Source organism: Panicum virgatum, chromosome 2K, assembly GCF_016808335.1.
Source record: "Panicum virgatum strain AP13 chromosome 2K, P.virgatum_v5, whole genome shotgun sequence".
Lineage (NCBI taxonomy): Eukaryota > Viridiplantae > Streptophyta > Magnoliopsida > Poales > Poaceae > Panicum > Panicum virgatum.
Genome location: NC_053137.1, coordinates 30,289,618 through 30,361,706, shown reverse-complemented (window position 1 = coordinate 30,361,706; position 72,089 = coordinate 30,289,618). Strand labels below are relative to the sequence as shown.

General features: G+C 45.2%; 1 protein-coding gene across 3 annotated transcripts; it reads left to right on the top strand.

The window, feature by feature from the left end:
• Positions 1–37,025: 37,025 nt before the first annotated feature.
• LOC120673253 (E3 ubiquitin-protein ligase UPL1-like) lies at positions 37,026–57,147 on the top strand. 3 transcript variants are annotated; one of them, XM_039954028.1, is made up of 16 exons: positions 37,026–37,272; positions 38,460–38,555; positions 38,645–38,851; positions 39,001–46,863; positions 46,962–47,276; positions 48,274–48,472; positions 48,622–48,887; positions 48,968–49,263; positions 50,796–51,868; positions 51,953–52,099; positions 52,181–52,261; positions 52,339–52,564; positions 52,652–52,791; positions 52,899–53,005; positions 53,110–53,275; positions 56,693–57,092. In XM_039954028.1, exons 1-9 carry the CDS (start codon positions 37,240–37,242, stop codon positions 50,815–50,817), a joined length of 9,297 nt encoding a protein of 3,098 aa, XP_039809962.1. In that variant the 5' UTR covers positions 37,026–37,239; the 3' UTR covers positions 50,818–51,868; positions 51,953–52,099; positions 52,181–52,261; positions 52,339–52,564; positions 52,652–52,791; positions 52,899–53,005; positions 53,110–53,275; positions 56,693–57,092. The 3 variants fall into 3 exon arrangements, with proteins under 3 accessions (XP_039809962.1, XP_039809951.1, XP_039809957.1); XM_039954017.1 differs by having other exon boundaries at positions 37,031–37,272; positions 50,764–51,868; positions 56,693–57,147; XM_039954023.1 differs by having other exon boundaries at positions 37,031–37,272; positions 39,004–46,863; positions 50,764–51,868.
• Positions 57,148–72,089: the final 14,942 nt, after the last annotated feature.

Sequence of the window (72,089 nt, the reverse complement as noted above, 5' to 3'; positions counted from 1 at the left end):
GTGGCTATCCTATTATTATTTGCAAACTCTCATCTCCCAAAAGTCTCTCGAGTATAAAGTGGGGCTATAGGTGAGGCTAGCAAAGTATATACATATATTGTCAAGTTAAGAAAACCTTCTAATGATTGCTTACCTTCCGAGCCAATGATCATGAGAGTTTCTCCATAATGTAAGGGGTTCAAGGGTAAGAAGATTTAGAATGGTGGACATGTGCAAAGGCATACAAAAAGATTGACTTCAAGGCACAAGCGTCGTCCTCGTTGTCGGATTGCACATGGTTGGAATTGAGGATATTGTTCAAACAACAAGGTGATATCTCTTTGCACTTCTCTAACCATAGAATCCCTTCATTTATTCTTTTCTTCTCTTCTTATTATTTTATTTTTTTCTTTTCTTTCTTTCTCCCGAGTTTTCCTTCTCTTTTCCGAACCTTTTCATAGGACACTTTCTATAAAACATATATACGCAAATCTCCGAAGTGGCTCCCTGAATTTTTGGAGCCCGGGCCGAGGCCAGAGGGGCCTAGGCTGGCCGGCCCAAAGGGTGTAGGCTGGCCGGCCTGGGGCTTTCCCAGGTCGGATTCGGTCCGTCTTTCCAGTACTCCTTCCTTTCTTCATCCCAAAATTATGTTTTATACAACTCATGCGCAGGAACAGAACGTATCCTCATAATTTGGTTGTGGTCAAGGAAGAGGATAATAAACAAGATAATCTCAGGTTCGGGTTTTGGAATCCGGTAGATTTCATGAGTTGTTCCAATGAGGAATTCTCATTACCAAATATTGACGGGGCTAGCAATTCAGAGATGAAAAATACGGACATGATCATTGCTCGAAATTACAACTCCCAAGAGAAAGAAATCCTAACTCAACTCAATGTACATCCAATACTTATGGTGGAATGAATATAGCTTGTGGATGATAGGATTTTTACTCTCAACTTGCCAAGAACTTGATCAACCTTATGTTTGTAGGGGTTTTATTATTTTTTATGAAATTAAAGTCCTCCAAATCATGCCTTACTCGCAAGCGTAATCAAAACCAAGCGCTAGATCAAAGCTCAAGTGTGGGTATTAACATGGACGAATAATTTACTAAGCTCCACAAATAAGAATTTATTTTCATGACAACACTCGTGAACAATTGTTTTAAAGAAAATAAAGTAAAACTGAATGCATAAATAAAATTGCACAATCCAACAAAAAACAAAGACTTTTTTATTTTGTTTTCATGACTCAACACTAATTTAAGACTCACTCTCACACATGCAAAAAATAAAGCACACAACGCTAGACTATGACTCTCACACAAACGAAATTAAAGACATGCACACGACGAACTTTCGACTAAACGAAGACTAACAAAATTCAATCTACGAGCCGTCACACCTCTCCCCCCATGCTTAGATTATGCGGTGTCCTCGTCGCAATGATATAAAAGACGGGTGTGATGCTCGTCGGTGTTCTCAACGGCACCTAGGGCAATTGCATCTAGGGCGCCCTCCTCCTCCTTGCTTTTGTAGATCTCCGACCATCCCGAATAACTTCCTTATGTTGCGGAGAAGGAAGTTGTAATCTCTTTCGACCAAGCGCTCGATGTCGTCCATTCTTCGATCCATTTCCACGATTCGATCGTGACACTTATCGATGGTGGCGTGGAGATCCGCGATTTCATTGCAGCACTTGAAATAGCAGCTGAAGTGATGGCCGCCGTGGTTGGGGTCGTCGTCCTCGGGCTCGTCGTCGTCCTTCTTCTTCTCTTTGCCGCTATCACCTCCGGAGGGGTCGTCTTCCTCCCTTCTCTCCTCTTCGGCCCACCCCGGCCAATCATCATCGTAGTCACGACCGGTGGCGCCCCATGAACCGGGGCTCATGTAGCTCTCCCAATCATTGTCCCCCGCATAGTCCTTCGGCTCCGGGGTGTGCTCGATGTAGTTTTTCCTTATAACTCCGAGAAGGCGCAAGGAATGCCTAGGTGCGGGTGGCTCTTTGTCTTGTCACTTCTCGCCCTCGTCTTCGACGCTGATGACGACGACCTCCCTTTGGGCTTGAGCTAGCTTCTTCTTGCACCACAGAAGGCCCTTCCCTCCGACGCTCATCCGTGCTTGGGTGTTAAATTTCTTCGGAGGGGCCTTCGCTTCACATCGCTTTGCTTCGACAAGGAGGGGAGGCGCACCGGTTGCCGAGATGGGGCTAGGCATCTGCTGGTTTGGCGTGGGGGTGTCGGGGGCCATGTCCCTCTCCTTGATCTCCATTGCTGCAATCAAGGGTCTTGCGCTCGCTGGAACGGCCATTGTTGATGTCTCTCACGAGGTGGTGGTGTAGATTGAAAAGTATGAGAGAATAGATCTAAACCGCGCCTCTATTTAAGTCCTGAAAAGACTTGGACGAGAAGTCCAATATCTCTGCGTATTTGGCATGCGAAATCTATAAGACACGGGTTTAAAATTTCCTTATCTCGTACCTACCAAAAATCGAGACCGAGTCGCGAACGAGGAGGCTCAGGCCGGCCGGCCTAGGGGTGTTGGGCCGGCCGGCCCAGGGGGTTTTTCGGCCCCCTGGACTCCAACTTTTTCCGAGGTACCCACCAACAAATTATGAGCCTATGTTTTACTCAAAGTTCATCCAGAATAAAAATAAAACTACGAAAATAAAATCTAAAAGAGAATATTTACAAACTTACCTTGCTTAATGTCGTTAGGCTTGACGTTCCGGTTCCTCATCCATGGTATATATGTCAATGTAATGAAGGGGCACGACATCGGGCTGCAAGAATACCTTTAGTCGCTGTCCGTTCACCACATATTGGTCGCCTTTCACATCCATGATTGTCACCGCTCCCGTGGGTGAAACCGAGTGTACGACATATGGTCCATCCCATTTGCTTTGCAATTTTCCTTTGCCAAAGAGTTTGAATCTTGAATTGTAGAGTAGGACCTTGTCTCCTTCTTTGAATTCCTTGTTTTGTAATCGCTTATCGTACCATCTCTTCATCTTTTCTTTGTAAATTGTTGCACTATTGTACGCTTTCAATCTTAACTCCTCCAATTCACTTATTTGGATTCTCCTTTTAATTCCAGCGGCTTCCGCATCAAAGTTCATTTCCTTCATCGCCCAATAAGCCTTATGTTCTAGTTCAACCGGCAAGTGGCATGTTTTTCCATAAACAAATTGATAAGGAGTCATACCAATCGGGGTTTTGTGTGCCGTACGATATGCCCATAGTGCATCATCTAGTCTCTTCGACCAATCTTTTCCTCCTTTTATCACGGTCTTCTTTAAAATGTCCTTCAATTGCTTGTTCGAAGTTTCCACTTGTCCGTTTGTTTGGGGGTGATAAGTCGTGGACACTCTATGTTCAATTCCCAATTTCTTCAAGCTTTTACCAAAGTCTTTGCCCGTGAAGTGTGTCCCTCCATCGCTTATCAAGATTCTCGGGACGCCATATCGAGGGAAGATAACCAATTTAATCATGTGTATGGACTCCTCTGTTGATGCCTTCTAACATGGCATAGCTTCAACCCACTTTGAAACATAGTCCACCATCACCAATATATGCTCAAACCCATGTGAGTTCACGAATGGTCCCATGAAATCGATTCCCCAGACATCAAATAGATCTATTTGTAAGTTGTAGTTCAACGGCATGGCATTCCTTTGCGGGATATTCCCCGTCCTTTGGCATTCCGAACAAGTTGAAACAAATCTTTTCGCGTCTTCATGCATCTCGGGCCAATAGAATCCACTAGCCCATACCTTAGCTTGAGTTCTAAAGTGCCTATAATGTCCTCCATATCCAGACGAGTGACACTTTCTTAGAACTTCTTCACGTTCCTCCCTTGGTATGCATCTTCTTAGGACTCCATCTTCTCCATATCTATATAAGTATGGTGGATCCCAATAGTATTTTCTTCTTTCCGCGATTACTCTTTTCCTTGCATTCTTTTCCAAGTGATCTAAGGGCATCCCTTTTATTGCACTTATTATATCATTCATCCAACTATCTTGGTCGAGAATTCTATATAAGTGATCCTCTCTCATTTTGTCCTCGATAGGTTCTTTTGCATCATCTCCATGGTTCATCCTCAATAGGTGGTCGGCCACAACGTTCTCGGCTCCTTTCTTGTCCCTTATCTCCACATCGAATTCTTGTAGCAATAGAATCCATCGAATCAAGCGTGGCTTAGCATCTTTCTTGGACAAGAGATACTTGATTGCCGCATGGTCGGTATAAACTATCACCTTTGAATTTACTATGTATGATCTGAATTTTTCGAAGGCGAATATCACGGCAAGCAATTCTTTCTCCGTTGTTGCATAATTAACTTGGGCTTCATTGAGAGTCTTGCTTGCGTAGTAGATAGCATTTATCTTCCCCTCTTTCCTTTGTCCAAGAACGGCTCCTACGGCGTAGTCGCTTGCATCACACATGATTTCAAAAGGTAGATTCCAATCCAGAGGTTGCATGATAGGAGCACTTATGAGAGATTGCTTGAGTGTTCGAAAGGCGTGAAGACAATCACTATCGAAGGTGTATTCCACATCTTTTTGGAGAAGTTGTGTCAATGGCTTGGTGAATTTTGAAAAATCCTTTATGAACCTCCTATAGAATCCGGCATGACCGAGGAAGCTCCTCAAAGATTTGATGTCCGTGGGTGGTCGCAATTTCTCCACGGTTTCTATCTTTGCTTTGTCCACCTCTATCCCTCTCTCGGAGATAACATGACCGAGAACAATTCCTTCTTTCACCATGAAATGACACTTCTCCGAGTTAAGCACAAGATCAACCTCTCCACATCTTTTAAGAACTTTCTCCAAATTTGCCAAGCAATTTTCAAAGCTAGTACCATGCACCGAGAAATCATCCATGAATACCTCCATAATATCTTCTATGAAATCTGAAAATATAGCCATCATGCACCTTTGAAAAGAAGCGGGCGCATTGCACAATCCAAAAGGTATCCTCCGATATGCAAAAGTTCCATACGGGCAAGTAAATGTGGTCTTATGTTGATCATCCGGATGAATAGGTATTTGGAAGAATCCCGAGTATCCATCAAGTTAACAAAAGTGTGAATGCTTTGCCAACCTTTCTAGCATCTTGTCAATGAATGGTAGTGGAAAATGATCCTTCCTCGTTGCCTTATTCAATTTTCTATAATCGATGCACATCCTCCATCCCGTGATGGTTCTTTGCGGTATCAATTGCTTCTTCTCATTTTTCACAACCGTGAGTCCTCCTTTCTTTGGAACGCAAGGCACAGGGCTTACCCATTCACTATGTGGCACGGGGTATATTATTCCGGCATTCAACAATTTGATAACCTCCTTCTTCACCACATCACGCATAGCATGGCTCAACCTTCTTTGATGCTCTACGACCGGCTTGTATTACTCCTCGAGTTGTATACGATGTGTGCAAAAAGCGGGGCTAATACCTTTCAAGTCATTAATTGAGTAGCCAATCACCTTTTTGTGCTTCTTTAATAAATTCAGTAACTTCTCTGTCTCTTCCGGGCTCAATTCATCGCTAACAATCACCGGAAAAGTCTTGTCGTCTCCCAAAAATTCATATTTCAATCCCTTGGGGAGCAGATTCATCTCAACATCGGGCGCACCATCCTCTTCTTGATCTAATTCTCCAATGTCTTCAAATTTTTCTTCCTCCAAATTCCCGTGTTGCGGCTTCAACTCTTCCATTGTTTCCACTAGTTCTCCATCTTGATTATCTTGAGCGTCCCCATTCTCCAAAGCACGTTGGAGAGGAAACAAATGCTCTCTACCCCTTCGTTATCAAGAGGTAGAGGTAAAGCACGAGACGATTTTGAATGAAATTTGAAAGTGTGCTTATCTCCATCTAGATCAAAAGTGACAATCCCTTTTCCAACATCTAGAATAGCATTTACTAATTTGAGAAAGGGTTTTCCAAGGATTATGCTTTCATGTTCATCATCACTAGCATTAATCACAAAAAAGTCGGTAGGAATATCTTTAACCGCTATAGTAACTTTTAAATTTCTAAGCACTCCAAGCGGTTTGATTAATCTACCATCTCCCATGATCAATTTAATGATGGTGACATCTAGGTTCGGTGTTTCGTTAAAAAGCATAGCATAAACCTTGGAACTCATCACACTAACATGGGCGCCAACGTCACATAAAACATTACAACATTTTATTCCGTCTATCTTGCAATCAACACGAGGTGTGGGTAATGGATTACCTTCGCCTTGATCGCTTCCAATCGCATATACTTGGGCTATGTGCGCGTAGGGTGATGATTCCGATTTCACTCCCATGATCCTTTTGACCTCCAGCACTTCATCCAAGCCAATCTCTTCCTCTTTTTCTTCAAAAAGTTTCCGAATAATATCACCGGCCGATTCCTTGCCAAATGTATATCCCGTGTGGTTATCCAGCGGAAAGTCTTCCGCTATCACCTTCGTCATTCCTCGCTGATTTGGATGCGGTCTTGCTTTGCCGAACAATCTTCCGAAATCAATTGGTATCCAATCCATTTGCTCGAATTCCCTTAGCGATTTGGCGGTGCCCAAGATTCTTCCTTTCTTTTCCGGGTCGTCTTTCGTTGCACTCCGGATCGATGCTCATTCATTGTGGTTTGTCTCTATGACTTTCCCATGCTTCGGTTGTTCTTCCCTCACTTCCGATGTCTCTTTTCCGAAAATTCCAGCAAGCACCCGCACTTGAGATTCTTCCTCGGAGCTTGCCGAACATCGTTTTTCCCAATCTCTTCGCATGGCCGCACCCTTGCTGATTTTTTGTAGGAGTTGGGCTGCTTCTGTGAGTGTTTTCTCCATGACATCTTCTCCTGCACACATTTGAACAAACTGCATGCACTCAGGGGTTAGGGAAAAGTAAAAGGTATGCAAGAGTACATCACCGGAAAATCCGAGCTTCGGTCCTTGTTCAATCAATCCATTGAATCTATCCCATGCTTGATCTATCCATTCTTCTTCTCCTTGCGCGAAGTTGATCACTTGCTTCCGAATATGTTGAACCTTGCTTAACGGAAAGAACAGCTCGCAAAATTTCTTCATCAAGTCATCCCAATTTCCTTTTACCTCGAAGGATGCAAGCGCAAACCATCTTCTCGCTTCTTCCGCAAGTGAGTATGGGAAAAGATTCCATCTAAACCAAGCTAGCGAAACTCTGTCTTGTTGTACCGTGTTGCATAGCATTGTGAACCACTTGATATGTCTATATGGGTTGTCCGTCTCATCTCCTCTAAAGGGGTTTGCCGCCGCCATCTTGATGATTTGAGGCTTGATCTCGTACTCGGTGGCTCGCAACACCGAATCTGATTTTTGCATGTCGAAGTCCTCCGATCGCGGGCTTGCATAATCCCTTAGTGATTTTTCTCCTTCCTCCACATGTTGAATGAGATGGGCCATCTAGACAATCAAAACAAAAACAAAAAAAACAAAAAATTTCTAGGGAAAAGGTTAGGTGTTAGTAACCAACAAAATTAATACAACGTTAAACGTAGCAAAATCGCTTGTTCCCCGGCAACGGCGCCAGAAAAGCTTGTTGACGCTCCTTAGAGCGCCAATTTACATACCGCAAGCGCACGGATCGTGTAGCTTTTCCCTTAGAGTATTCCCCTAAGGTTTATCAATCCACGGAACAAGTGTATTACTATGCTTAACTAAGCACTAATGATGTTGGTAAAAGATCTATATTGAGTGTTTGAGTGTGAAATAGATCTAATCTAACCAATCTAATCTAATCTAGATTAGTGAGCAATGATAGGTGTGTGCACAAGATATGAAGAGCATTTGTCCATAGGGTCTAGGATCACTAGAGATGTAATCGCCAAGCAACGAAGAACGGATCTAATCTACCAAAGGTGTGTTCCAAGATCAAAACATTTCCCTCCCGCATACTGTCACTACACGAGGACAATCGGTAACGAATCAACAAGAACACGATAGTTGATGTAATCTAAGTAAAACCATGCAAGAGCGAAGCAAACCCAAAGCCATGTCGCGAACTATTAAGTGTCAAAGCATCATCAACCAGAATCGTGATAGATCAATCCCATAAAGGATTCGGCAATTACAACTCAAGAACTCCTTACAACCCCATGAACAAACAAGGACTTTACCCCCATGAAGCTAGGCGAAGCGTAGTCGATCATGGTGACGAAATCTCCGGCAAGGGATGGATCCCTTGCTGTCCTCCAACTTGCATCGGCGCCGAGGGACGATGAAGCCTCCGACATCGCCTTTCTCTTGTGTCTAACTCAATTCTGCTCCTTGACGTCGTCTCCCCGAATGATCTCTATCCTTGGCATCGTCTCCCCGATTGCTCTCCGCGTGAGCCTGTGGGAGGGGTCTTTTATATAGCCTCAGGAAACCCTAGGTCGAAGGGGAAACCGAGACTCCCTGAAAAGGGCCTGGGCCGGCCGGCTCAATGGGCCCAGGCCGGCCTGGCCCATTTTCTCGCCGTCTCGCGTCCTCCTTTCTCCCCAAGTCTTCTGGAGTTTATACCTTTCACGATTGCACCCCGTTGGACGTCGTTATCTTCGAGATTTCTTCGAGGGAAAGGATAGGATGGAGAATCCTTGCTTAAATCTCTATTTGATTTGCTTAGCCCCGAAGTATCTCGATCTCATCTTGTGGGCTTTGTCCTTTGGGCTTTATTGGAGGGTGGATGTGCATGAACGGGCTTCTAGTCGTCATGGCCTTTGGTCCTTTGCTTGGGCTTTGGCCTTCGTCTTCCTTCGTGTTATTGCATGATCATGGGTCTCGTCGAAACATCTCCGAAAATGTCCAATTTCCTGCCAAAATACAACATGCTCCAAAATCCAGGACAAAATCGAAAACAGTCAAGTTCGGGTGCCAAGTGGCGGGTTAGTACATGAATCATCCCGAAGAATTTACCAAAACCTCTCCTAATTGTATAACAAAATGGGTACTTAAGGGGCGCCAACAGCGGGTCGACAAGGGGATTGCCTGCGGCGATGCCTCGTCTCCCTCGACAGATCCGGCATGACCCCCCACGATGTCGATGTGGGAAAATGGCTGCGACATTAATGGCGGCGGACGTGTGTGGCCCCACCACCGACCCTCCTCTTGGGTTGATGATGGGCCCAGGGGCTATTGTCAGCGTAGTGGGGACGGGGGGGGCTCTACTCCCCAGGATAAGTGTTTGGGAGGACGGCAAACCGCCCATCTGCTCCCACAGGAATCCGCCCGCGGAGGCCCGGGGAGGTTCTTTTCCTTCTCGGCGAAGACATCCGCCCGGTAGAAAATCTTTACCGTGTGGGTGATCCCAAAGATTACTGCGCCGTGCTGCTGGAGCCAGTGCAGGTCCCAAGGAAGGGCATGGCTTCCTCGTAAAAACACCATGATTACAGAGGAGCCGTGCGCTCAGACGGTGGAGAGCCAGCTGGGTAGGCTTATCTCTGAGCCGCGTCACATCAAGGGGTTAATGGACGGTGGCTGTTGCCCGCCTCCATTTACAGCATGTCTTGTCTCGGTAACTCCCAACCTGACCCCGGCAGCCTACCTGGGATTGACCGAGTAACCCCGGACAAGGCGTAGGCCCACCAAGACAGAAGAAGACCACCCCAGGACGCCTCGCGACGCCTCAGGGTGCACCCCGGGATCTCCCGGGGTACCGCAGCCCTCCCGGGGTGCACCGCAGACATCTCGCGGTGGACCCGACCCAATGATCGCTCAGCTAACAAGGAGCAGAGCAAGTTGGAGGACGGCGCCCGCACCCAACGTGGGGCGTTCACACCAGAAGAAGAATATACCCAGTATAGTTTGTATTCTATAAATAGCAAGGTCCTAGAAGGGCAAGGGGGATCGGATCCTCCAAACTAAAGGAGCAATAACCAGACACAAACTCACAGGATGTAGGGTGTTACTCTTCCGGGCAGCCTGAACCTGTCTAAAGATCACAGTCTCACCACTTCCCCCAAGGGAGCTTTTGCTGCGTGTTACACCCCTGGCCGAATCTCTAAACAGGGGTTCCCTTGAATCCCTGCTTGCGGTACTCACCCACCGTCAGTCCCTGTTCGCCCTTATATAGTCTGGGGGGGACATGGTTACATGGAAAGTCCTAGCCGAGTACTACTAAAGTCCTACTCCAAGGAGGTTGAGTAGTTTCCATGTACATCAACTAGTCCTACTACTGTACGAGTAGTTACAATAGAAGTAAGGTGCATCCATGTGCTATTCTTACTGTAGAATATTCCGTGCCTGTAAGCAGTCCCGCTGCCCCAGGTCCGACAATAGTGTTATTATGGAGACTTGTACAAGGTTGAACATCCCCATAGAATCTAAGTTACACTTGCCCACAACTGAACAATATACTACGCCTTGAATTGACAGTTTTGTGCGAACAAGTTTCATTCAGGCCCTTAACCGGTACAAGGCCTCTGTTTGGAGCATATAAGTCGTACTCCTCTACCTTTCATGAGTCTCTAGAGATTACCTAATCTCTTAGACTGTGACTAGCAGCCGAACTCATATATGTTTATTCCACTAAAGATGTTTCTGCAGTACAACATCTTTGCTTCCAAGAATCCACTTGGATCACTTTAAGGTATTTACCAACATGCCATGCAGAAAAAGGAGAGAGTGCATCTTCTGTGGCAGAACCGCCTAAATTATCCCGGCTCAAGTGCGCAGGCCATCACCATAAAGGCAACATTAGCTTAAACGCACTTCAAACGGAACAATTCTTGGTCTGTCGGGTAACGTCCCGATACAACCACCGATTCTCGGATCGAACAAGCATACCCCGCACGAAGGCGAGTCCAGAGATATTACAACCACAATTTTACAACACCGGCATAGCAATGATTACAAACCAGTTAAAACCAGTATTACAAGCCAACTTAAGTAAAATAGTTATACAAACCATAAGTGTAAAGCTTCAGGGTTTAAACAGCGGAAGACAAAACACGACGGCTACAACACGTCGCAAAAAGGATACCAGGCTAGCCCAAGCATGGTATCACTCGTCATAGTCATTGCCGGTCGCAGACGTATCCCACTCTACGGACCAACCAGGAGGCAACGAGCAAGGATAGGTCAAGCTAGCGATCTGATCCTCAAAACTCATACCTGAAAAAGGGTTTCAACAGCAAGGCTGAGTATTCTAATACTCAGCAAGACTTAACCGTCAACGGGTATAAGTAGCCCACCTTAGCTAGACTATGCAAGGCTTTGTGAGGCTCTGGTTTTCTTTTGCTGAAAAGCAATAAAGAGTATGTCCTTACTTCCAAGTTTTAGCTTTCAAGATTCTAGTTGATTAACCATTCTATGTAAGCAACTACTATCCAATCATGGTAGAAAACTAAGCAAACATCAAGATTGATTAAAGTATTGTTGCTCTTCTTACTCTGTGTGGCAAAGAGATCAAGCAGTCTCATTTCATCGTGAGAGGCGGACGATTCTGAATCGAAATTCAACCTTGCAAGGATAACCTAGTACACACGTCTGGAACACCGTCGGGTCATTCCCAAACAACCGTTGACCTTTCTTTCCGGCTTGTGGATAGGGTCACTCTCCCCGACTACAGGGCTCCAAGGCCGAACCTTGTCCCTTGAAGTCGTAGTGTCGCGCAACATAAAAATAAAACCTATCCCTACTGAGAGAGTGAAAGGTATATCCACTCCCCGGTCCAATCGGCTACTAGGCTTGCCGCGTACCATATTTACGGCATGTGACTAGTACTTTCAAAAACTTAACCAGCACTACCACACACCGCGACCTTAGCAAGTTTATCAACACAGACGGGGTCTCACATAAAGTCATGATATCGATCACAACCCCGTCTGTCGTCCTTATATTGATAACAGAAAGTAAACAGGCAATTCCTATAAAGCTCGCGAGTGACAGGCAATCACTCGACTTTTACCGGTCCTATAAGCTTAGCAAGTAGTCGAACTCAAGTCTAGTGTTCAGTACATAGGTTCCTAGGATCATGCATCTAGGGTTTCAATTCAAATCCTAAGAACTGTAAATGCATAAGCAAATAACAACCGTAAATGATAATAATTTGAAATATAGGTTATGTCCGGGGCTTGCCTTCTCGGTAGTTGCTAACTATTTCAGCTCTAGGCTCTTCCGAACTTTGGTCCGGGGCTTCAGTTAGTTCAGCAGTGTTTACTTGAGCTTCGAGATCACCTCCGTCAGATTCAGGGATCAGCTCGTACGTCCCGTCCGATAAGGCAGTTGTGTCTATATGTAATGCAAGAACAACATTAAAAACAGACATGGGCAATCGTTTATAGAGTAGTTAAATAACAAATTTAACTACACAAGGAATCATGATCAACAGCACAAGCAAGTTATACTAACTTCATAAAATGAGTGGTGTTTGATTCCTATAGCATTTAACTCAATGTTTGCTAATTAAAACAACAACTCAGATCACAAACAACAATAAATTTGGCAAAAATTACCCTAAACAGAACATGAACAGACTAAGCTAGCCTGCAAAAATCATGCCAAGACATGTAGCCAATTAATCACAACAATTCTTTCATTCAGATAACACCTAGATCAAGCATGAATTATACAGGTCAAACTGGAGCAAAGTAGAAGCTCAAAATTTAACAGGAGATTGATACAGAAATTAACTAACTACAGTGAATTTTTTCATGATTTTATCTACACATAAATAAATAAGAGAAAATAAACTAAACAGAACAACATAAAAGCAAGATATATTTTTAGCTCCTGATCTAGCCATGAACTGAAGCTCAAACTTCCAGGACAAGCTAAGATACTCCAGATAAACACTCAGGAATATTTTCAGGATTTAACAAGAACAGAAACTAATTACCATAATTAAAGTCTACTAAACAAGGATTAAATCAAATAAATAGCTACAACATAGAACTGATCATGAAATTTTTATAGCAAAGCTAGTGTCACATGAGTACACTACCATAAAAGGTTCACTGCAAGTCATGGCTTTATACAGTACTTAAGAAAAAGATGAAAACAACTAATATTTATGCACTAGAAACACAAATCAATTTCTACAGCAAAAACTTGCAACTAAAGCCTAACATATTATGGTTCTACTGCATAGAGCTCTTCAAGAGGATTCCAAAACATCAAGATTTGCTATTTTACAAATTTTCTATGAATTGATATTGAATTTCAAAGATCACTGAAAATCATTACAAAGCAGTCCCTAAGGCACTATTCATCTGAGTCTAGGCCTATTCAAATAACCCCCTGGGTTTTCTTTCTTTTCAACCCGAGGTTCCTTGGCCGAGTCAGAGAGGGGAGGCGGCGGTTGACCGGCCGTTTCTTGGCGAGGGGCTCACTGGCGGCGAGGGTGGAGGGGTGTGGGAGCTCCACGGGTTCAAGGCGCACCACAGGGTGGTCTTGGGGTGCGGGGAGGGGCTCGGAAGCGGCGGCTCGACGGAGCAGGGCGGCTCGGCGGCGGAGGCGACCGACTGCGAGGGTGCTCCGGTGAGGGTTGGGCGAGGGGAAGCGGCCTGGGAGTTGCGCGAGAACGAGGCGCGGCTAATGGTGGGGGCTATTGGGGTGGAGCGGGTCTGGGGTGGCGGCTCCGCGGCGGGGTGAGCTCGCCAGCGTTCAAGCGGGGCGGCGGCTGTGTTCTGCGGTGTGGGAGCGAGGAGAGAGCAAAAGGGCGGTAGGAATCGGTTTCTGGGGTATTTGTAGGGCTCGGGCGCTCGCTAGACGAGGACGGCGGCCACTGCTGTGACACCTCAGGTGTTAGCACATCTAATACAATCAAGGTACCTTAGTTAAAGTTAAAAGAAACATTTGAGAAATTAATTCAAAAAGAAAGGATCAAATAAAAGACAAATCATACAAAAGAAATTAAAGGAAAAAGAAAAAGGAGTGGGAAGCAACTCAAAATTTATTTCAAAAATTGTGCACAAAATTTTAGTTGCTCATGAGAGGTGTTTCAATTGACATGTGCTCAATTGAACTTCAGCCAAAATCTAGTCAAAAACTGAATAAAACTAAAGCCCTTTTGTGCAAATATGCAAATGTACCAATAGTTCAAAATGTGAGTTTCAAATGAAATTTTGCATAACACAAAAGTTGAAGATCTTGAAAAGTTATGCAAAAGTGGTATTCAACACTTTTCCATTTGAGCCCTCCAATTAGGAGATAATTTTAGTTTACCGAGAGGTCCCTGGAAATTTCAGAAATCGCAAAAGAGCCCCCATCTCCATCTCTCTCTCCCGGCTGGCTCTGTTTCGCTCGCCGCCCGCCGTACGCCGCCGGTGGACTTCGTCCACCGCGCGCCCGCGGCCAAATGGACCCGGGGAAACCTCTCCACGCCACCTGGCCTGCCCCTTGGCGCCCTCCCACGCCCACACGCGTCCCAGGCCGCTCCCGAGCCGCCACGACACCCCGGCCGGCGCAGCGCCGCTGCCTCCTCCGCCCGCTCGCCGTCGAGCCACCCAGGACCAAATCAACCGCCCCCAGTCACTGCATTCCTCCCCCAGGAGCTCCTTGGCCTATAAAGACCCCCAGCACCCCACAGTCGCGCCCCTTCTTCCCCTTCTTCCTCCTCCCGCCGCTCCGCCATGGCCGCCGAGATCCAGCTCGTGCGGACCGGCTAGCCCAGCCCCACATTGCCCCCTCCAACCACCGCAGCAGCTTCGCCACCTCCCAGTTAAGCTCCACGCGCGCGGAATCGAATCCAAACCCCCTCCCGAAGCCGTTCCCCTTTTGCGCCGCCGCCGGCGAGCTCAGGCTCACCGCGGACCGGCCAGCTCCGGGGAAGACCGAGCCCGACAGCTACCCCAGAAGCATCCACGAGCTCACGCGGTGCTCGTGCGCACCTTGTTCCCCTACCCCGAGCCCTCCTTCGCCTCCAGCGCCGGCGAACCGAACAACCGACCCGCCATCAACGCCGACGAGCTTGAACCTGTGCTCCAAACGCTCGAACGTCGACCAGGGTAGGTGTTCCTCGATCCTTTCTCCCCCACGCGCCTCCCCGTGGCAGCCCCGGTAAGCCCTGCACCGCAGAACACCACCGGCAAGATGCCACGGCGGAGAAGGCCGGCGAAGGACCCGGTTGTAATTTCTTTTTTTTCGTTCAAGGGTGTCTCTGCAAGTTTTACAGTGTATACCAGTGAACTTCTAAAATGCGAAACAAATCACAGAAAAATCAGAAAAATGCAAACTCAACTGATCTGGAATCCTTGTAACAAAATCTACAAATTTTGTAACATTCACATTTGCAGAAACTCAACCGAATTTAATCTAGGGAAAAGATTAAGAAAATCACCTTATGCATGTTCATGAAGTTCTGCTCATTAAATGACCTTGATTTTTGGATATGTTATAACTAATGGGATGCTAAGATCACAGTAAAAAGATGACACCAAACCAAAACAGTTATCAGGTTAGAACAATCAAGATTCTCTAATCTGTTGTTAGCATTCTCGATTTAATTCTGGAAAATATGTACATGAACTTGCTCTGAAAATTTCACTACAGCCTTGTGCCACTGAATCCCTGCAAATCTCTAAATTTCAAATTTATTAGAGTTAATTTGCTATATACCATGATTTATGCTTGTTTAATCAACTTAATTCCTCATATATAGTTCTTATGCTCAGAAAAATCCATATTTATTTCTGGAGTCTCTTTTTAGCTCTGTGTTCCTGTCAAAAAAAAATTTGAGCTGCAGTTACTGAGTTTGGCTTTGTCGAATAATCATGCTTAGCATCTTAGGGCTAGATTTACTATTTTTGTTCTGAGTAATCTACAATGTTTATGATCTTTATTTTTGGGCATGATCTTGTTTAGAGTATGTTCTACCTGTGATAAAAAGTTCAGATGCAATACTAGTCAAATGCATCTTGAGAAATTCATGCAGACTCATGTTAAGTTAACTAAATAACTAATTTATCATAGTGAGTTAAATCTTGAAAAATTTTCTGGAGTATGTTTAACTCAGGACTAGTCTCGGGTAAAAATTTGAGAACCAAATCCTTAGTAAAACTTTCTGTAGATTTAATCTTTGTTAATGGCTTGCTGTTTTTAATCTTTTTATCACCTCTGCTATATAAGTGTATAAAATCTGGAAAAATTTCAGTACTGAGTTTATGCTTTGAAGTTGCTTGCATAAAATTTGTAGCACCAGAACCCATGTTGAACATTCTGTACAAAAAGATGAAGCAACTAGAGTAATCCATTTGCATGAATAGTTATAGTTTTTGCTCTATGGTAGATGCTGAAATTTATACCCTGAATGTTCAAGTTTGAATCTGAGTTACTTTAGTGTTTCATCACTAGCTCTTTAGTAGTTGTGTTGTTAAGGAATAATGAAAGCATGCTATGTGTTGAAATTGAAAATGAAAACCCAAAACCCCACTCATTCATGAATAACCGTAGTTATGCTTGCTACTCTATAAACGATTGCCCATGCAATGAAATGTGAAATCATCACTAAACTAACTTTCGTGGACTACAACTTTATCGTGAAGGAAAGAAATTATATCCCTGAATAACTCAAAATCTTGCATTGCATATAGAAACGGTTAACCTCGCGGACGGAGACTACGAACTGGTGCCCGCGGACTCTCGTGCGGAGCAGGAGGTTAATCTGAACTGTACTAACTTGTCTCAAGACCTGGGCCAAGCCCCAGAAGCTTTTCTGCCTGACAGTGCCCAAGAAGGCAAGCCCCAGAGCATAATCCCACTATTTTTTTCGAATTACCATTCTGCTATCTATTTATTAATGTATGGTAACAGTTGGTTTTCTGCATTTAAGTTCTCTAGGCGTTGATCGAAAACCCTAGATGCATGATCCATAGGAACCTATGTTTGATACCGGATCTTTTTATCGACTAGTTGCCATGCTAAATAGGCACGGTAGAAGTCGAGTGGTTCCCTGCCTCTCGCGAGCAAATAGGAAATGTACTGACTTTTTTTTCCTGTTGAAATGTAAGGACAACAGGCGGGGTTGTGTAGTTGTGATACCCCGCTGGTGTAGTCAAAAATGGCTAAGGTCGCGGTGTGTGGCTCATTTTGTTAAGCGTTTGAAAGTACTAGCCACATACCGAGAAATATGGTAATCGGTAAGCTTAAGTACCTGATTGGACCGGCGAGTGGAACGATCACGCACCCTCCTGGTAGAAGTAGGGTTTATTTTTATGTCGCGACGTACGGGTGCAGAGTGGTCGGACTCTGTAGTCGGGGAGGGTGTTCCGGATCCACGGACTGGAAAGAAAGGGGAAAAGTAGCGTGGGCGGGAGCGAAGTCGATCCCCATGCGTGTGGTCTAGGTTCCCCTGGCCAGGTTGAAATTCGATTCAGAATCGTCCGCCTCTCACGGCATGAGATTGCTTAATGATTTCGGCCACATAGAGTAACAAGTGGAATACGATGATGAAAATACTGCTGGTTGATTAAATGGTTGCTCTACCATGTTTGAGTAGAGTTAGTTGCAAATTTAGAATGGTTAATTCCACTAGAATCTGGCTAAGTAAAACCTGAAAGTAAGTATCAACACTTAGCGGCATTTTTGGCAAACAAACCTTACCAACCAAAAAGCTTGCATGTCTAGCTATCGGACTATGTTATATCCGGAGACGGGTCAGTCTTGCTGAGTATTAGTATACTCAGCCTTGCTTGTGGCACTGTTTTTCAGGTACTAACTTTGAAGATCTGTTTGCGAGTCTTACTTGGCCTTGCACTCTGCCTCCGGGTTGGTCTGTTGAGTGGGATGGCCCTTCAGCTGGTGCTAATCACCCTCCCGCTGAGTGACGCATTCGTACGGGCTTTACTGATGCGTCACGTTATTTCGTTAGTTATCTTTTAATGCTTCCGCTGAACATTGAGACTTGAATAATTTGAGGAGTTGGAACTCCGTAGTACTTCACTAGTCCGAACATGGTTTGTAATAAATTTTTCTTTCCGCTGCAATCACTCTGAGATGTATGAAATGGTTTGTGTTGTAATCTCTGGGCTCACCTTCGTGTGAGTGTTGTCTGCTGATCCTGGAATAGCGTGGCTTTTATCGAGGCTTCACTCGAGGAACTACCGGTGAGTGCCAGATTGGGTCAGAGTTGCTTAGCAACGAAGATCAGTGCACCCGGGCCCAGTAGTTTTGGGTGGTTCCGCCACAACTGCAGCGGGCTCTCCACCGCGACGGCGAGGTGGCGGCGGCGCGGGCGCTTCTGGACTCGGCGGCGCGCGTGGCACGGCCGGGGGGCTCCAGCACGAGGCAATAGGAGGGGGAGGAGCTCCGGGGCGACGCGTGGGTGACAGCGCGCGGCGAATTAATGGCCGGGATGGCCGGGAAGGCGCTCCACGGCGCCGGCGGGCGGCGCTATCGGTGGACGGCGACAAGAAGCAGAGCATGGAGGTGGGAGATGGGGTTAAGGGCGATTTTGCAATTTCCAAAAATTCCAGGGACTAAACTGTAAACCAGCGATAACTTTTAAAATAGGGCTCAAATGAAAAAGTGCCCAACATGAAAGTTGTTCAACTTTTCAAGATCTACAACTTTGATGTTGTGCAAAAATTTATTTGACCAAAGATACAAGAGCTAAAATTAAAATCATTGAAGGGATTTTGAAATCTAGGAATTTTGTCTTTTTCAAAGCAAATTCACTTCAAACATAGACTTAAAAGTAAAATTTGCTGCCATGCATTAAATGCATTGAAATTTTACAAAAACACCCTCCATAAAAGCTATATTCCCAAATAACTATCTAAAGGACCTTGCATAAAATCATAATTACACATACAACCTTTCATAATTACAAAAAGATCCTTTTTAAGTAATTCAAGCACATGATGCATAGCAAACATACACAATTACTGTGCAAACACCTTTTTAATTACTGTGCAAACACCTAGGGTGTTACAGCCTTCCCCCTTAAAAGGAATCTCGTCCCGAGATTACAGGAAGAAAAGGATGCAAAGACTTGGTACCTGGATTGGTTCTAAGAAAGTCGGGAAAGTTTCTTTGGAGAAAATTTTCAGTCTCCCAAGTAGCTTCTTCTACAGTATGCTGATTCCACTGGATTTTGTACATTTTAACTTTCTCTCTTCTAGTACTTCTTTCTTTGGTGTCAAGAATCTTGATCGGATACTCCTTATAAGATAGATCGGATTCAATCTCGATATCCTGTGGTTCAAGGATCTCAGTAGGTACCCTGGTACACTTCCGGAGTTGTGATACATGAAAGACATCATGAATGGCAGCCAACTGAGATGGAAGACGAAGTCGGTAGGCAACGGGTCCACAAGTTTCGATAATTTCAAATGGCCCGATGTATCGGGGTGCTAATTTCCCTTTTACGCCAAAGCGTTGAACACCTTTAGTAGGAGATACTCGCAAATATACGAAGTCCCCTACCTCGAATTGTAAAGGATCTCTTCTTTTGTCTGCACAACTTTTCTGTCTTGATTGAGCTGCTTTAAGATTAACCTGGATAACTCTGACTTGCTCCTCTGCCTCAGAGACTAAATCTGGCCCAAAAATTTTGCGTTCCCCTGCTTGTGACCAATTCAAAGGAGTTCGACACCTTCGACCGTATAATGCTTCAAATGGTGCCATTTGCAAGCTGGATTGATAACTGTTATTGTATGAAAACTCTGCCAGTGCTAGGCACTTAACCCAGTTCTTGCCATATTGAATAGTACATGCCCTTAACATGTCTTCAAGGATTTGATTGATGCGTTCAGTTTGCCCATCTGTCTGTGGATGATAAGCTGAACTACGAATTAGTTTTGTTCCAAGGGATTCTTGCATCTACTCCTAGAAACGTGCAATAAACTGAGGCCCATGATCAGAAATAATCGTCTTTGGAATTCCATGTAAACGAACAATCTGATCGAGATAAATCTCTGCGTACCTCTTGGCAGAATAAGTTGTGTGTACTGGAATAAAATGAGCGGTCTTGGTGAGTCTATCAACGATTACCCACACAGAATCATGCTTAAGAGGAGTAGTGGGTAGACCAACGATAAAATCCATACTGATGTCCTCCCATTTCCAGGATGGAATGGGTAAAGGTTGGAGAGTACCAGCTATTTCAAGTGACTAGCCTTAACTCTTTGACAAACATCACATTCAGAAACATATCTGGCGATCTCTCTTTTCATTCGAGTCCACCAGAAATTTTGTTTGAGATCGTGGTACATCTTGGTACCACCGGGATGAATCGAAAACTTCGATAGATGTGCTTCATCAAGGATTTGCTTTCTAAGCTGATGATCCTTAGGTACCACCAGTCGAGATTCAAACCATAGAACTCCTCTATGATCCACTCGGAAACATTTATACTTTGCTTCTCCTTGTGATAACTTTTCCCTGATGATCTTGATACCCTCATCATGTAATTGCCCCATGATGATGCTATCATGAAGTGTAGGCTCAAGGGATATATGGTTCAAACTTCCTTGAGGTACTATTTCTAGGTTTAACTTCATCATTTCCTGGCATAGAGTTTCATTGAATGGTTCTACAGATAGACAATGGCATTGTGACTTGCGGCTGAGTGCATCCGCAACCACATTAGCCTTTCATGGATGATAATGCACTTCTAGATCATAATCCTTTATCAACTCTAGCCAGCGCCTCTGTCTCATGTTGAGATCAGCTTGAGTGAAGATATATTTGAGGCTCTTATGGTCAGTGTAAATATTACAGTGAGTCCCCATAAGATGATGTCTCCAAATCTTAAGAGTGTGAATGACAGCTGCTAACTCCAGATCATGGGTTGGATAATTCTTCTCATGATTCCGGAGAGCTCTTGATGCATAAGCAATAACCCGGCTGTCCTGCATAAGCACACAACCAAGTCCCGTATCCGAAGCATCACAATAGACATCAAAAGGTTTGGTACTGTCCGGTGTAGCCAATACTGGAGCAGTATTTAATCGTGCTTTGAGAGTTTGGAAAGCTTCTTCACACTTATCATTCCAAACAAACTTCACTCCCTTCTTCAATAACTCCGTCATAGGCTTGGCTATTCTGGAGAAATCAGTAATGAACCGACGATAATATCCAGCTAAACCAAGAAAACTGCGAATTTGATGAACTGAAATAGGAGATTCCCAATCCATCACTTCTTGTACTTTAGTTGGATCAACCGATATACCATCACTGGAGATAGTGTGACCTAAGAATTTTACACTGTCCAACCAAAATTCACACTTGGAGAACTTGGCATAAAGATGATGATCTCGTAATTGTTGAAGAACGATACGCAAATGTTCAGCATGATCTTCTTCATTCTTGGAGTAGATCAAAATATCGTCAATGAATACCACGACGAATTTATCCAGCTCCGGCATGAAGACTGAATTCATCAAGTACATAAAATATGCTAGGGCGTTGGTAAGGCCAAAAGACATAACCAGATATTCATATAGTCCATATCTAGTAGAGAAAGCAGTCTTTGGAATATCACAAGGCTTGATCTTTATTTGATGGTAGCCAGAACGAAGATCAATCTTAGAGAACACCTTAGCTCCAGCTAACTGATCAAACAGAATATTAATGCGGGGAAGAGGATACTTATTTTTAATAGTGACCGCATTGAGTGGTCGATAGTCAACACATAGCCTCAAGCTGTTGTCCTTCTTTTTCACAAACAGGGCAGGACATCCCCAGGGTGAAGAACTTGGACGTATAAAGCCCTTGTCAAGAAGGTCTTGGAGTTGGACTTTCAATTCTGCTAACTCATTTGGAGGCATTCGATACGACCTCTTAGAAATAGGGGCGGTACCGGGTTGAAGTTCGATAACAAACTCGATATCTCTATCAGGGGGCATTCCAGGCAAATCATCTAGAAATACCTCCGCATGCTCCCACACAACAGGGATATCTTCAAGTTTAAGTTCTTTTGCGGCATAGGCACAAGAGTTGTAGCACTCTTGTCGTGGTAGATCGAGTATGGTGGCTCCTTGGTGTGGTGAATCTATCTCGACAGCTCGTGAAGGGATATCTAACAGTACTTTATGTGTAGTCATCCAATTCATGCCCAGAATAACATCCATGCCTTCTAAATTCATTAAGATCAAATCTGTCTTGATCAATTTACTACCCAGCTTAATTGGCACATGTCTAGTGATTTGATTGGAAGCTATCTTCCCACCAGGAGTTGTTATCATAAAAGATCCCTTAGTATGACAAAAGTCCAATCCTACCCTTGCTCCAAATTTGGCACTTATAAAACTATGCGTTGCACCAGAATCAAATAATATGACTGCGGGTTTATTGTGGATAGAGAAAGTACCCGTCATTACTGGTGCTCCTTCTGGAAGGTCTGCAAGAGTGGTGAAGTTAACTCGCCCTTGCCGGACTTGCACCATCTGCCTCTTGCCCTTGCCTTTGTTGTTGTTCTGGTTGGAGTTTTGCCCTGGATTATTCCTTCTGGGCTGCGGACAATTTTTGGCAAAGTGAGAAGTACTGCCGCAGTTGAAACAGCGATTATTACTATTCCCACTATTGAACTGTGGGGCATTCGGCCTTGGGCTAAATTGCTGCTGCTGCTGTTGCTGAGGCACTGGAGGTCTGAATCCTCCTTGCTGCTGAGGCGGCCTAAAGACAAACCTGCCCACTGGGGCATTTCTTTGTGGAGGCCTGGGTGGAGTATTTTGCACTAGACGATACCTCGGCGGCTGGGCACTCGAGGGTCCCGTTGGTGCCTTTCGCTTTTTCTCAGCACGATGTGCAGCAATACAGTCCTCTTGCGTAATGGCCATATTAACCAGCTCATTATAGGTATTGGGCTGAACCAAGTTTAAACGTTCCTTGAGCTTGGTATTGAGGCCACGACGGAAACGATCACGTTTCTTGGCATCCGTATCAGCATGATGGCCCGCATACTAGCACAGATGATTGAAGGTCTGTGCATATTGTAGAACAGTGCAGGTTCCCTGATCTAGAGCCAAGAACTCATTCAACTTTCTTTCAATTAGTCCCTCAGGAATATGATGTGATCTGAAGGCAGTTCTGAATTCATCCCAAGATATAATATGTTCAGCAGGCTGCATTGCACAATAATTATCCCACCATATACGTGCAGGACCACGAAGTTGTTGAGTGGCAAAGTGGGCCTTGTTTGCATCAACACACGGTACTGCTAACAAAGCAAACTTGGAATTGATTGTACGGAGCCAGGCATCGGCGTCCAGTGGGTCATCAGCTTTGCTGAAAAGCGGAGGTTGGGTACCAAAGAATTCCTGGTAACCCGCTGGTTGTGCCTCACGTCCTCCATACTATTGGCGTGGCTGATTTTGTTGCCCTTGAACTAGTTGGCGAAGTAATTCTGTTTGCATGGCCATTAACTCGGCCAGATTCGACGGGGGTGGCGGTGGCTGCTGAGATCCACTGCCAGCTTCACAACCGAAGCCATCAGGCGTTCCACGAGTATGACCTACCATCTGTAATTATGGAAGACATCCATTAGATACATATTTCTTGCTTCCAAAATCAATGGTACATGCAATGATCATACATTGGGTATCAAAATAAAATCAGCAGAATTTAACTAAATGTGGTGTAGCACAATATGCATAACACATATTTGTGCAACCCATAATACTCAGAATAGGTCAGCTGTCAGATAGCTTCATGCTCCATCGTTTTGGATACTTAATGCTGAGAGCAAAAGGGTAAAGAAGATAATCTAGCCATTCATTCTTTATCGCTATGTGCTATGCTGCTAATCAACGGAGATCATAGAAGTGATTGGACTAAAAATTTAGTCTCACAAATTCAATAGGCTAAATTTGATGAGCACCCATGCCACAAAACTTGCAACATCTTTAGTATTCATCAAACAGCCTAGAAATGTACAAACGAAGAGAATTGGTAAACAGGAAGATCATGATTTCCAAACTGGTAGCCGCTACTTATATTACATCCAAAGCAGCATTTTTCTTACAACCTAACATCATTCACCCTTACCACATATAATACAACAAGTGGTACTCCTCCCTAGGGCTATCTTACAACATCTCTTTCCTATGTACAAGCTACAACAAGAGAAAACACGAACTTTCTAGGACAAGTCTAGGTGCCTAGAAGTCGTCGAGGTTGCCCACAGAAGAGGCACTGCCGGAAGAAGAGTCGTCCGGCTGAGGGTTAGGCTCAGCAAGTGCGTGCTCTGAATCTAAATCAGATACTCCCTCAATCTACTCTGGGTCCTCTTCTGCTGCTGCAGGCTCGGCTGGGGCATCTAGTTGCTCCTGGAGCATACCAACATGTGCTAAAGCATCAGCCCAATCTGCTTGAAGCTCATTCACCTGCCCCTGAAGAAAACCAATAACTATGTTGCGCTGCTCTATCTCAGCACCATGCTCCATAGCCTGATGCTCAAACTGTGCAATGGCCAGATCCCTCCCAGCAACGGCATCCTGAAGTCCCTGAATCTGGGTATCTCTCAAACGAAGACCTCGCTGAAAACTCTGGGCCAAGTCTATCACCTGGTCCATGTGTCGCTGCTGAAGTATCTGGTAGTGCGACTGAGCATTCATATATCTGACTACTGCCTCGATAGTCTCATCCGCTACATCTCCAATCAAGTGCCCAAAGTGTGTGACCCTGAACAGCCACTCTGCATTGCCAGCACTGACTGCTGGAAACAAACCAATAGGATATGCAGCTACCTCCTCGGGATGGTGCTCACAAAAAGTGGTGATAGCGTTGAGAGCTGCTTTCTCAAAAGCATCCACAAGACGGTACCCAATCACCTCAATCAAAATCGGTGGCCACTCCAAGGTGGGGTGCTGAGGAATGGTCATTGTAACTCTATTCTTCTTAATTCCATCCTCAGAAAACTGGCATCCCGTGTACTGGGGTGGATCTGGGTAGTGGAAGATACGAAGTGAATCCCAAAGAATCCTCGGAAAACCCTCCCAGTACAGACAATCGGTATGAGCATTTCCCTCCTCATCCCAAAAGACCTGGGAACAAGTCGCCATCTGAATCAAAAAGGATTCAAATGTGAGTAATAGGATTATCTCAAGACTTCTCAAATAAAGCTTTAAGAAGACTGCGGAAAAACAAATATGATTCTAAATCAAAAGATGATATGGTTCCAAACTCAAAGAATAATAAACCACAATCGGTACTGGTTCATCATTTGAGATTCTAAGGAAGTAAAAGATCCTTAACACAACAAGATGGGGCTTAGGATGAAGGCATGACTCAAAACCATATTTTTCATCCAAGGAAACCTAAGCATTTAACAAGCATGCTTCTAAAATCAAAATTTCACTTACTCATGTTTTAAGCACACTAACACTTATCTATGAGAATTCATACTAGAAATTCCTTACAAAGCTTAGGTAACAAATTCAAACACTAAGAACCAAATCAAACATCAACTAGATATGCATGCATGTCCTGACCGTCCTCACAAGATAAACAATGGCCAACTATCGTTGGGCTTACGTGGTTAGCACGGTGGCATACATAAATACGGCTCTCCCTATATAGCTAGTCGATACATTCTAACCGTTCTTAACTTATCGAATCGCGGTTAGTGCTCCTGCAGAAGATTGACAGAACATATATATATATATATCCAATGAACCTTTCATACCAGCACTCATGAAAGCGTTCCCAAACATTACCGCTCACTATAGAAGCGGCAGCCATACAATTCCCGCCGTATGGCCAACGTTAGCATACGCTACTCAGAGGCGTATTCACAAGTTCCTTTACTCCCAATATAGTCAACCGAGGTCGGTATATTGGCAGCAGCTCAAGTAGGTCACTACTTGAGCGCAGCGTTCGGTTCGCATCGCCGACGGAAAGGTCAGACTCCCTCAGCTGACTGAGCACACTTTACTTCCAATATAGTCAACTAATAGTCGGTATATTGGAAGCACCTCAAGTAAGCCACTGCTTGAGGGCAGCGTTCGGCTCGCATCACCGACGGGAAGGTCAGACTCCCTCAGCTGACTGAGGATCCTTACCATCTTACCTCAACGTAGGTGTGTCGTTACAAGAATTAAGAGTTGCTTGTGAGTATGGTTTAACAAAATATAAAGTGCTGGAAGTCAGATAACATAAACCATACATAATTAGCCACCTAGTAATTCCCGTAAATTCCCTAGGACTTTACGTTCTATACACAGCCCTTAACGAATCCAACGTAATTTTTTTGAAATACCCTGTTGTTCCAATTTTATACGGAAAGCGATTTTTAAGGTTCCAACACCTCTGGTATACGCTTGTAGCTCTGATGCCAGCTGTGGCAGAACCGCCTAAATTATCCCGGCTCAAGTGCGCAGGCCATCACCATAAAGGCAACATTAGCTTAAACGCACTTCAAACGGAACAATTCTTGGTCTGTCGGGTAACGTCCCGATACAACCACCGATTCTCGGATCGAACAAGCATACCCCGCACGAAGGCGAGTCCAGAGATATTACAACCACAATTTTACAACACCGGCATAGCAATGATTACAAACCAGTTAAAACCAGTATTACAAGCCAACTTAAGTAAAACAGTTATACAAACCATAAGTGTAAATCTTCAGGGTTTAAACAGCGGAAGACAAAACACGACGGCTACAACACGTCGCAAAAAGGATACCAGGCTAGCCCAAGCATGGTATCACTCGTCATAGTCATTGCCGGTCGCAGACGTATCCCACTCTACGGACCAGCCAGGAGGCAACAAGCAAGGATAGGTCAAGCTAGCGATCTGATCCTCAAAACTCATACCTGAAAAAGGGTTTCAACAGCAAGGCTGAGTATTCTAATACTCAGCAAGACTTAACCGTCAACGGGTATAAGTAGCCCACCTTAGCTAGACTATGCAAGGCTTTGTGAGGCTCTGGTTTTCTTTTGCTGAAAAGCAATAAAGAGTATGTCCTTACTTCCAAGTTTTAGCTTTCAAGATTCTAGTTGATTAACCATTCTATGTAAGCAACTACTATCCAATCATGGTAGAAAACTAAGCAAACATCAAGATTGATTAAAGTATTGTTGCTCTTCTTACTCTGTGTGGCAAAGAGATCAAGCAGTCTCATTTCATCGTGAGAGGCGGACGATTCTAAATCGAAATTCAACCTTGCAAGGATAACCTAGTACACACGTCTGGAACACCGTCGGGTCATTCCCAAACAACCGTTGACCTTTCTTTCCGGCTTGTGGATAGGGTCACTCTCCCCGACTACAGGGCTCCAAGGCCGAACCTTGTCCCTTGAAGTCGTAGTGTTGCGCAACATAAAAATAAAACCTATCCCTACTGAGAGAGTGAAAGGTATATCCACTCCCCGGTCCAATCGGCTACTAGGCTTGCCGCGTACCATATTTACGGCATGTGACTAGTACTTTCAAAAACTTAACCAGCACTACCACACACCGCGACCTTAGCAAGTTTATCAACACAGACGGGGTCTCACATAAAGTCATGATATCGATCACAACCCCGTCTGTCGTCCTTATATTGATAACAGAAAGTAAACAGGCAATTCCTATAAAGCTCGCGAGTGACAGGCAATCACTCAACTTTTACCGGTCCTATAAGCTTAGCAAGTAGTCGAACTCAAGTCTAGTGTTCAGTACATAGGTTCCTAGGATCATGCATCTAGGGTTTCAATTCAAATCCTAAGAACTGTAAATGCATAAGCAAATAACAACCGTAAATGATAATAATTTGAAATATAGGTTATGTCCGGGGCTTGCCTTCTCGGTAGTTGCTAACTATTTCAGCTCTAGGCTTTTCCGAACTTTGGTCCGGGGCTTCAGTTAGTTCAGCAGTGTTTACTTGAGCTTCGAGATCACCTCCGTCAGATTCAGGGATCAGCTCGTACGTCCCGTCCGATAAGGCAGTCGTGTCTATATGTAATGCAAGAACAACATTAAAAACAGACATGGGCAATCGTTTATAGAGTAGTTAAATAACAAATTTAACTACACAAGGCATCATGATCAACAGCACAAGCAAGTTATACTAACTTCATAAAATGAGTGGTGTTTGATTCCTATAGCATTTAACTCAAGGTTTGCTAATTAAAACAACAACTCAGATCACAAACAACAATAAATTTGGCAAAAATTACCCTAAACAGAACATCAACAGACTAAGCTAGCCTGCAAAAATCATGCCAACACATGTAGCCAATTAATCACAACAATTCTTTCATTCAGATAACACCTAGATCAAGCTTGAATTATACAGGTCAAACTAGAGCAAAGTAGAAGCTCAAAATTTAACAGGAGATTGATACAGAAATTAACTAACTACAGTGAATTTTTTCATGATTTTATCTACACATAAATAAATAAGAGAAAATAAACTAAACAGAACAACATAAAAGCAAGATATATTTTTAGCTCCTGATCTAGCCATGAACTGAAGCTCAAACTTCCAGGACAAGCTAAGATACTCCAGATAAACACTCAGGAATATTTTCAGGATTTAACAAGAACAGACACTAATTACAATAATTAAAGTCTACTAAACAAGGATTAAATCAAATAAATAGCTACAACATAGAACTGATCATGAAATTTTTATAGCAAAGCTAGTGTCACATGAGTACACTACCATAAAAGGTTCACTGCAAGTCATGGCTTTATACAGTAGTTAAGAAAAAGATGAAAACAACTAATATTTATGCACTAGAAACACAAATCAATTTCTACAGCAAAAACTTGCAACTAAAGCCTAACATATTATGGTTCTACTGCATAGAGCTCTTCAGGAGGATTCCAAAACATCAAGATTTGCTATTTTACGAATTTTCTATGAATTGATATTGAATTTCAAAGATCACTGAAAATCATTACAAAGCAGTCCCTAAGGCACTATTCATCTGAGTCTAGGCCTATTCAAAAAACCCCCTGGGTTTTCTTTCTTTTCAACCCGAGGTCCGTTGGCCGGGTCAGAGAGGGGAGGCGGCGGTTGACCGGCCGTTTCCCGGCGAGGGTGGAGGGGTGTGGGAGCTCCACGGGTTCAAGGCGCACCACAGGGTGGTCTTGGGGTGCGGGGAGGGGCTCGGAAGCGGCGGCTCGACGGAGCAGGGCGGCTCGGCGGCGGAGGCGACCGACGGCGAGGGTGCTCTGGTGAGGGTTGGGCGAGGGGAAGCGGCCTGGGAATTGCGCTAGGACGAGGCGCGGCTAATGGTGGGGGCTATTGGGGTGGAGCGGGTCTGGGGTGGCGGCTCCGCGGCGGGGTGAGCTCGCCGGCGTTCAAGCGGGGCGGCGGCTGTGTTCTGCGGTGTGGGAGCGAGGAGAGAGCAAAAGGGCGGTTTCTGGGGTATTTGTAGGGCTCGAGCGCTCGCTAGACGAGGACGGCAGCCACTGCAGCGGGCTCTCCACCGCGACGGCGAGGTGGCGGCGGCGCGGGCGCTTCTGGACTCGGCGGCGCGCGTGGCACGGCCCCCCGGCTCCAGCACGAGGCAACAGGAGGGGGAGGAGCTCCGGGGCGACGCGTGGGTGACAGCGCGCGGAGAATTAATGGCCGGGATGGCCGGGAAGGCGCTCCACGGCGCCGGCGGGCGGCGCTGTCGGTGGACGGCGACAAGAAGCAGAGCAGGGAGGTAGGAGATGGGGTTAAGGGCGATTTTGCAATTTCCAAAAATTCCAGGGACTAAACTGTAAACTAGCGATAACTTTTAAAATAGGGCTCAAATGAAAAAGTGCCCAACATGAAAGTTGTTCAACTTTTCAAGATCTACAACTTTGATGTTGTGCAAAAAATTATTTGACCAAAGATACAAGAGCTAAAATTAAAATCATTGAAGGGATTTTGAATTCTAGGAATTTTGTCTTTTTCAAAGCAAATTCACTTCAAACATAGACTTAAAAGTAAAATTTGCTGCCATGCATTAAATGCACTGAAATTTTACAAAAACACCCTCCACAAAAGCTATATTCCCAAATAACTATCTAAAGGACCTTGCATAAAATCATAATTACACATATAACCTTTCATAATTACAAAAAGATCCTTTTTAAGTAATTCAAGCACATGATGCATAGCAAACATACACAATTACTGTGCAAACACCTTTTTAATTACTGTGCAAACACCTAGGGTGTTACATCTTCATTCTTCAACGAAGTGGTTTTGTAAAATAGTACTCTCCTTCACAGTTAATCAATAGTTTATTTCGCTGTCCTACTTCACGGGATCTCCGATCAAATAGAACAGGTTACAAATATGACATAACACTCATGTGGGTCTCAGTCCCATCTCCCTTGATGTCTTGTCAATCACATTTTGTGAGAGACCTTTAGTTAAAGGATCTGTCAGATTTTTAGCAGTCTAAACGTAGTCCAATGCTATTACTCCAGAGTTTCTCATTTTTCTAACAGACTTCAACCGCCTTTTCACATGTCTTGATGCCTTCATGTTGTCTTTTGAACTACTCACTTTACAGTCATAGTTTGATTATCACAGTCCATTAGGATAGGTATAGTTTTCTAACCACCGACAAATCCATCAACAACTCACGAAGCCACTCAACCTCAACCGTGGCAGTATCCAATGTTGTGAGCCCTATGCTTCCATTGTTGACCTCGTTAATATGGTCTGCTTGCAACACTTCCAGGAAACATCACCAACATCTAAGTGCGAACACATATCTTTGTGGCTTTTATCTCTTCAACATCAGATATCCAGTTCGAATCACTATAGCCCTCTGGTACCTTAGGGTACCCAGCATAGTAGATTCCATAGCTCATAGTTCCCTTTAGATAAGGATAAGGCACTACCAGAAAATGTCTCATTCGTCCGAGGCAGTTAGTACTAGGCGCACTTTGGTCTGGTACTAACGTGCCTCTTTATTACCGGTCGGGAACTATAGTACCCCCTGGAGCCTTTTAGTACCGGCTGGAGCCACCAGCCAGCACAAAAGTGCGCCACCGACAGCCAAGCGCAACGGCTAGGTGACCACTTAGTACCGGCTGGTGCCGATACTAAATGGAGCAGAGCACATTTAGCACCGGCTGGTGGCTTCAACCGGTACTAAATGGAGAATTCTAGTGACAGCTGGAGCCACCAGCCGGCTGGAACAAGCAGTACATAAGATTTGCGGGAGGGGCCATAGAGTCTGCATCATCGGGTAGGTCACTTCGTGAAAAAACGGACCCCAGCATGCATCCGCCGTCACCGGACGCAACCTAAGACCCCATCACAGAACTGCCGTCAATAGCCCCTGCCCGAGATCCTAGCGTGGAACCACCATCACCGCCCGCTGCCGGCTGAGATCCCAGCGTGGAGCCACCGTCACCGGCCGGTGCCCGAGACCCTAGTCCATCGCCTACGCCACCTCCGCCTCCACCTTTACCTCCGGCAAAGAAGCAGAAGAAATCATCATCATCTGCTTGGGTCCCGCCACCGCCGCCTCCTAGGCCAAAGAGGACGGAATGAAAAAAAAGAAGTCTGAGCTAGAGAAGTTAGGATGTGACATGACTCCTGAAGAATTGGATGCGCATGTTGCCAAGGAGGTTCGTGATCACTTCAAGCCAAAGAAGCCTGAGCCCAAGGTTCCAGTGGATCCAGCAGCCAAGAAGTTCTTTCTTGCAATGATGTACCAAACAAAGGAGAAAGCACCACTATCGGACTACGACTGCTAGATTATAAAATTATGGGAGAAAAAGAGTAATCGTCGGTACAACCAAGTCCCGCAGCTCGGTGAACAACCCAAACAAAGGGTACCCAATCTCAAGGTCCTTTCAAAAGAGGATGAAGCAATTGCAGAGTTTGTGGTTGAAACCGGGCTCTCAAAAGCTCAGCTGCAAGGGAAAGAAAAAGTCCCAGATCATGAAGGGCAGGCAAAAAACCATTTGTACTAGGGGAACCTCTTATGTGGCCAGAGTTGATTGACATGCTACCAACGAGAATGCGTGAGTTGCATCAATGGTACATGAAATATTCTTCAGAAGGAAATATTATGTTCGCTGCTCGCATTAAAGATAGCCATTTCCATCGGGGGATGGACGACGTATGGTTTGAACTTGTAAATCTGTGGGATCTATACCATCAAGATGCTCTAGACAAGTCCCTCCGCAGTGCATTTTGTATGTAAGTGTTTCCTCTCTCATTTCTATACTCTAGCTATACTAAGTCTGTGGTTTCTCATCCCGTCCTTCTATTTCTAATCGTGTAGGATGAAGGTGCAAGAATGCCGAAAAAAGGGGATCTACAACATCGGCTTCATTGATCCAAATGTCGTAAATGAGGACTCGGTATGCAAATGGTCAAATCGCACCAAGAATATTATATTCACGGCTATGGATAGGCAGCACACTTGCACATTTATTCTATTGCCATACAACTTCGAGTGAGTCCTTAACTTTTTACATCACTTCAATTTACCGTACAAATTTAAGTGAGTCCTTTAACTTCTTTTCATCACTTCAATTTCAACAGCTTCCACTGGATCTTGCTCTCTATCGAGATCGATCGGTCCCGAGTTGTGGTGTTCGACTCCTTGCGGAAACCAAAAGAAAAGTATCAATCTCTCATAGACATCCTTCAAAGCGCATGGGCTCGGTTTATTCGTAAACAAATAGGAGTCGTAACAATGCCTTTCGATCTTTATATCAAAACTAACTTTCCGGTACGGATCCATATCGCGCATCTACTGTGATTTCATTAAATGTCATGAATATTTCATAATCCACATCTATATATATAGTGATTGAGACAGAAGCAAGGAACCAACCTATGTGGTTACTATGTATGTGAGCACATACAGAGTTTTTGCTCCTCCACCAAGAGGATGGCACAACAACAATTCGATGTACGTGTTACATTAATAACAATTTCTTGCATTTAATTCCATGCAGGTACTAATTAAAAATTTTGGTGTTTGCACTTCACAGATTTGGCATACGGAGGAGGACCTCGTCGAACCGGAAAGAATCAGGGCATTTCAAGAATCACTCTGTGGATTCCTGCTAGATGAGGTCATAAATCTAAATGAGAATTTCATTCGGATCAAACGATAAGTGTGGGTCAATTTGTTACAAACAAGCGCAGGGACGACAACAGCGACGATGACGACGACTAGTATTATTCTCCTTTTTGGATACTTGTCACAAAAAACTAATGACCATGGATACTTAGCTTGTAAATATTTTTGTAATCCAAATTTCACTACTATTATAAGTAATTTTAATGAATGAAGTGTACATCAATATAATATGTATATATAATTGCTTTTGCTTTGCGCGAACAAATATATATGAATGCTAGATACGAATACAAATACACAAATGGCTATGAATATGAATACTAATTAACTAAAACGAAAATGAAAAGAGGAGAAACATAATTGAAAGGGAAAAACAAGCAAAAAAACACTTGGTACCGGTTGGTAAAACCAACCGGTACAAACCTGCCGGTCCAGGAGCTGCGACATGGCAGGCCAACCGGTACTAAACTAAGCTTTTAGTACCGGTCAGCGCGTATTTAGTACCGACCGGGCGGTACCGATTGGGAAACCGGTACAAACCGGAGCTTCCTGACCGGTACTAAAGCTCGATTTTCTAGCAGTGAGGCATCACTCTCTCTCGAGCCTTCCAGTGTTCATTTCCAGGATTTGAGACAAACCTACTGAGTTTGCTCACAACAAACAAAATGTTAGGTTCTTCGGTTCTTTCTCAACATCAACGATAGTACACACACTTACCGCCCTCACAATAAAGCCCGCTGAGAGTTTTATCTACTGAGTTTGCTCATAACAAACCAAATGTTAGGTCTCATATTGATCTTTCTTAATTCTTTGGTTCTTTCTCAACAATCAAACCAGGATCATAAGGCACGTTGATAGCCATCAATCCTCAATTATTAGTCAATTGGTGAGGCGAGCGCGCGTGTTGCATCCTGCTATTCCTTCTTGTCCTTCTTACCAGGTGTGAATAAGCTCCACCTTATAAGTTGGTTAGGGACCCTCTCAACTTTCAAGTGGTTTAACCACTAGTGTAACTATCACTATTTTCTATGAGCCTTAAAATTATTTGATTAATTGATTTAATAGGCCCTAGGCCAATTAATCCAACAGTATAATAAGAAAATCAAGTCAACTCAACAATCGAAGAGAATGGAGGAAAGGTGTTTCATTCAGCACATGAGGTGCATTGATCAAAATCATGAGCATGCTATATGTTACACCTATATACAAAACTGGCGTAAAAGGAAATCTTCGATCAAGTGAAGTTTAGGACATCAACTAACAATTATAAAAATATAATTTGTGCATTATGAATTTAGAGAAAAAACTAGTAAGAGTGCACATGTTAACGCTACGATGCATTTCAGAAGTACAATACATGATCCATAGTCCAAAATAAGAAATATATATTTCAAACAAAGGAGATGTAACATAGAGTTAGATGTAGATAGTAAATGTGCATGTGCTAATGCTTAGAGTAAGTACATTGGTGTCGTCTAATAGGTAGTCTCATGCATGACACGTAATTTTGAGACAACTTGTACAATAGGTTGTCTTATAGATTGTCTCATAGAAACTCTTTAATTCCTCAATTTGTGTAAATAAAAAAAAGAAACATTGAATGTTGCATGGCAACTAAAACTCGTACAATGGTGGTCTAGTTGTCTCATAGTCCTAAAATTTAGCTTATGAGGTGTTGCCTCGCGAAACAACGACCTCTTTCTCTCACCTCGCTCTCTCTCCTCCACATCACCAAAAATCCTATGTGGCATTGCGTAAATGTTGGCACTCCTTAGCTTATACAAATTACTCTGCAAGCATACAGAGACTGATTGTAGCTTTCACCAGGGAGTATACCTAGGATATCAAATTCAAGGAACGGTAAAGTTTCGACCAAACCTAGAACTATTCAACCGGACACACCAAGAGAGAAAAGGTAAGAGGAAAGAGGGCCTAACTCCAGATAATGTACTACTCTACCTAGCTAACAAGTTAAATACTAACTTGATCTGCTTCAACAGCCTCAAGGAAGGACTCAGACTGGGGTGAGAAGGGAGTCCAATGGCAGTCGACAACTACTGCTATGAAAACACCCGGTCGTGGTGGACTACGAGGGACGGACAGGGCTATCACCACCTGCCGCCTACCACAACAGTACCGTGGGGTGGAACACAACCTGAGATAGCTAACCAAGCCTGGTCACCTCACCCACAGCTATCCAACTACTTGCTCCTACCGTGTACTTGGATAGAAAGCAACCTCAAATAAGTAGAACTTGCTACTTACGCAGACTCAGAATCCCGCAGATCAAAGGAAGTAACTAAACAAGTAACTACGGCAGAAAATAAAGCTAGCGAGAAACTGAAGTTGAGACGAGAAACTTACTCAAGATATATTCCTCCGTGGTGGATACAAAATATGGAGTAAGACCGAGAGAACTCGAGTCCGCTCCTTTATCTTGGTTTTCACCAAAGCTCTCACCTCACACTCTCCCTATTTTCCAATACAAAGAGAGTAACAAGCGAGCAGTCTTCTCAAGTGGATGGTGTGTGTTACAAGTGAGAGGTGGAGCTCTATTTATAGTGCTTCAGGGTCAGTACGGAGCTTGGCGTCAGTTGCAAGCAGGTAAGACGGTTGTGCTTAACTTCCACACCAAGGGAGAGCACCAGAGGCTGACAAGTGGGGCAGGCCGGCCTCCCCTAGGCCAGCCGGCCAGGGGTTGTCATGGATCTTCCACTGCCTTCTCGTGAATGCTCATGATTCCTTCCCGAAGTCGGTAGTGCTTGCTTGGCTTCAACACAGACAGGTAGAGGCCGGTCGGCCCGACTCTGGCTCATCTCGGGCCTCCGCTGTTCTGTCCAATTGATCATGAGTTGTACATTGCTTCACAAGTGGGTTTGGGTCTTGGTATTCTGGTTTGTCACTGCAAGTGGACCCAATGTGACTTGGTTCAAGCCTTCCGGTCTCAACTTGTGATTCTTGTATGAGACACCCTTGGATTGGCTTGATCTTGTGCTCAGGACCGCGAATTGTAAAGTTGCACGACGAAGTTCCACGGGAGGTAGGCCGGCCGGCCTGGGATTCTCCCCATTTTTGCTAATTTTTGGATGTTTTGTTCCTGAATTCAAATATTCACCAAAACTTATGGAACTTGTTAATGTTAGTAAAAATAATAGTATTACGATCCTGAAAGTATGAAATCCGAAGGAATGTTAGTAGTAAAATTCATCGAAAACGACCACCGACAATGAGACGAGCTATGAGACTGCTGACGTGTAGCAATGTACTTGCCCTTAGGTATCTATAGTCCAAAATGAGAAACATATGTGTCTTCAACAGAAATACTAAATCACAAGCTATCTCTGAATTTAACACAAAAATGAATAGCAAATCTCCTATCCACTTCATAGCACGCAACATGTAATCATCAGATAATTCATAAGAACTCATAAATACTATTGTCTTTGGGAGGTACCTAGTCATTGTCGGTTGGATAATAGAATGTTTTCCAATTCAAAAGAAAAGTGTGCAATTAGCCTCACTTTATTCTAGTCTGTTGCGTGCGTGACCCAAACCGCTGCCGTGTCAGCACCGTGCGAACTCACTGCACGCTCGCACCGCTGCCGCCAGGATCTACGGGGGCGAGAGAGAGGAAGAATCTGGGGATCTGATGGCAGGGAGGGAGCTGCAGTGCTCGCACCGCTGGTCTCCCGCCCGAGTGCCGCGGGAGGGAGGGCGATGCGTTGAAGCCAGGGATGATCCAAAGAAGTCTGGCCGTTGGATCGAGATGAGCACATCATGCAAGGACTGTGAGTCATTGATTTTAGTGGAGTTGTATTTCTGGGTACACTTTTCTGGATGCACAGTGTTTTGAGTACTCAGCTGGGGATATTTTGTTGGGTGGCCACAGAAAAACTTAATCCGTAATTTAGTGGATGGATACGGAGGATATGGATAATGGTTGAACCGTTAAGTTTTTCCAATCGCAATACTAGGATCTTCTTGCATCGTGAGAGTTGTGGGACTCGTTTAGCATCAATCATCATCACCGTGAGTGCGTAGCAGCGCTCGTCTCGTCTCCTTTATACCTCGCCTCCCCTCCTCAACCCTCTCGCTCGCTCGTGCGCAACGACACGCTCCCCACCCCCCCCCCCCCCCCCCGCCCGATACGATTCCTCCCCTTCTCTCCCCTGGCGATCGCTCGTCCCCCAAAAACCCTAACCACCCGGCGCCTCGGCGGCGACTGCCGGAGGCGACAGCGTAGCGCCCCCAGCCGGAGGCGGACAGCGCGGCGGGTTGCCCACCCCCTGCGGCTGCGGAGGCGTTTGAGACGGAGCGCCTTGGTCCCCCGGAGATGCGAATTGCGGGATGAAGCTAAAGCGGCGACGCGCGGTGGAAGTGGTACGCCGCCTCGGCCCACTCTTTTACCCTATTACCACTCCATCGCCGCGATCTATGTGCCGATCGCCGTGATCGCGGCGGCCTGCGATTGCGAACGTATTAGGTTATTGCCCCGGGGTTTCTGCCGGTGTGGATTACCGCTCGTGGTGGCGATTTCTGTTCTGGAGGGAGAAGGTTTTTGGGGGTTTAGGCCTTTAGGATGCCGCTTGCCCAGGGTACTTTTAGTTTTTGGGGAATCACTGGGTTGGCATCGTAGTTTTGTAGTGTTCCCGTGTATGCAATCCTTGCATCAATATTTTGCAGCTAAATAAGAAGCTTTAGATCTCGATATAGATGCTTCCTAGTTCTATGCTCACTAGGAAGGCTTTATTTTTCTGATATCAAACTGTTTGATGCAATCTTAGTGGGAGCTCTTTACTGGTAATGCTTGTCATAGATCTGCAGTTGGCCAAACTTGTGTTTGCACAGTATTTAAACCTGGATTTGTTATAGTTTTCCTTTTTGTCGAACACCCCCAAGGCCCCAACAAAGAGAACATTCATTTTTCTTATGGTAATGTGAAGTTGAGCTTATAGTCACTTAGCGCAAACTGATGTCTTGTGCTTATGTGACGAGATGAATTTTATGCTTGATATGACTTAGTTGAACACATGGAAATAAATTTGGAAAGGTCCAAGGCAATTTCAATGTTTTGCTCTACATTGCTTAGATCTTTGAACATACTGCATTATAGACTTACAAGAGCATGCAGTTTAGTAAACATAAATCCTTTTATTGCTATTTGTTATGGTCAACGACTTTGAGCAATGTTTAGAGGTGAAGATTCTTTGTTGTTTTTATGACATTAGTATACGATGTATTTGTGCAATATTCAATCCATATTTGATTAGGAGGATCCTAACTGGTGTAATGTGGAGTCCTAGACTTTGCTAGCTTTGACTTGGATCTGATGGCAATTCCTACAATTCCCAATGACACATCAAGATTTGGGTTACTAAATCTGATGGGAGAATGAATTTTGTTTTCAAACCCTAATGAAAGTTAAGTTGTATTTTATGAAACACTGGTGTGTATAAATTAGTTGCATTTTGTTTAGTGCTTTATTTTTACTATTAAACTATCTTGAATTTATGGATCCCTTTTCAAATTTTATTATACCACTAATGCACCTTTTTTTTCATTTGCAGCCTCCAAATATAAAATCTTTCATCGAAAGTGTTACCGCAGTTCCTCTTGAGAATGTAGAACTGCCGCTGAAGGATTTTGCATGGGAATTTGACAAGGTTTGCACAGTGTAGCCCTTTTTTATTCTCTCTATCATATTCTGTGGTTATGTTATGGATTCTAATCTCTTGCTATCAAAATGTTGCAGGGGGATTTTCATCACTGGGTGGACCTTTTTAATCACTTTGATTCTTTCTTTGAGAGTTATATTAAATCAAGGAAGGATTTGCAGCTCGAAGATAATTTTCTTGATGTAGACCCCCCATTTCCTAGGGAAGCAGTCCTTCAAATTCTTCGAGTATCAAGAATAATCTTGGAAAATTGCACAAATAGACACTTCTATGGTTTCTTTGAGGTCAGTGCTTTTTCGCATGCCCTGTTTATCTGCAAGGTTTTCATTTTTTTTGCCTTTGTGTTCTTTTCTACTGCAAGAGCATAACTTCCTATCATCTGTATTAATATACTTCTAATCTACATATTTTTTCTTGCCCTTGTTGTTTGCAGCAGCACCTGTCTGCTCTTCTAGCATCTACAGATGCAGATATTGTTGAAGCAAGCTTGCAGACGTTAATGGAATTTGTAAACAAGTCAGTCGGGAAAAGCTTAATACGCAGTCCATCTCTGACTTCAAAGTTATTTGCCTTCTCTCAAGGTTGGGGTGGAAAAGAAGGTGGCCTTGGATTAATAGCGTGTTCTCTGCCCACTGTATCCGATCCAGTTTCCACTGAGGTTGGCTCCACTCTCCATTTCGAGTTTTATCGTGGTGCTGATAAATTAGATAAATCCCAGTCTATACATAACGAGAACAGGTTGGAAGTAATTCATTTATCGAATGTCAATACCTGCAAGGGGACAGATCTTGAAATATTGGACCAGTTGGTCAAGGATTACAGTGTGCCTCAAGCTTTAAGGTTCCCTCTTCTTACAAGATTGAGATTTGCAAGGGCATTTGACTCTTTGACATGTCGACGCCAATATATCTGTATCCGTTTGTATGCCTTTATTGTTCTTGTGCAAGCAGGCCATGATACTGATGGTTTATCATCATTTTTGAACTATGAAACAGAATTCATTGATGAACTATTATCATTGCTTAGCTATGAGGATGATATCCCAGAAAAAATTAGGATATTGGGAATCCTTTCACTGGTTGCACTGTGCCAAGATCGATCTCACCAGCCTACTGTATTGTCTTCGGTAACTTCTGGTGGACATCGTGGTATTCTTCCTGGTCTCATGCAGAGGGCAGTTGATTCTATCATCAGTGGTTCTATGAAATGGTCCATAATATTTGCTGAAGCTCTTCTCTCTCTTGTTTCTATGCTGGTATCATCAACCCCTGGTTCTCTAGCTCTTCAAGAAGCAGGCTTTATACCCACCATTTTGCCTCTTCTCAAGGACACAAACACACAACATTTACACCTAGTTAGTACTGCAGTGCATGTCATTGAGAGCTTCCTGGATTATCACAATCCCTCTTCAGCATTGTTCAGAGATCTAGGCGGACTAGACGACACTATTGCACGGCTTAAGATAGAAGTATCACAGGTTGAGATTGGTTCGAAAAAAGTTGAAGAGTCTCAGCCGATCAATAAAGGAAAAGAGGTTGAAGGTTGTCCACCAGTGCCAGATATGCAGTCTTCATGTTCTGAAGCCTTGGTTTTGTATAATAGGAAGAACTTAATGAAAGTTTTACTACGAACAATATCTCTGGCAACATATGTGCCTGGTAGCAATGCTCGTGTGGATGGTTCTGAAGAGAATGTGTTGCCCCCATGTTTATGTACAATTTTTAAGAGAGGCAAGGACTTTGGTGGTGGTGTTTTCTCACTTGCTGCAAATGTTATGAGCGATCTCTTACATAGAGACCCAACATGCTATACCGTTCTTGATGCAGCTGGTTTGCCACAAGCATTTCTTGATGCCATAATGGATGGTGTACTTTACAACTCTGATGCAGTCTCGTGTATACCACAGTGTTTGGATGCATTATGTTTGAACAATAGGGGTCTTCAATTAGTAAAGGACCGCAATGCTTTAAGATGCTTTGTGAAAATCTTTACCTCCAGATCATATTTGAAAGCGCTTAGTGGGGACACAACAGGGGCCTTATCAAGTGGACTCGATGAATTAATGCGACATGCATCATCATTACGTTCCTCTGGAGTTGACATGTTTATTGAAATCTTGAACACTGTTTCAAAAATTGGGTGTGGTGGAGACTCTAATTCCTGTACGGAATGTGATAATTCCTCTGCAGCTGTTCCGATGGATACTGATGTGGAGGGAGGTACAACACAGAGTGAGAGTGTACCTTCTGAAGTGGGATGCTCAGGCAAAATGGTTGAGGCTCTAGATGCTATGGCATCATCTTCCATTGAGTTATTTCTTCCTGAGTGCATATGCAATGTTGCTCGTCTCCTTGAAACTGTTCTGCAAAATACTGATACTTGCAGGCTATTCATTGAGAAAAAAGGAATTGAGGCTGTTCTTCAACTGTTGAAGTTGCCAGTAATACCTGTATCTGTTTCAATCGGTCAGAGTATATCTGTCGCATTTAAAAACTTCTCACCTCAGCATTCTGTTTCTCTTGCAAGAGCAGTGTGCTTATTTCTTCGAGACCACCTTAAATTGACAAATGAACTGTTGAGTTCGATTTCTGGAACTAAGCTAACCGATAGTGAACCTGTGAAGCAATCAGCTCTCCTGAAATCATTTTGTACTCTTGAAGGGCTTTTGTCTCTTACCAATTTTCTTCTGAAGGGAACTACTATTATGGTCTCGGAACTGGCTTTTGCAGATGCTGAGGTATTGAAGGAATTGGGGAAGGTTTATATTGAAGTGACATGGCATATCGCTTTACTCAGTGATGCCAAGGTGGATAAGCAGGAGTCAGATCAAGATGATGTACCTGGAGATGCTTCAATTTCTAATGCTTCTGAAAGGGATAGTGATGATGACTCAAGTGCAGTACCAGCTGCAAGATATATGAATTCTTTTTCCACGAGGGCTTCTTTATCACCCTGGAGTATGGAGCAAGATTTTGTATCAGCAGTCCGATCTGCTGCAAACATGCACCGCCATGGTCGGCACTCGCTATCAAGGATACGTGGACGCCTAAGTGGAGTACTGGATGCATCTCATACTGATTTGGATGGTCCTTATTCTCCAGCAGATATCTCTAGGAGTCATGATGCTTCAAAGAAAAGCCCTGAAATTATTATTTCTGAACTTCTGACAAAACTTGGCTACACCATGCGTTCCTTCCTCTCTACCCTTGTCAAAGGATTGCCAGCTCGTCGTCGGGCTGACTCTAATCTTAGCCCAGCTTCAAGAAGTCTTGTGACTGCACTAGCACAACTGTTCCTTAGTGCTCTTGGTTACTCTGGACATTCTACTGCTGGCTTTGAGATGTCGTTATCTGTTAAATGCCGGTACCTTGGGAAGGTTGTGGGAGACATGACAGTGCTTATGTTTGACGGCAGGCGTCGCTCATGCAATTCTGCACTTGTTAATAGTTTTTATGTGAATGGGACATTCAAGGAAGTTCTAACTACCTTTGAAGCCACCAGTCAGTTACTATGGACGCTTCCTTTCTCAGTCCCTGCTGCTGGCACAGATCAAGTTTCCTCTATTAGTGAGAAGGCACCTCATAATTCCTGGCTTCTGGATACGTTACAGAGTTATTGTAAATTGCTGGAATATTATGTGAACTCTACATTTTTGTTGTCTCCATCCTCTTCTCATAATCAGCTTCTTGTCCAGCCTATTATCACAGAGCTGTCAATTAATCTATTCCCTGTGCCTTCAGAGCCAGAATCATTTGTTTGTATGCTGCAATCTCAAGTTCTGGATGCAGTTCTTCCTGTTTGGAATCACACAATGTTTCCTGAATGCAGCCCTGCTCTTGTTACCTCACTGGTCTCAATTATGAACAATATATGCTCTGCTGTTGGAGATCTGAAGCAAGGCCGCAATAGTGTTGGAGTTGCCAATCAGCGTGTTACTAGCCCCCCTCTTGATGAGTCAGCTATTGCTACAATTGTTGAAATGGGATTTTCAAGAGCTAGGGCAGAAGAAGCTCTGAGAAGCGTCAGAACTAACAGTGTGGAGATGGCAACTGATTGGTTGTTCAGCCATCCAGAAGAATTTGTTCAAGAAGATGTGCAGCTTGCACAGGCACTAGCTTTGTCACTTGGAACCTCCATTGAAACACCAAAGGAGGATGGAAGCAATAAGAATGATCCAGCTACTGCTGAAGAAAAATGTGTATTTGTGCTCCCTTTGGATGACATTCTCACTGTATCGACAAAGCTTTTCTCTTCTAGTAATTCTGCCATGACTTTCCCATTAACTGACCTTCTAGTGACACTTTGTAACCGGAATAAGGGAGAACACCGACAACGGGTAGTACTCTATCTTTTTGAGCAGCTAAGACGTTTTTCGTCTGATGCCATGGTTGATACAGGTGCTTTGTATTCTGTTGGCCATTTGTTAGCTTTGCTTCTGAGTGAAGACAGTGGCATACGTGAAATTGGTGCTGAAAATGGTGTCGTCACTCATGTTCTTAACATGTTACAAAATCTTAAATCAAGGACGGACCAGACAGATCAGACTTGGAATTCTATGAGTGCACTGTTGCTTGTATTGGATAACATGCTACAGTTTAATCCAAAACTTAATACAGAAACAGCAGATGGTGCATCCAAGACAATTTCTGATGTATCCAGTGCTGACAGCAAGGCAAATCCAGCGCCACCTGATGGAAAGAAAACTGAAACTATGGATTCAGCAGACAATGCAAGTGCTACTAATGTGTTCCAAAATATTTTTGGGAAACCTGCTGGCTATTTGACTGATGAGGAGAGCCGAAAGGCACTGGTTTTCTGCTGTGAGTTCATCAAGAAACATGTGCCAGCAACAGTTATGCAAGCTGTTCTTCAGCTCAGTGCCCGCTTGACAAAGATACATTCTCTTGCCGCTCAATTCTTTGAAAATGGTGGCCTATCATCTCTGTTAAATCTCCCAAGCGCTTGCATCTTTCCTGGATTTGAGACCTTAGCATCTAACATTGTGCGCCACCTCATTGAGGATCCTCAGACCTTGCAGAGTGCCATGGAATTGGAGATACGCCAGTCATTTATTAACCGTGGCAGTCGTACTCCACGCTCATTTCTGACAAATATGGCACCGCTGATATCTAGGGATCCTGTGATCTTCATGAGGGCTGTAACTTCAGTCTGCCAATTAGATTCTTCGGGAGGGAGAATGAATATAGTCCTGTTGAAGGATAAGGAAAAAGACAGGGATAAACAGAAAGTTCCTTTGACAGAAAGTGGCACGCCATGTAATGAGCCTGTTCGGATGGCAGCTGATATTAAGTCAGTTGATACACCAAACAGATGTTCACGGAGCCAAAAAAAGGTTCCTGCTAGTCTTTCTCAAGTGATCGACCAGCTTCTTGAGATCATTATGAGCTATCCATCTGCAAGCAAAGAACAGGGGTTTGATGGTTACTCCCTGTTGACTCCAATGGATGTTGATGAACCAAACACTAAGGGAAAATCTAAAGTTGATGATGGCCAAGAGCTTGAGGATGATGCCCTCTCTGAGAGATCTGCCTTGCTGTCAAAGTTGGCATTTGTCCTTAAGTTGATGAGTGAAATACTCCTCATGTATGTGCATGCAGTAGGGATAATTCTGAGACGGGATACAGAGATATCACATTCACGAAGTTGTGATCAAGGTGCAGGACACAGTGGTTTGCTGCATCATATATTCTATCTGCTACTTCCACTCTCTTCGGTCAAAACTGCTGATGTCTCAGATGATTGGACAGGAATGTTGTCTGAGAGAGCTTCCTGTTTCTTGGTAGCTTTGTGCTGCAGGTCTTCTGAAGGTCGTAGAAGGGTTATTTCTGAAATTGTGAAGGCATTTAACTATTTTATTGATTCAGCAAGCAGTACCTCCAGAGGATCTTTGATACCTGACAGAAAAGTTTTGGGTTTCTCTGAGCTGGTAAATTCAATATTGTCATGGAATAGTCAGAGCAACTTACCTGTTCTTGGTTGTTCGCCTGATATTGCAAAACCTATGGTAGATGGTGGAATCGTACAATCTCTTTCTGGTTTGCTGAAAGTAATTGATCTGGACCATCCAGATGCTGCAAAGGTTGTCAACTTGATTTTGAAGGCTTTGGATAGCCTCACAAGGACTGCTTACGCAAGTGATCAAGTTCTCAAGTCAGATCGATATACCAAGAACAGATTACCAGGGTCACATGAACAAACACATGAAGCTGATGATACTGTAATTCATGAGCAAAGCGCAGATATCAGACATCATCATACTGACGACATCATCCAATCTACATGTCAACAAGCACAAGAACTGTCTCATGTTGATGGGCACAACAACGAGAACCGTGGTCAACCTGCTGAGGAAGAAATTGCAGTCGATCCAGTGGACAATAATTCTAGGGGTAATCCTCCAATGAATGGTGTGGAGTTCATGCGGGAGGAAACAATTGAAGGTAACGTTATGGCTCCTAGTATTGATGTTGGTCTGGCTTTCCCGGTGCAACATCAAGGTGATGATGAAATGGCTGATGAAGATGAGGATATTGGGGAGGAAGGTGAGGATGAGGATGAGGATGAGGATGAGGATGATGAGGAAATAGCAGATGAGGGAGCTGGTTTGATGTCCATAGCTGACACAGATATCGAGGACCAGGAGAACAATGCTATTGGTGACGATTACAATGATGACCTGATGGATGAAGAGGATGATGATGACTTTCTTGAGAATCGTGTTATAGAAGTGAGATGGAGGGAGAGCTTGACTGGAATGGATCATCATTTAAGATTTTCCAGGGCTCGTGCAGACTCAAGTGGTTTTATAGACATATCATCCGAGTCATTTCATGGTGTGGGGACGGATGATTCATTTAATCTTCATCGTTCGTTCGGTCTTGAGCGTCGCCGCCAAAGTGGAAGTAGGTCGCTTCTTGATCGACCAAGGTCTGATGGAAATGCTTTTCTTCATCCACTGCTTGTCAGGCCAGCTCAGTCTAGGGGGGGAACTGGTTCCGCATGGGCCTCTGGAGGAACCTCATCAAGAGATTTTCACACACTATCTTTTGGTAATTCAGACATCCCTTTGTACATGTTAGATGCTGGGTTTCCACCAGAAACTGCTCCCCCAGTGTTTGGTGAGCGTGTTGTAAGTACTGCTCCACCACCATTGATAGATTTCTCACTTGGTATGGATTCCCTCCGAATTAGGCGGGGCCCTGGAGATAATCCATGGACTGATGATGGTCAACCACAGGCAGGTAATCATGCAGCTGTTATTGCTCAGGCAGTGGAGGATCAATTTGTGTCACAGTTATCTGTGCCTAGCAATTCAAATAATGCTCAGGTGCAGCCTGAACAGACTGTCAATGATGTGAATGCACACTTACCATCACCAGATACAGGAAATGCTGAACCTGTAGCAACCAATTCTCCTGCTCAACCTGTTCGTAGTCCTCAGCAAGTTCATACTGTTAACCAAGAACCTGCTCCTGCAAATGATCGATTCTGTCCTACGAATGTGCAGGTAAATCAACAGGATTTTGTTCACGATAATTGTGTTGAGGAAGCGGTACAGCAAACAGCAGCTGATGATCCTGTACCTCAGAATGTGGAAATAATGTCTCTTGCTGATACACAGCTTGGTGGTTGTCCTGAAAGAGATTCCTTATCTGGTAACGAAAGTCATGATCATGTTATGCACAATGAAATTGAAGCACCTCAACAACTTCAGTTGAGTAGTTATCCTAGGGAAGCCCCATCTGATCTGGAGTCAAGCTGCCATGCACTTGTCACTTCGGCAAGTACTGCTCCTGAGCTGAGTGATGCTCATGTAGATTCTGCCACAGTGAATGTGGATGCTGACATGAACGGTGTTGATATTGCTGAAAATGAAGTTGGGAACTCAGCTCCTGGTTCTGATGGCAATGATATGTCTTCTAGGAGACATGAAGAAGCTCATCAAGAGCATCAGACAGAGCAACTAAATGCTAGCAGCGAGGTCTCTAGTGCTAATGAAATTGATCCCACATTTCTTGAAGCATTGCCTGAGGATCTTCGTGCAGAGGTCCTTGCTTCTCAGCAGAACCGTTCTGCCCCAGCTGCCTCCTATACTCCACCAGCTGCAGAGGAAATAGATCCCGAGTTTTTGGCTGCTCTCCCACCAGACATACAAGCTGAGGTTCTAGCCCAGCAGCGAACACAGAGGATTGCTCACTCTCAACCAGTTGGTCAGCCAGTAGATATGGATAATGCTTCAATTATAGCAACTTTCCCTCCTGATCTTCGTGAAGAGGTAATGCTTCAATTATGGCTACTTTCCCTCCTTATTTGTGTGAAGAGGTACATCATACCATACAGCTCAATACTAATACTGACATGTTTTTACCACAGGTGCTTTTGACCTCATCAGAAGCAGTTCTGTCTGCCCTTCCTTCAGCTTTACTTGCTGAAGCTCAAATGTTACGGGACAGAGAATTGAGTCGATATCGTGCTAGAGGAAGCCTATTTGGTGGAAGCTACAGACTTGGAGGGAGGAGGTTACCAGCAGATAATCAGACAGTTATAGACAGGGCTGTTGGTGTTACTATGGGTAGAAGGGTTATTTCTGCTTCACAAGGCAATTCAAAGGGTAAAGATGTGGAAGGGACCCCACTTTTGGACTCAGATGCCCTACGTGCACTTATTCGTCTTCTTCAGTTGGCTCAGGTAATGTCCTAATTGTTCAGAGTATCTCAGTAATTGTATTATTTCTCTTCGACTGAACTTTCCAACTTTCTTTGTAGCTATCACCACATATGTGCTCCATTCTTGAATAGAGTGGTCTTGCACATTCATCAGTCTATATGATGTAATATTGCATGTTTAAATATATAGTTGCATAGTGTAAAACCCTCCTTGTAAGCTTGCCATGCATAAGTTCCCAAAATTTAAATGAAATGATAAGAGATTTGCAAGGGGTGGTAACGGGCCATGGCCCTAGTGGCCTCTTCACAGCCCAACAAGGCCCTTAAATTATTTAGCTCAAAATTATATAAGATTAGAGCCCGCCCTTTTAGGGCCCGGCCCTTAGATTTTCTAGTTCAAAATCTTGGGCCCTTTACCACCCCTATATACACCCCTGTAAAATTCTAAAACACGCCCACAGAGGCCCTCACTCATTTCTGAGAAATGAAAGAAGGCACTAGCAAAAACATTTTTACTAACTTTCTTACTGAAAGATCTGTTGCCAATATATTGATTGTGAAATTTCAATGAGCCAAACTGCCCATTCACACCAATTAAATGTTACGGAAAGGAGTTTTGCACCTGACATTTTCCTGTCTCTGAAAGATTAATATTATTAAAATCTGTAAATTTTGTAGAGATATATGGTAGATAACTATGTTCATGTGCCATCTATGGGTAGTAGCATATTATTGGAAGCCTTGCAATACTTTCTGTTCTGTGTGAACATCCAGGAAAGAGTGGTCACAAGTACCTTCGAAATCTGATATTTTGATTCCTTCTATATTACCGGAAAACAATATAAGAATTACATGGATTATGAACTAGAATGAGAAAAGGATGACTTTTGCATAAAATACATCAATAAAGACTAGTATAAAAAAGTTACTAAATACATATATTTGTTAAGTTTTTGTCCAGTTTTTCGTTAGCTTATTACATTTCAGCTACACTGGTTGACTATTCCACATCTTTGCAGCCACTCAGCAAAGGCCTTCTTCAAAGGCTTATGTTCAATCTATGTGCACACAGTGTCACACGTGTTACCTTGGTTGGCCATCTGCTTGACATGATTAAACCTGAATCTGAGGGGCTTAGCATATCTGATTGCATGGCTACATACAGATTACATGGATGTCAATGGAACATTGTTTACGCACAACCTTACTCTGCAAATGGTAATATCATCTCTCCCTCCTTCCCTCTCATCTTTTTGTCATTTCTTAGAAAATCTTTGGTTCTCCATGCTCCAGTTTTTGTTTACTATCTTATCCAATAATGTTATTTAGCACTCAAGCAACCTTTTACTTGCACTACCACTTTTCAGGTTTGCCTCCACTTGTGACACGGCGACTTCTTGAAATCCTGACATATCTTGCTTCTAACCATCCATCTGTTGCGGATCTTTTGGTCCATTTCAACCCTTCAGTTAGTTCAAACCATTTGACATTACAGGACAGTAAAGAGGTATCTCAAGGAAGTTCGTCGTTGAAGATGAAGCAATCATCTTCAGAGGGTTATACACCTATTCTATTGTTTCTTAAGCTCCTAAACAAACCCTTATTTCTGCGCAGTCGAGTATACCTTGAGCAGGTATTTCTCAGCACTGGTTTATGATAGATCTTTGGTTCACTTCTTAAAATATTTATCGTATCTTTTAATTTGGTCTCCAGGTGATGTGTTTGCTTGAAGTTGTGGTCAACAATGCTGCGTCCCAAATTGATTATCCACCTCGCTCCACACAGATTGCTAACAGTTCAGGTGTTGAATTGGTGGCTGATGGGGCACCATCTCAAACACAGGTGGAACCATCTACTCTGGAACAAGGTCATATCCAGGATAATGACCAAAGGAAAGATGTTGAGGTCCCAACACCATGTGCTCGGCAGGATGTTAATGTGCATGCCATTCTTACTAAGCTTCCTGATGCTGACTTACATAATCTGTGCAATATTCTGGCACTTGAGGGGTTAGTTTTTGCCTTGCACTTTTTTACTTATTATTACATAACATGCACAGATGGTGGTTTACTCTTGAGTATTAGATTCTACATGTATTTCCTGTTGAATGCTAACAGTTGCCTTACATATTTTGCTTGATTGTTCATTTTCAAGAAGTAGGAATGTATGGAGTATGGGTGGGAAGTGGGTTGAGGAGAAGATTTGCATGTCATCTTTCTTACAAACTCTCGACTAGGTACAATAGAGAGAAGGCGGGCCAACTAGGTAGATAGGTGGACCCAAGGCTGACCAATGAATAATCAGGATTCATAGAATCACTATGATAACCAAGCACCATAAGAAGATTGTTCCTTCTGTATATTTGTTTCTTAGCTTCAAGGATTCCTGTTTGGTAGAATGATACTTTAAGAACACATTGTTTCTTTTTTCCAAGGTTCAAAAAAGCGCTACGCGCTGAGCGCGCGCTCGAGCCGTGAAAAAGCTTAAGCGTGCTTAAGCGTTATTACGCGCGATTAAGCGTTTTTGCTAATATTGTTAAAAATCTAATTATATAGCTTAAAAAAGGGGATAGGTGTCTTACAGCAGTAATTTCTTGTCTCTTGTCCTCTTCTTTTCTTGAGAGCAGGTGTACCTACACAAAGTGCAACAAAATAATTAGTTTCTTAAGTGCTGCTGTGCTGTGCTCCCCTGAAGTGCTGCTCCCCTGCTGCCCTGCTGTGCTGCTGTGCTATGCTGCTCCCCTTCGTGTGCTCCCCTCCCCTGCTGTGTTGTTGTGCTCCCCTGCTGTGCTGCTGTGCTGTGCTGCTCCCCTCCGTGTGCTCCCCTCCCCTGCTGTGCTGTGCTGCTCCCCTGCAGGCGGGGGTTGGCGGGGCGGGCAGCAGATCAGGAAAGCAGAGCAGGCGGCCTGGCGGGGCAGGCAGAGCAGAGCAGGCCTGGCGGGGCGGGCAGAGCAGAGCAGGCGGCGGTGGGGGAGGGGTGGGGCGGGCAGCAGGAGAGGAGAGCAGAGCAGGCGGCAGCGGGGGAGGGGTGGGGCGGGCAGCAGGAGAGGAGAGCAGAGCAGGCGGCTGGGCGGCGGCGGGGGAGGGCCGGGGCGGGCTGCAGAGCAGAGCAGGCGGCCTGGCAGCGGCGGGGGAGGGGCGGGGCGGGCAGCAGAGCAGATCAGGGAGGCGCCACGCTTAATTGAGCGCTTAGCTGCTAAGCGACGCGCTGACCCTCCACTCAGCGCTTAACCGCGCTTAATCGCGCGCTTAATCGCGCTTTTTCGAACCTTGCTTTTTTCCCTCTCTCTTGAAGTTGGTTGTCTTGACACCTTTAACGTTGGTCGTTATGCAGCAAGACTGGTCTTATGCAGTAAATCGCAACCAATGATTAGAAAAAGGTTTTGTTTGGAAGTAAAACTGATTCCCGTTATGTTGGGAGTTCATTTTGATTTCAGACTTCCGATATTTGAAAAATGTCATCCTTTCAGGGCTTCAGAATTACTTACCTTTTTTTTTTGAAATATTCAGTCTTCCAGATAAAGTGTACTCGCTTGCTGCAGAGGTGGTGAAAAAATTGGCTAGTGTTGCCGCATCACATCGGAAATTCTTTTCCATCGAGTTAGCTGGTGTAGCTCAGAGTTTAAGTTCCTCTGCAGTAGAGGAGCTTGTAACACTGAAGAACACTCAAATGCTTGGGCTCAGTACTTGTTCTATGGCTGGAGCTGCTATCTTGCGGGTACTGCAAGTCCTATCAACGTTGACATCAGATGTGATTGATAGTGGACATGAACAAGATATGGCACAGGAAGAGCAGTCCATTTTGTGGGATTTGAATGTTGGTCTGGAACCTTTGTGGCAAGAATTAAGTGATTGTATAAGTGCCACAGAGGCAAAACTTGTACACAATTCAACATTTGCTTCCCCTGCTCCATTGGTGGATGCTTTGGGAGTTAGTGCTTCGTCCTCTATTTCTACACCACTTCCTCCAGGCACTCAACGCTTGTTGCCATTCATAGAATCGTTTTTTGTTCTCTGTGAGAAGCTTCAAACAAATCAACCAGTTACACAATCAGATTACAATGTTACTGCTCATGAAGTGAAAGAATTAGCTGGAAGTTCATCGTCGCCTTCATTGAAGACTGGTGGAATCTGCAATGTTACGTTTATAAGGGTTGCAGAAAAACATCGACGACTACTCAATGTTTTCATTCGACAAAACCCAAGCTTACTAGAGAAGTCACTTTCTATGATGTTGAAAGTACCAAAGATGATAGATTTTGACAACAAGCGTGCTTACTTCCGGTCACGCATTAGACAGCAACATGATCAGCATCTTTCAGCTCCTCTACGCATTAGTGTTCGCAGGGCTTATGTTTTGGAGGATTCATATAATCAGTTGAGATTACGTCGTACCCAGGACCTCAAAGGTCGCTTGACTGTGCAGTTTCAAGGAGAAGAGGGTATAGATGCTGGAGGACTTACTAGGGAGTGGTACCAATTGCTCTCACGAGTTATTTTTGACAAAGGAGCTCTTCTCTTCACCACAGTAGGAAACAATGCGACTTTCCAGCCTAATCCGAACTCTGTTTATCAAACAGAGCACCTTTCTTATTTCAAGTTTGTTGGTCGAGTGGTATTTTCTTGACACTGTCCTCAAAGTATAATACTGCAGCATTTGTTTTTTAACCCCTCTTCTGAGACCTAGTTATTTTCACAGGTTGCTAAAGCATTATTTGATGGTCAATTGTTGGATGTCCACTTTACCCGTTCCTTTTACAAACACATCCTCGGTGCTAAAGTAACATATCATGATATAGAGGCTATCGATCCTGATTACTACAAAAATTTGAAGTGGATGCTGGAGGTTTGGTTTCATTATCCACAATTTCGTTTGCTAAATTTATGTTGCTGTGTGTAATTCTTAAATCATGCCTTTTCTGAACAGAATGATGTAAGTGACCTTCCTGATTTAACATTCAGCATGGATCCTGACGAGGAAAAACATATTCTCTATGAGAAGACTGAGGTATGGAAGACATCATGGGTTCATGGCTTAGTTTTTTTACTAAGGCTAGTTGTGTTTTTAATAATTTTCCAATTTAGGTAACTGATTATGAGCTAAAACCCGGCGGAAGAAACATCAGGGTCACGGAGGAAACAAAGCAAGAATATGTTGACCTTGTAGCTGAACATATACTGACCACAGCAATTCGTCCTCAAATTAATGCTTTTCTTGAGGGCTTCACAGAGTTAGTTCCAAGGGACCTAATAGCCCTATTTAATGATAAAGAACTTGAACTACTGATCAGTGGTCTTCCTGAAATTGACCGTGAGTGGATTTCATCTATCAGATAATTCATCATCGTATTGCTTATTTATTTGTTTCATTTTAATTTTTATTCTGTTTCTCCTGCAGTGGATGATCTGAAGGCTAATGCGGAATATATCGGATATTCTGCTGCATCTCCTGTCATCCAGTGGTTCTGGCAAGTTGTTAAAGCTTTCAGCAAGGAGGACATGGCCAGACTACTGCAGTTTGTTACTGGAACATCAAAGGTCAAAAGGCACTTGTGAAATTGTAGTTTCACATAAAATGTTTCATAATCTTGAGTAATATATTGCAGTAGAACTTCAATAGCCCCTCTTGAAATTTATTTCTGCAGGTACCGTTGGAAGGTTTCAAAGCACTACAAGGTATTTCTGGTCCCCAGAGATTTCAGATTCACAAGGCTTACGGAGCTCCAGACCGGCTTCCATCTGCTCATACATGGTAATATATTGATATCTTCATTTACTGCTTTTCACTTTTGCATTTCTTTATAATGTCATATGTTCTCTTTTAGCAATTATTCTAAATGCACAATAAATATGCAGCTTTAACCAGTTGGACTTACCGGAATACACCTCAAAGGAGCAATTAGAAGAGCGCCTGCTTCTTGCCATTCATGAAGCTAGTGAAGGTTTTGGCTTTGGCTGATCTGTTGCTCCATGGAGTGCTAAAGAGCGCACTGGTCATTGTTTTTCTGCTTGCCATGTACAGGTATGGGGGTGACTATTTCTTTGGCACATCTAATATATTTTTCACACATTTTGAGTAATGGCCATGTCATGCCTATCCCTTGGGTATGCATGCAAGAGGGGCGGTTCGCGGCTGCCCGCACCGTCGCCGCATGGCTCGTTGTGGGTCAATGAGGCTACCCGCGTGCCGCCGCATTATTTTTGCGGGCTTTGCGGCAGCCCGCGTTATGCCGCGATTTGTAGCATATATGGCTTCCGCCGGTGTCCGCCGCACGGTGTCAGCTGTCCAACTCCAGCATAGCGGCTTCCGCCCAGCACCAGACCAATCAGCCGAACTGCAAGCCTGCAACTGCTGAAGCGGTGATCCACTATCAAGCATGTCACAGCCAATCAGCCAAAGTGTGCATCATTGCAAATTTATATTGATTGATCACAACAACAATAAATTATATTAAAATAAATACAATACAAAGTGAGTCTTCTGAACTAGTACTTAGTAAACTTGCCAAAGAAAAATTTGCACTGTTACATAAACTATGATCCTAAGCTGCCATATCAAATAAATCATAAGCAGCTGGACACCAAAACAAAGATAAGCTCCTCCACTTCTCTTCAGTGACATCAAGCAACTAGCTGCAGTCTCCAGAGAAACCCAAAATAATTCAGGAAGTAGCTTTGTAATCTCCAATCTCAAACAAAATTGATAAAATATATAAAGATAAGCTCCATCAACTGTTGCCATTCTCTATTTTTGTTGTCCACAAGCCTGCATAATTGTCAATGTGTGCAGAGCTTAAGGAGTGCCATACCAATCATCCAGTAATTCAAGTAAAATAAACCACTTTGTACTTATATAACACCAATGGTTATACAATGGTTGGACTGATTCACAAGTCTGAAGACTTTTTTTTTTTTGCCTTTGTAAGCTTATAAAATTCTTGTGGTGGTTAGCAAAACTGGTTATCCCCTCTAATTCATGTAGTAGTATTGTTCTAAAACAAACTGAAATCATAATGCATAAGCAAAGTTGACTTAATAAACAGCCTAATGAAACATCTCATTGGGTCAGTATACAAAAGCCGAGAGCTGTTTCATTTGAATTTCTGTTTGCTGTTCAGCATATATGGCTCTGATTGAGCAAGAGAAACACCACAAAAGCCAATAGAGTACAAACAATTAGTATCCTATACTGAAGCGTTTTGAACCAACTTCAGAAAAGTGAGCACCTAAACAAAATAAAGCTTTGAAAGTACAAGACAACCTAGTACCTACTACCTACACCACAGCATGGAGAACCGTGGTCCTCCTCCCACCAGTTGCAAGATTGACCAACGGAGGCAAGAGCAATCTTGCTAGCAGGAGCATCAGAATCCGAGGACCTTATCTGCAATCACCACTCACAACTCATGAGCGGCCCCTCTCCCCATCCCCGGCCTTCATTTTTGTAAACTTTGAAGATGGATTCCTCAAGTCAAAGATTGCAACCCACCCTCAGATCCGAGTGCAAGAACTAACCTGGGGGGATGGGTGCTGCAACAAAGGTAGGACCGTAGGAGTGGCGGCAGCAGGAGAGGAGCCTGGAAGCATGCTCCATGACGTTCTGTCCCCCGATGACCATGAACCCAAAGGCGGCGAAGACATCGTGGTTGAGGAGGGAAGACCATGAACCCAAAGGCGGCGAAGGGAGCGTGGTTGAGGAGGGAAGGAGTGGATCCGCCGGCAACTGGTGGGCGGTGACGACTGCACACAAGCGGACAGCGATGCCATGGCTAGAGCCTGCCGCATCCGCGCACAAGTGGACGGTACCGATGACGCCGCCGCCTCCTCTCCCCCCTCGAACCTGGACCTCTCTCTCTCCCGTACCCTTTCTTCTTGCGGGCTCTGCGGCACCGCTGGGCCCTGTTGGGCAGCCGCGTAGCACCGCTTCATCTATGCGAGCTGAATTGCGGCGCGGGCTTGCGGCAAAGCCCGCCCCGCTTGCATCCCTACCCTTGGGCAGTTGGCCCAGCCGATATGTCAGGCTCAGGGGCCTCTTTATAATTTTTCCTCCCTCCTCACCTATGTAAAGGACCCAAGGGGTCACTTAGGAGGCAAACTTTCCTTGTTTGCTAGATTCATTTTTCTCCCATGCCCCCCCCCCCTCCCTCCCTCCCCGCGGTTAGGGCTAGATTCCTCACAACACACTCTATATGCCCATTTTACAGTGTGTTCAAGCTTCGGTATTTAGTATTACAAGCCTAACTGATCCAAGTTTGTATTTTTGCCGTCAATGCAATAGTTGGAAACACCATTCTAGACTGTTGATTTGTTAAAAGAGACACTGGTGCTAGGGGTGCAAATTGGTGTCCCTTAGGTGCACCTCCAACCCTCTTTAGTTCAAAATTTTGTACTACTACTCCAAAGTTGGATCCTATTTTGGAAAAGTAGCACAAAACTTTGAACTAAAGAGGGTTGCAGGTGCACCTAAGGGTCACCTCTTTGCACCCCTAACTGGTGCTGTGTACATTTGGGTCATTTTGCATGAACGGAGCCAATGTAGTTACCGCTTACACCAGGCTTTTGGTTTGTTTGTTGCCTTAATGCTTAGATTAGATTGAGTTATCTATCTCCTTAATTCAAGAGAGAGCTTTCATAATAGTTAAGTCACCCCAGTTTATAATTCCCCTATTAGATGTTTCATAACTCCATGGTAGGATTTGAGAAATAGGTGAAAAGAACTGTTTTTTTTTGGGAATATGTAGGAGAGCTACCTGTCGTACCATTAAGATAGAAAAAGGGGGGGTTGATATACATATACCCCTCTCTCTGTCTCGATACACACCGACCCTTAGAACTATCAATTTTTCCCATTTAGAAGTGGGTTGTGCCATTGGAAGCCATGATTTAAATGAGGCGATGCTGCTATAATCTAAACAAATGAGAACATTTTTTCTATATGGAGTAACCAGTCTTGTTTTGGTATTTATCATTCAGTTTAAAGTGCATTATCTATATGTTTTCTAGTCAGTGTTTCTTTTCCACAGTGAAATAAAGAACTTCTGCAAGCTATTCTTTTGAAATAAAACATGAGCTACTCTTGATTCATTGGCATAGTGGACATAATCCTCATGGACCTATGTCAATTTTTTGTTGAAACTAAGTTGTTAAAATGAGTCATTGAGTGTTTGAGAAAAAAAATTGAGTCAATGAGCCTATTCATTTTGTAAACCAATGCTTGAGGTCAGACCCCTATTTTGACGCACTGGTTATGTGGCTAGCTTATGCGACAGCAGCCCTCATCTATTAATATTTTATTTGATTATTTGATAGTTCTAAGCTTCTGGGTGAATATTTACTTTCATGCATTTTGTATCCTGTTCAGAAGTTCGGTCGATAACCAACAACTGATGGCTGATTCTTTCTTCTGTTGTTTCCATGTATAATTGCTGGTTCCTCCAAGATTTTGAAGGCAATTGAGATGGTCACAGATGCTATATATAACATAGATCGAGCCAAGGAGCGAGCGTTTTGGGAATGCTCAGGTTGAAGTTGGGATCCAAAATTTTCTTGGAACAGTCAATCAGGATGTGGGGCGGGTACAGTATTAGAGCTCTGCGACAACAAGAATGCTGGTGTAACTAAGCTTCCATTTGCCTTCAAGTTAAATAGTCGAATGTAAATTCGTTTAATGCTTTATACCAATCGTTCTGGTCATTTTTGTACTGCTTCCTCCGATTCTGGGAGCCAGGGCAGGTTCTGCAAATAAATAAGCCATCTGGTAATGCCATGGCTCTATGTTTATTTAATCAGCTTTTTATGTTTTATCTATTATTTTTTAAAAGCTCACGTATTCTGTTATAGCCTCGTGCAAAAATGCCTTGGAAGGTTCTGCAATTGAATACCAGCTTTCAAGCTCTTAAACTTGAATAGGAAGGTTATGTAGTTGGTGTTTTTCAGTCGATTTATTGACTGACTCATCATGTCATCATGTGGTGTTGTTGATTGAATTCTCAGTAGTTTATATTATCGACCTTAAGGTTGATTATCGTTATCCATGGACTATGGTTGGTTTCCTTAATCGGCTTTAAGGCCAATAAGTAACAGAACTCTCAAGTAACTTTGAAGTGCCGAACCACACTGGACTGTTTCCTTCTATTTATGTGGTAGAACTCCTTAAGCAACATTTTGCTTATTTGAGGTCTTCAACTTCTCAGTTTAATACAATCAAAATTGTTTTAGATAAGCTGTTGTTTAACAGGTTACCTCAACTTATGGAATTAATTTATTTACTGTCTTTTATTTTAAGTTATCTAACTACGTCGTGTTGCTCACACATGCAAGAATTTTGTTCAGTGGCTTGACCCAATGAGTAAAATATTGGGGTATTTGCAATGCAAGATAGTTAAACATGGGTGCTTAAAGTGAATGTCGTTATATCATTAAGCTTATGCATAAAAGTTAAACATATACAATACAAGATGGACTAGGGGTGCAAGTGGATAATCCTTAGGGAATCTCCAATCCTTTTTAGTTCAAAATATTGTACTAGTTTTCCAAAATGATATGGAAAACTAGGACAATATTTTGAACTAAAAAGGATTAGAGGTACCTCTAAAGGTCACCCATTGGCACCTCTAAGATGGGCGAATTATTGTTCCAGGAAGAGATGATGTGGCTTCAACCGTCCAGGATTTCCTAGAGATGATGTGGCTTCAACTGTCCAGGATTTCCTAGAGATGATGTGGCTTCAACTGTCCAGGATTTCCTGGCTGCGGGAAGGGGATAGGAACACTAGTTTTTTTCCATCGAAAGGCTGCTTGGCGTGCAAAGAAAAATAAGATTAGAAGACTGAAGGTAGAGGATAGTAGATATATTGCGAATAAAAAAGAGATGGAGAAAATGGTGACAACTTTTTTCAAAAATCTCTATACTCGTGATGAAACTATATGCCTAGAACCACTCCTTGAAATGATCTAGAATAAAGTCAATGGTGACATGAATGATGCAGTGTATAAACCATTTACTAATGATGAAATCTCAGATACACTATTCCATATTGGTCCATTGAATGCCCCTGAACCGGATGGCTTCCCAGCCCCATTCTTTCAAAGAAATTGGGAAGTGCTGCCAGAGGAGGTAATTAGTGCAGTGAGGAATTTTTTTGATGAAGGTGTTATGCTAGAGGGAGTGAGCAATACATCGGTAGTTCTAATCCCAAAAAGGACAAACTAGATGAGTTGAAGGACTTTAGACCGATCAACTTTGTGCAATGTGATCTATAAAATTGTATCCAAATGTTTGGCAAACAGAACCAGACTTCTTTTTTTGCAAGAGGTTATTTCACCAACTCAAAGTGCTTTTATCCGAGCCCTAATAACTTTTGAGTGTGTACATGCCCCCAGAAGAGCAATGGTGAAAGGAATATTTTTTGTGCCTATAAACTTGACTTATCAAAAGCATATGATAGAGTTGATTGGCGCAGCTTGCAGGGTATCATGCAGGAATTGGGTTTTGCTGGATAGTGGATCCGTTGGACCATGAACTGTATCACTTCAGTCCGGTACTCGGTTTGCATGAATGGTATGCCACCTGAAGCAGCGGGGCTCATCTGAGCTGTAATCCACTCACGACTATAATAGGGAAATTACGTGTACGTCCAGGAATATTTCAGTAATATAACTGTTGTAAAGGCGTGGAGTAGTAATTGCATTTGGAAGGCGAAACGCCGCCTATAAATACCTCTGTAATGTTCATTGATAGGACAGATTAAATAGAGAGAAAAGACTTCCTACTCGGTTTGTGTGCATTTCCTTGCTGTTGTAGTGTTCGCCCATTCCGGAGACACTCTCCACCAACAGTTTGGCGCCCACCCGTCGATTTGATACACCACATGGCGGCGACGAAGAAGAATGGAACCACCGGAACCACTTCGGAGGACACGACGACGACGACGACACCTTCACAAGACGAAGCGGCAGCGACGCATGCCAACGGAACCAACAGCGATGACGTCTCCGTCGACACCATCGCAGACGGCCAGCATGAAGTCAACCTGCTCGACCTCGGCGTCTCCGTCGACACCATCGCAGACAGCCAGCATGAAGTCAACCTGCTCGACCTCGGCGTCTCCGCCGAAGATATCGCGGCGATGCGCCGCATCGACGCACATATCGAAGAAGCACGAAGGGCTCAACAGCAGGCCTTGGAAGCAGGGCCTTCGGAGCGACAGATGATAACAAGAGCGAAGGGGAAAGAAACCATGCTAACCGAAGCATAGCGTCAAGAGCAATACAACAAGTTGAGAGAGGAGGAGCTTCGCTGCAAGGCGCTGCAAGTGAAGCTACGTGCACAACGACTGCTGCTTGAGAAAATGCAAGCACCACCACCACCACCACCAAAGGAGATGGCTGCAACTAACCTGCGGCAACTGGAGCCACCAAGGGTCCGTCCAAGAACCATTCCGATCGAAGAGATCTCTGACCGTTCCGAATCGGACGGCGAAGAGCACTACCGAAGAGGCTATCAGCGAAGAACACCATTGTCCGATGAACTAGAGGAAATATAGTGGCCTCATCGCCTCAACCCAGCAGTGTTGCCACAGTTCGATGGGGAGTCGGATCCTGAAGAGTTCCTCCTCAAGTACGAAGCCACCATAAAAGCATCAGGAGGAGGCACCGCGTGCAAGGCGAAGGCACTCATCCTCGCGTTACGAGGCATGGCCCAGCGATGGTATGCAAACATCCCCCCAGTAAGCATATCGTCATGGAACCAACTCTGCTCCGAGTTGCGCACGAGTTTCCGAGCCGTAAGGCCCGACGAAGTCACATCTTGCGACTTCCACAATTTGAAGCAAGGAAGCATGAACCCACAGGAGTACCTTCAGAGCATCATGAAGCTTCGCGCAAGAGGGCTAAATGTTGCTGACCAGAGCATCATCGATTCAGTAGTGAAGGGGATCAATCTAGGCCCATGCGCAGAATACATATCTCGGCGCAAGCCGAAGACAGTCACTAAGCTATTCGAGATAATGCAAGAATATTTCATATCTTACCGTGCGAAGAGGAGAAGGCTTGAGGAGATGAACGAACAGAAGAAGCCACGAAACAGTGAGAAGTCCCATTCAAAACCATGGCACGCTGATGAGGCGAAGCACAAAAGAACAGTGAACAATGTTTCCGAAGAACCTCGAGAGTCCAGACACCATCACCGGGGAAAAGGCGAGAGGGACCGCCATGAGGAAAGGTCCAACCGCGATGATTGTCACCATTGCGAAGAACGACACACAACTACAAAACCTACAACTACATCTACAACTATGGTCAATCAGATTGGGACATCGATAGACACCGCATAGTGGTCGGTTGGATTGGGGCTTCAACACGACCACACCACTCAAACTCAAGAATCTTCCTGGTCGGATTGGGACATCGACACGAGCCACACCGAAACTCTGCCCGGTCAAATTGGGACATCGACACGAGCCATCTTCCGCAGCCAACTCCACCAGCCAAACTCAACAACCACTAGCAGAAGAAGCAGCCGGCGCCACCAGCCACGTCACCATGGCGCCACTAGCGTCCCCACTTGGTAACTTCCAGCCAAGCCACCATGGCGTAACTGGTATTTACCCAAGCAAACTGTCGCCGGCCACGCCACCATGGCGTAGCTGACGGACCCATGCAGCTGATCGGAGTGGGAAGACACCATGACAATGCCTCCAAAAAGGTAAACGACGCCCTTAGATGCCGCCGTCGTCTTGCCGGCAGATCCGACATAGCTTTCGCCGGTGCTTGCCCACCTCCCGAATGAGCTAGCAGAGAGCCCTCCCGCTGCGGTGCCTCGCCAAGCCCTTGCACCGCCTCCTCATACGCGCATGGCCGACTCCGTGTTGGTACTTTGTAACTAACGGAGGTACATCCGGGTACCTCCCAGCCGAGTAGTTATCTCCTGACTGGGTACCTACTCGGCCAGGACCACTCTGCACAACTACCCGGCGGACAGGCACTCGGTTGGACGTCGGAAGGTTCCTCTGAGGATCAGGATCAAGGCGCGGATATGGATTTCGGATATCTATGGATCTCCACCGACCTGATTCCATGTATCAACCCGAGTAGATATCCTCCCTTACTTGTAACCCACGGCACCTGGCCTATAAAGGCGCCGTGAGGAGACCCATAGAACGCATTCATCTTCTTCATCATCAAGCTCATACAATACACAAAACACAGGACGTAGGGTATTACCTCCCGAGTGGTCCAAACCTGCCTAAACTCTAGTGTCATCTCGCAACCATCTAGCTCTTGGCTCCGGAACCCCCCTTCACCTACAAATTTACCGCCGGGCATACCCCTGGTGGACTTGCCGGATAAGCAATCCAACAGTTGGGGCGCCAGGGAGGAGAGATTTCTTAGGAGTCCTTACAGTGAGTTCGATGGCATCAAGATCCGGCGTCTTCTTCTCCACCAACGTCAGCATCCAGATGCAGGCTGCCGCCGGATTTTCCTTCACCTTTGGTAGTTTCTCAGAAACTACGGTTCCCTGGAACCCACCCACCAACCCCTCGAGCACCGAGAGCGGCAACTCCACAAGCGTCAGATCCGATTTGACGGCATAGAGCTCCATCATTCGTCGAGTTTCTGAACTCGACATCAATGATCCTCCGATCATTCGCCCCAGGGCAACGCGTTGCCCTGTTATCTCCAATACCGATCTAATCTCCAGAATAGATCGTGTTACCAGATCCATCGCCGAGTGCATACAACTCGGCGATAGCGTGCTGGGTCATCCAGGCGACTCGGCCATCATACCACACGGGCTCCGCAACAACTCTGCGGTGTACCCGGATCAGGTCCGACTACGTATGGGCAACATGCGCATCACCGAGTTGGATCAGTCCGACTCAGAGCAGATCTGATCTGATTTGCCCTCACCTATTGAGGCCGAATATCAAGTCGCAGTCTTCACCCTCCCTCACAACCGCAACAACCCTGACGGCCGGCGCCAGATCTCGGTCGTCTCGCTGGATTCCGAGTCCTTCGATGGCGAGGATGATCAACAGCGGGCATAACGCCTTCACCGCAATGCTCTTCACGCCGATCATCGGGCCAACAAGGATGTAATCTGCCAGGGCGAAGAAGACCTCGAGAACGCCGAGCGCCGCAACCCCAGGGTTGGGCGAAGGCGTGGATCTCCACCAAGGCCCAGGAACCTCGAAAACGAGTTTGTCCTGGACTACGACGACCACGAAGTCTTCGCCACGCCATCAGCCAACATGGCTGTCGTACTCCAGGTATTCGAGGGTCTCCCTCAAACTCCTGATATTGCAAAGGCCCGTGCTCGTCTCCACGTTGTAGCAACCCAGGCTCAAGGCCTGAGGAAGGAGTACTCCAACTACCGGGCGCAGTCGAGCTCCAACCACTCGGTACGCCCCCATCGCTGCGATGAGGAGGTCGACCAGCCGAATCTTCGTGCTCGCCTCGACCGCCGCGATCTTTGACCCAGCATCACCAACCGTCATGACGCCGAGCGGGAACGACGTCGCCGCTACGACGAGGAGCACGGCGCACCCAGCGCCAACTGCAGCAACCACCATCGTCAACCCCGCGGCAATGACTACTACCCGGCGGATGACCTCGACGGCTTCTCTGCCTTCTCTGACAGGTTGCGAGCCATCCAGTGGCCCGCGACGTTCAAGACTGTCAGAATCGAGAAATTCGATGGCAAATCCGACCCCAAGACGTGGTTGCGCACCTACGCCATCGCCATCCGAGCTGCCAACGGCAACAACGATATCATGGCGGCGTACTTCCCGATGATGATGAGCCGCCAGGCGCTCAACTGGCTTGAGTCTCTTCCTGCCGGCATAATCAACAGCTGGCAGGATCTTTGCACCGCCTTTGTCTAGTACTACCAGGCAGCCTGTCCGGGTCCCAAAACTAGATGGGATCTGGGCAGCGTCACACAGCTTCCCTCCGAATCCTTGCGCGACTACATCAAAAGGTACTTTGCTAACCGTAACACGATTACGGAGGTTGATGACAGGGATGTGATCTACCACTTCCACCATGGCCTCCATAGCATTGAACTATGGAGGAAGATGTTCGAGAACAATTCCAAGACCGTCTCCGACATGATGGCCGTCGTCAACAAGCACGCCGACATGGAGGACGCCGAGTGCGCACACCGTCGCCACAAGGACCGCTGCGACCCCTTCGATCGTCCTCGCCAACGAGACGACGACTCAACGCATCCAAGCGGCGATCGTCCTCCACGACACGGCAAGGACCGCGACCACGCCGAGTCATCCAAAGCTCGCGAGCGCAAGCGCGGCCCCGACAACACTGTCACCGTCGCCGACCAGCCCCAACAGCGCACCTCCCTCGACCAGGAGGAGCTCGATAGGCTCCTTGACGCCAAGTGCCCCTGGCACAAGGACGCCAACCACAGGGCGCGCGAGTGCCGCGCCCTCTCCAACAGCGCCGCACCAGAGGAGCCCAAGCGACCCAGGCTAGACGACCGCGATAGGCCGGTGTGACACCTCCGGTGTTTAGCACAGTTTAAACATGCAATTAACATCAAATGACACAGTTAACCCTAGTTTGGTGATTACTTAAAAGCCGAAATTCCGTTTAAATACACCAAAAAGTCAACTCTCACACCTTTGCTCAAATGAACTTTTGCCCAAAACGAAAGTTGTAGAGTTTGACAAGATAAACAACTTTCGTGTTCAAAGTTTTTCAAGTTACAACATGAAATTTAGAGTTAGCCCCGAAAAACAAGTGGGTTCATTAAACTTGAATTCAAATTTTAACTTTCAAATAGTTGCTCAAACGAAGTTTTGCCTGAAAGAAAAGTTGTAGGAAATGGAATTTTGAACAACTTTTGTGTTCAAAATTTTTCGAGTTTCAATTGAAAATTTCGAGTTTGAGCTAAGTCAAACCATGGACTTTTCTTTTCTCTCTCTCCACTCCCTTTCTCTCTCCCCTCTCTCTCTCCCTCGCTGACCCTCCCCTGCCCTGAGCGCTCAGGCACTCGAGCGCACCGCTGCCGCTCGCTGCGCCTGCTGCCTGGCCGCACGCCGCTGACTCCCTCTCCGCTCGAGTGCGCACGCCCCGCACGCTCACTGACCTTCCCGTCCCCTATCCCGTCAAGCCTGCCGTCGACGAGCACGCCGTGACACACTCTCGGCGACGCGCCGCGACGCCGCCGTGGAGCCCAAACGAGCCGGCCGTGCACCTGCCGTCTGCCCGCCCGCACGCCACCCCGCCATCATCGCCTCGCCATCACAGCGTCGCTGCCCCGCTGCCGCCTCGCCGCTCGGCCACTTCAACGCGCCATAAACGCGCGCGTAGAGCGCCACGGCCACCCTCGCCGCCGACGCCCTACTTCCCCCGCGCGGGCGCCCAGTCCCCTCCTCATGCCCTCGCTCCGCCCTTTAGCTCGCGCCGCACTTGTGCACGCACGCCCGCACCCCATCCCTTTAGCTCGCGCCGCACTTGTGCACGCACGCCCGCACCCCATTCCTCACGCCTGCGCCCCACCCCTTCACCCAGAACGGCCAGCGCCGCCGCGCCCCCATTTCCGCCCGCCGAGTCACGGCTCTCGTGGAGGGCCCAGCTCAGCACTCCTCCACCCTCACCGAGCACCCAGTGAGCTTCATTTCACCCCCCAGGCAACTCCCAGGCCCGCCCATTTCCACCCGAAGCCTCCCAGTGCCGCAGAACATCGCCGCCGCCGTCGTGAACAGCTTACTCCCAATACAGCTTACTCGTGGTCCAGTGCATCTCCCCGACCGATCCTCACCCTTTCTCCCGCACCGGAGCGCCGCTGCCCGCTGCAGCCGCCGCCGCCGCTCCCTGTGCGCCGCCGGCGCGCCTGCTCCGGCCATCCCCGTCGACCACAACACCCACCCACAGGTAGAGCTCAGTGAGCTCTCACCCCTGGACGCCATCCCCGCCGCCGGCGAGCCTCCTCCTCGCCGGGAAACCCCCGCCGCCGCCTCCTCTGTCCCAACTCCGGCCGAGGGGTTATGTGCGAGCCCCCAATTTGTTCCAGGGGCCTAGATGCAAATTTACATTTCCTTTTTCTTTTTGTTTTGAAAAACAACAAACTTGTAAATTCGTTTAAAAATCGTAGAAAAATCAGAAAAATGCATATGGATAAAAATCAAAAAAATCAGAAGAATCTCTGTGTAATTTTAATTATGATAAGGACATGCTTAACCTAGTAATAAATGAGAAAAATCCTTTCTTTTGCTGCATAGGGATAAAAGGTAAAATCCCCCTAGTTACTTTGTGTAGTCAGATATAATGATTATTACTCTATAAATGATTGCCCAAAATGATGTAACAAAATATTTTGCAAATCATCTTGAGTTGCGTTGGATTACAACTCTATAGTGAAGAATTGAATAAATCGTATCACTAAAGTAACTCACGCATATGCATTTCATATAGATTCGACTACTCTCCCTGACGGTACGTACAAGTTGGTGCCGGAGTCCGAGAGTGAGTAGCGTGAAGCTCAAGTGAATCTAACTGAAGCCACTGAAGACCTGAACTAGAGTTCAGAAGAGCCCAAGGCTAGCTCCGCTCAGGAAGGCAAGCCCCGGAGCATGTCCTACCTAATTTAAATTTATGCAACTGCTTATATTCCTATTTTATTGTGCATTTAAGTTTATAGGAATTGTTTGGAACCTTAGTTGCATGATCCTAGGTACTTATGCTTGAACACTAGTATGTGTAGGTCGCTAGTTGGCTATGCTAATGGTTCGGTAGAAGTCGAGTGATTTCCTGTCACTCGCGAGCTCATAGGAGTTGAATGCATACTACACACTGCAATATAAGGTTTACGGGCGGGGTTGTTGTACTTGTGATACCCCATCTGTTTAGTGAAAATGGATAAGGCCGCGGTGTGTGGTAGTGGTGGTTAAGCGTTTGAACGTACTAACCACATGCCGAGAATATGGTAATCGGTAAGCTTAAGTACCTGATGGAACCGGCCGTGGAACATACTCCCCACTGTCTGGTCTTTGGTCACGCACGGGTGCAGGGCACCCTAGGGCGGTGGGCCTGTTTCATGCCCGGGGAAAAAGGGGAAAAGTCGCGTGGGTGATTTCGTTCCCATGCGTGTGTTTAGGTCTGCCTAGCCAGGTTAACAAATTCGATTCGAATCGTCCGTCTCTCACGGATATTGAGACTGCTTAACCCTTTTGCCACATAGAGTAAGAAGTGGAACAATGATGATGAGAATTATGATTGAATGATGTAAAATAATTGTTTTTCACCATGTATGCTTTTGGATAGATGCTAATGTAGCATGGTTAATTGAACTAGAACTTGGAAGCTAAAATCGGAAAGTAAGGACTTACTCTTTATTGCTTTTCGGCAAAAACAAAACCCCTCCAGCCAGAAGCCTTGCATGTCTAGTTAGAGGGTTAAATATACCCTAGTCGGGTAAGCCTTGCTGAGTATTAGAATACTCAGCCTTGCTTGTGGCTCCACTTTGTTTTCAGGTGATACGTTTGAAGATCAGATAGCTAGTTTGACCTGGCCGTGTGTTTTACCTCCTGGTTGGTCGGTGGAGTGGGATACGACTCCGGCTAACGATGGCAATGCCGAGTGATGTTATGTACGGGATTCATCATGACATCATATATCGTCGTTTAGAACTCGTTTTATTTCCGCTGCAGTGAACTCTGAACTACTTTCAATTCGAACTTCAAGTACTTTTCGGAGATTTCGAACTTGGTTTGTAATAATTAAGTTAAGACTCTATAATGTAATGTATCTATGAAATGTTGTACTCTCTGGACTCACATTCGTGTGGGTTGCATGTAAGCTTTGGGTTCGATCGACGCTCAGGTGGATTCTTCGGGTCTTTACCCGACAGCACTGCCGAATTACTCCGTTTGAAGTGCGTATTAGCCGGGATTATCTTTAAGATGATGGTTAGCGCACTTGAGCCAGATTAATTAGGGCGGTACTACCACAGCTGGTATCAGAGCCGAACAAAGCGCACACCCAAGAGTGCGACTAGATTTCAAAAGTTTTACTTAAAACTTAGCCACACAATCGCGTTTGGAAAATACATTGGTTCGTTAAGGATCGTGTATAGTACGTAAAGCCCTAGGGAAAATTATGGGAGTTACTAGGTGGCTATCTAACTTATGATTTATTTATGACTGACTTCCAGCACGTTTCTTTCTGTACTTTAAATTCAGTACTTGCATTATATAACGACGCACCTACGCTAAGGTAAGACGGTAAGGATCCTCAGTCAACTGAGAGAGTTTGACCTTCCCGTCGGTGATGCGAGCCGAACGCTGCCCTCAAGCAGTGGCTTACTTGAGGTGCTGCCAATATACCAACTATTAGTTGGCTATATTGGGAGTAAAGTATACTCAGTCAGCTGAGAGAGTCTGACCTTCCCGTCGGTGATGCGAACCGAACGCTGTGCTCAAGCAGTGGCCTACTTGAGCTGCTGCCAATATACCGACCATCAGTCGATTATATTGGGAGTAAAACAAACCGTAAATACATCACCTCGGTAGCGTATGAGCGCTGTCCATGCAGTGTTGGACGCATGAATGCCGCTTCTATAGTGAGCGGTAATGTATGGGGACGCTTTCATGTGTGTTGGCATGAAAGGTTCAATAAATATACATCTATCATTTTTCTGCAGGTACACTAACCGCGGTTACGTAAGTTAAGAACGGTTAGAACTCGGCTAGAAATATATATATAGGGAGAGACGTAAATTGTGCCATGCCACCGGTGCTAACCCCGTAAGTCCAAAGCTATTTGGCAATTGTTTTCCTTGGGAGGACGATTAGGTCGTGCATGCATCATGCTCATAAAATTGAAAGCCAATGAAAGTATATGTGGGTTAGTCGGGAATGTTAAGGTTTGCACTTGAACACAGTCCATCTTCTCTCGATTAAGGTCTATCTAGAAATCTGTCATTTCTGCTATACCCTGGAAGATGAATTTATTTGACATGGTAGATGACTCTATCTGTAGAAGTGCCAGTGGATAATTTTGCTCCAAAACATGTCTACTAGCTTCTATTTAAATTTGAGAATTTTTCGACTAGTATACAGTGGGGTACACTAGAAACTTTGACACCCTATTTTTCTGTCAGCTTTGAGCACTTGGGTTGCACGAATTTTTAGGCCTGCCTAGAGATGTTTTTTGCAGATGTGTTTGCCGCGCAACAGCTTCGCGGTTTGGCACGTCTTTGGTGGGATAACTACCTTGGCATGCTCCCAGCTGATCACGTTGTCACTTGGGATGAATTCAAGACTGCATTTAAGGGTCACCATATTCCAGAAGGACTCATGGAAAGGAAGCTGAATGAGTTCCTAGCTCTTACTCAAGGGACTCGTACAGTTATCCAATATGCCCAAGCTTTCAACAATCTCTGTCAGTACACAGGCTATCATGCTGACACAGATGCTAAGAAGCGTGATCGTTTTCGTAGAGGCTTAAATACCAAGCTCAAGGAACGGTTAAACCCCATTAGGGTCGACACATACAATGAGCTGGTCAATCTCGCCCTCACTCAAGAAGACTGTATCATGGCTCACCGTGCTGAGAAAAAGAGGAAAGCGCCAGCTGGACCCTCTAGTGCGCAGCCACAGAGGTATCGCGTAGTGCAGAATGTTGCACCCCAGATTCCTCAGAAAGCCCCTCAGCCAGGGCGTTGGGTTATCAGGCCTCCACTGCAGCAGAACGTTGCACGTTTCCCTGTTCCTCAGTTAACTGGCCCAAGGCCAACTGCTCCACCGCCAGCCCGTCCAAGTGAGGGAAATCGTTGCTTCAATTGTGGGAGCTCAACTCATTTCGCCCGTGAGTGCCCGCAACCCAAGCGACAAAACCAGGGCCAAGGCTCTAATCAGAACAACAAGAATAAGGGCAGAAGGCAGACTATTCAGGTCAAGCAAGGGCGTATCAATTTCACCACTCTTGCAGAACTTCCTGAGGGCACACCAGTGATGACGGGTACATTTTCTATCCACAACAAGCCTGCAGTTATATTATTTGATTCTGGTGCATCACATAGCTTCATTGGTGCAAAATTTGGTGCAAAAGTGGGTTTGGATTTTATTCACACAAAAGGGTCATACATGATATCAACCCCAGGGGGTAAAATTGCTTCGAACCAAATAATACGACTTGTGCCACTCAAGTTGGGTAGCCTAACCATCAACACCGATCTTATACTCCTACCACTTGATCTTCGAAAGCAAATTCTCGACGAGGCACATCTTTCCAAATTCTCTATTCACCCGGGCAGTACCAAGATGTACCAAGATCTTAGGCAAAATTTCTGGTGGACTAGGATGAAAAGGGAAATTGCTAAATATGTCTCAGAATGTGACACCTGTCAGAGAGTAAAAGCCAGCCACTTGAGAGTAGCCGGTTTGCTTCAACCTCTGCCTATCCCATCGTGGAAATGGGAAGACATAAGTATGGACTTCATTGTTGGATTACCCAATACATCCCAGAAGCACGATTCCATTTGGGTTATCGTGGATAGACTCACCAAGACGGCACATTTCATTCCGGTACATACTACTTACACTGCCAAGAAGTATGCTGAGATCTATCTCGATCGCATTGTTTGCTTGCATGGGGTACCCAAGACAATCATCTCTGATCGTGGAACACAGTTCGTTGCACACTTTTGGGAACAGTAGTAATCATCTCTTGGGACAAAATTGATTCGAAGCTCAGCTTATCACCCACAAACTGATGGACACACTGAGAGGGTGAACCAAATCCTGGAGGACATGTTGAGAGCTTGTGTCATTCATTATGACAAGAGTTGGGACAAATGTCTAGCTCTAGCGGAGTTCTCATACAACAATAGTTACCAAGAGAGTTTGAAAAATGGCACCATTTGAGGCCTTATATGGTCGACGGTGTCGTACCCCTTTAAGCTGGTCGCAAGTCGGAGAACGAGTGGTATTCAGACCCGATCTTGTAACAGAGGCAGAAGAGAAAGTAAGGGTAATACAAGAGAATCTAAAGGCCGCCCAATCTAGACAAAAGAGTTATTTCGATAAAAGGAGAGACCCTTTGAAATTTGAAGTGGGTAATCATGTCTATCTTCGAGTCTCGCCAACCAAGGGTGTACAGAGATTCGTAGTAAAGGGCAAGTTAGCTCCCCGATATGTTGGCCCTTATGAAATCACTAAGATTTGTGGACCCGTAGCCTATATACTGCGACTTCCTCCTCGACTTGCAGCGGTACATGATGTCTTCCATGTCTCTCAACTCAAGAAATGTGTTCGAGTTCCCACCGAGATCATTAAACAAACAGAAATATTGGTAGAACCAGATCTCTCTTATGTCGAATACCCTATCAAGGTTCTTGATCAAAAGGAAAGGGTCACTCGAAGAAAAGCAGTTAAAATGTACAAGATTCAATGGAGTCACCATACCGAAGAGGAAGCTACCTGGGAAACTGAGAGCTACCTAAATCAAAATTTCCCCGGTTTTCTGAATTCAACTGGAGGTACACCTCTTTCCTGCACTTAGCTTGCTTATCTGAATCTCGGGTCGAGATTCTTTTAAGGGGGGTAGGCTGTGACACCTCCGGTGTTTAGCACTGTTTAAACATGCAATTAACATCAAATGACAAAGTAAACCCTAGTTTGGTGGTTACTTAAAAGCCGAAATTCCGTTTAAATACACCAAAAAGTCAACTCTCACACCTTTGCTCAAATGAACTTTTGCCCAAAACGAAAGTTGTAGAGTTTGACAAGATAAACAACTTTCGTGTTCAAAGTTTTTCAAGTTACAACATGAAATTTGGAGTTAGCCCCGAAAAACAAGTGGGTTCATTAAACTTGAATTCAAATTTTAACTTTCAAATCGTTGCTCAAATGAAGTTTTGCCTGAAAGGAAAGTTGTAGGAAATGGAATTTTGAACAACTTTCGTGTTCAAAATTTTTCGAGTTTTAATTGAAAATTTCGATGGACTTTTCTTTTCTCTCTCTCCACTCCCTTTCTCTCTCCCCTCTCTCTCTCCCTCGCTGACCCTCCCCTGCCCTGAGCGCTCAGGCACTCGAGCGCGCCGCTGCCGCTCGTTGCGCCTGCTGCCTGGCCGCGCGCCGCTGACTCCCTCCCCGCTCGAGTGCGCACGCCCCGCACGCTCACTGACCTTCCCCTCCCCCATCCCGTCAAGCCTGCCGTCGACGAGCAGGCCGCGACACACGCTCGGCGACGCGCCGCGACGCCGCCGTGGAGCCCAAACGAGCCGGCCGTGCACCTGCCGTCCGCCCGCCCGCACGCCACCCCGCCATCATCGCCTCGCCATCACTGTGTCGCTGCCCCGCTGCCGCCTCGCCGCTCGGCCACGCCAATGCGCCATAAACGCGCGCGCAGAGCGCCACGGCCACCCTCGCCGCCGACGCCCTACTTCCCCCGCGCGGGCGCCCAGTCCCCTCCTCACGCCCTTGCTCCGCCCTTTAGCTCGTGCCGCACTTGTGCATGCACGCCCGCACCCCATTCCTCACGCCTGCGCCCCACCCCTTCCCCCAGAACGGCCAGCGCCGCCGCGCCCCCATTTCCGCCCACCGAGCCACGGCTCTTGTGGAGGGCCCAGCTCAGCACTCCTCCACCCTCACCGAGCACCCAGCGAGCTTCATTTCACCCCCAGGCAACTCCCAGGCCCGTCCATTTCCACCTGAAGCCTCCCAGTGCCGCGGAACATCGCCGCCGCCGTCGTGAACACCGCCCGCCGCCCGCTCACCGCGGAACCCCCTGATCTGCCCCGCCCCGACCCAAATCAACCCCCAATATAGCTTACTCGTGGTCCAGTGCATCTCCCCGACTGATCCTCACCCTCTC

Excerpts from the sequence above, each read along its gene's own strand:
- LOC120673253 (XM_039954017.1), top strand. The coding sequence starts at position 37,240 with ATGAAGCTAAAGCGGCGACGCGCGGTGGAAGTG. Across the intron at positions 52,100-52,180 it reads ATTTGAAGTGGATGCTGGAG|AATGATGTAAGTGACCTTCC; the intron begins GTTTGGTTTCAT and ends TTTTCTGAACAG. Across the intron at positions 52,565-52,651 it reads TGGTCTTCCTGAAATTGACC|TGGATGATCTGAAGGCTAAT; the intron begins GTGAGTGGATTT and ends TTTCTCCTGCAG.